Raw genomic sequence first — 71,278 nt, 5'->3', positions numbered from 1 at the left:
GCCAGCATTGGACAGTAGAGCAAAGCCCCTAATCCAAATTGCTCCAGAAGTGCTACATTCTGGCTGACCCTGTGCTGTTAACCCCAAACCAGTGTGTGTGTGTGTCTCATGGAGAGCAGGGCACAATTTGCCATGGGGATGAATAATATATCTCTGTTTCAATATCTTCCTCACATATTTTCCATTGCATCAGACACGTGAAGCTCTGCACACTATCCTGGATGATCTCCATGAGGATGACCACTTCACACTCATCTTATTTGATGATGAGATAAAGTATTGGGAAGAGTCCCTGGTCAAGGCTACAGAAGAGAATGTGACTCAAGCAAAAGACTTTGTTTCGAAAATCATAGCCAGGGGGAGTGAGTATGTCGAAATATAGATGCAAAGCAGGTGGTTCTCAAATGCAGTGGTATTACTGACGTTTTTTTGTCCAAAGTTCCAAAGTCTGTCTTTCACTGCCACATCCCTGCCTGTTTGGCATTATATTATTATCCATACTCTCAAAATCGAATCACAGAGGATGTAATGTTTTGGTAAGACATGAATATTCCCATTAATCACCCCCTCCCAACAATTCCAATTAGTGACTGATATCAACCAGGCTGTGCTGAAGGCTGTAGACCTTCTCTACAGAGATACTGCTGAAAACAAGCTGCCAGACAACAGTGTTTCCATGATAATCCTCTTGACGGATGGGGATCCCACTTCAGGTCTGTCTCAGTTATATTTCACCATCACAGAGTCATCAGTTTATATATAGCAGGTTCAGGGCTATTCGTGAATGAACTCATCAATCTCAATTCAAATCAGGAATTGTAATTCGAAAAAAAAGTTTGATGAAGAATTGAAACTGAACTAGAATTTCAGGAAGTTGAATTCAATAAAATTCTATGCAATTTCATGTTTTATAGGTGTCCTTAGCATATCTCTCAGATTACAAGTAGTGAAATATATTTGCATTCGTGAACATAATAAAATGTCCAAGGTACATGTCAGGTAGGAGAATAGTGTATGCAACATAGAGTAAATAAAAATGAGAAATGAGTGATAAATGAGCATTATTACTGAGAACTAAGACACCTGTAGACATCTATGCCTCAATGCAGATTTGAAAATAGTATTTATAACAGTAAAAATTACTTGAATAGAAATATTTTACTAAAAATGTGGAGATAATGTATAGCGCCTTGCTTGCTTTTGTAATGCTCATGTATTACATCGCCTCAAACTTTTTTTTTTACTTGTTATTGTAACAAATCATAATTACTTGTTCAAATTTCACATCACTATGATTACTGATCTGTCAGACCTAAATGTGTTGCCAGTGACACAAACATCATTTTACAGTAAGGGAATCAGATGTGACTTGGAAATCCATCACTTCAAAAAGCTTTGCTGTCTTTGGTCTTTGGTGGGGGTCTTAATGTTTTTATAAAGCCCTTCATATTACATGTCCAATATTTAGGAAATCAAGCCTACCTCTTAGAAGTGGAATTCAGTTCTGTTTCCTATAATTACAATTCAGATACAATTCACTTTCTATAGAGTGGGGAGATCCAATTTCAGTTCCTACACCAGGAAGTAAATTTGAATTCACCATGCAGTCACAATTCAATTCATAAATGGCCCGAACTCTGACATATAGCAATCTCAGCCTCAGATATCCACACCTGTAATGAAATGCACCATCTAACTTGAATGTTGCCATGTTTGTCCATGTAAAAAAGCCAACAATTATCTAGTTCTGTCCCAATATTTTGTGCACATTTGTAGCTGCCTCCATCTGTATACATTAAAATGTCAAGGTTTGATGAAGACCTGCAATGTGAAATATTTAAAAGACATAAACTGAAACCAGTATAATCTGTAAAGTTTCAAAGGATAATCCTTTTTTTTTTTGGATGAGGAACTGAACTACGATAGGATTTGTTTTCCCTAATTCACCAATTTCTGTATGCAGAACTAAAGCAGATCAAGAGCAAAACACAATGATTTTCCATATACATACAATCAAAATTACCATAAATATATGTTTATGCTATGTGCATGTGTTTTATAGGGGAGACATCTTCAGTAGCAATTCAGAGTAATGTGCGTAATGCAATCCAAGGGAATATGACTCTGTTCTGCTTGGGATTTGGCTTTCATCTGCAATACAATTTCTTGGATGTGATGGCCCAGCAGAATAATGGCTTAGCCAGAAGGATCTATGAAGATTCAGATGCTGTTCTCCAGCTTACGGTACTGTGCCAGCCAACCATTCCCCTGATGGGGATATGGAATAAGGGTGTAACTAAAATAGAATCATTTCTGCCCAGGAGAGGCATAAGACTTTACAACAATCATTGTCTTTTTCAGACTACTTGGAAGTGTGAATATGTGTTGTTACTACAAGTTGGAGTAGATGCATGATAACAGATAATCTATTCAGTTTCATTACCACAAGCATATCTGTATATCACCTATTCTCCGTTGACATTTCTTTGCAAAGATGTGTGTGTTGATCTTGCATTTCATTTTTTGCCACTCTCTGTTAAAGGGGTTTTACAGCGAAGTGGCCAGCCCTTTGCTCTCCGAAGTGCACCTGAATTACCCCCACAATGCAGTTGATAGGCTAACCCAACACCATTTCAAACAATTGTTCAATGGCTCAGAGATTGTGGTTGCTGGGCAGATATCAGATGATGACCTACAAAACTTCATTTTTGAGGTGTCTGCACAAGGGGTGAGAGATTACTTCCATCATTTTGTGCCCAAGTAGGAAAGTTTTGCTCCAAACATAACAGTAGAATTAAGAACCACCACATTATACATTTTTCAGATGAATGACATAAAGTTCCAGGGTCAAGCAACTGCTGAGGACTGGAATACCATCTTTCCAGAAAAGGAATACATCTTCGGAGACTTCACTGAGCGTCTTTGGGCATATCTTTCTATTCAGCAGTTGCTTGCCAAAAGGTTGGGCTGAATGTCATTGCCAAGGCAGTATAATATGCTAATCTCGTGAAATTCTAGTGTTGTTTACTAGAGTATGCCTTTTGAATTTTTGCTACTAGCCCTGTCTCTGGTGTCTTTGGTATCCAGTTAAGGAATATTAAACCACCAAATTTCCATGTGATGTATGCATACATGTGGAGGCAGAGTAATCATGGATGCTCTTCTCTGGGAATTTGTCTCCATAGGGAGAGTGGCAAGGTGGAGGAGAAGGCTAATGCGACGGCTGAAGCTCTGGCGCTGTCCCTGCGTTACAACTTTGTGACTCCACTTACCTCCATGGTGGTGACCAAACCTCAGAAGGACGAAACACCAGAGGATGTCATGATCGCAGACAAGCTGACTGAGGGTGCGAGTCCTGCTTTTCAGTTGGGGTCTTGGCTAGATGACCTCTCTGTATAGGAATCCACAAGCTACAAAATAATTTCCTAATTAATCTAATTTAAATTGACAAAGCCAGGTGAACAATCAAGCAAATTTGTTCAAATATAGTAAACATATTCTAGTAATACAATTACAATCACAGAGAAATATACTGGGGGAAACCAGCCAATATAATGTTACCCTCTGATAAACTTTAAACCAAAGCCATACATAATATCCCAGCTCTTACCTGAATCATATACTGTGAAGGTGACCACTGCTCACTTTTGTCATTTTGCAGATGAACGTCATAGGCCAAATTATGCTGGTAAGTTATAGTTACTTCTAAGCATAAATTTGAACATGTGTATCCAGAGCATAATCTCTGCATTAGAATGCAGGTTGGTCAATGAGATCAAACTTGTTTGATCCCAGGGGGTTATACAGCATTAATATTTTGAACATAATACAGATGAAATATTAGCATTGAAGTATTATGTGTTTTGGATGCAAGTTGACCATCAATGGATTTAACATCACTCTGAAAAAAAACACATGAAACTTTTTATTTTGTAAGCTTGTAGCTTGCTGTCAGAGATAAATCTTTTTCTAAACACAGGTATTCAGATACCCCAGCATGCAGCACATAGAGTCACAAGCGGTATGTCAACAGCTTCTATGTAGATTTCATATTTGACTTAGCATTAATGAAAAACATGAAAAAAAACATTAAAAATTGCTTTTTTCCCCCAGTGGATGGAGATCCCCATTTTATCATCCAAGTTGCAGATCTGAATGACACTTTGTGCTTTAACATTGATGATGTCCCAGGCACAATTTTCAACCTGGTGAAAGACCCTTTATCAGGTGAGATATTAGTCTGGAAATACTGGGAAAAGACCTAGTGACTATGGTAAAAGCTGCAATAAGCCACAGTAAATCTGTTACAGAGAACAAAAGATTGGTAATACAACCTTTAAGAGAAGGATATTCTATGCCTTAATGCAGTTAAATAAGTAAATATTTGAATGTATTATTTGATAATCAACTGTGGGTTCACACTCACGTGATTTCTGTAGGACTTGTGGTCAATGGCCAGACCATAGGGGATAAGAAAGTGGACCTTGGAAGCAAAGTCCACACCTACTTTGGACGGTTTGGGATAGCTCACCAAAAGCTAAACCTCAAGGTGGAGGTAACCACCCAAAGCATCATTGTCTACCAGGACAGGCGGAAGACTTTACTCTCTTGGTCTGACAACAGGATTTTCAGGGGCCCTGGGTGAGCTTGAAAAACACTGAAAGAGATGCTGAGCATTTTACATAAAGACAGACAGGTTGAAGTTGAGGTTGATGATCATCCTGCATTGTTGCAAATTTCCTAGCCCCCAGCTTGTGATTCCTCTTGTTTTTAATCATGTTTTGAAAAATTTGCTCTCTTTTGACTCTTTACTGAATTCAAGACAATTTACATAGAGAGAAACCACAAAATAATACTAAATACTATGAACATCCCATGCCATCCTATACATCAGAAATTTGCATGCCGGTGCAGCTACTTTGCACAAATACCTGCAGCACATAAAAGCAAAGCACTTGCAGCCTATAAGTAGTTTTATCTGTAAGGAGGATTTTACCCCCAGAAATCAGTTTTGATATTATGGATCCACAGTCGACAGGCCACCTTAATAATCAATTTTTCACAATATATTGACGCATCTTTACGCCGCTATTGTTCAGTTTTGAGATTCTGTCAAGTGCATTCATTCAGGTATCCGACTCTGCTTTCTCATGACCATAATGCACTGTCATCTCTTTCTTATGCAGTGTGGAATTTGAGATCACAAAGGAACGCAGTCTTACTGTCACTATGAGGGACTCCGCCAAGTTTGTTATCATCTTGCACAGGGTGTGGAAGAAGCACCCATACCACCGGGACTATCTGGGCTTCTATACTCTAGACAGCCACCTTCTCTCCAGCAAAGTTCATGGCCTCCTTGGTAAGATCTGACTGGCCCTGTCCCCTGAGATTGTAACATCATCATCTGAGAATCCCCCATGGGTTTAGAATCTTGAATTTGGTGATCAATGATCATTGCTGACACACCTCAGCACACAGTGCACAAAAAAGAAATGTGTCCTCTGCATTTAACCCATACAGTATGTGACGTCCTGACATAGCAGGGGGCAGCAGTTTGAACCAGCAAACTTTCTGAAGACTGCTTCATATTTATTGTGACCTGACACACTAAAGGCATTTTCTCATGTTTATTCTCTCATGTCTACCTGTAAAGGTGTCCCTACTTAGGCCTATGCTACAGGACTACAAATTGTAAACAGCAGCCATTAGTCACGTGTAAAACAGTAGCTATGCACAATGGACTTTTCTGCTGACTTCTCTTCTAAACTGGACCTCAGCATTAATTCTTCCACACTATTTGGTCTCATTTGCCCTCTACAGGACAATTCTACCACGGCCTGCAGTTTAAGGTTGGTGAGCTGCATGCAGGAAAGGATGCAGACAAACTAGATGCCACCATGAGGGTGAAGGGTCAGCAGCTCACTGTCACCTGGTAAATATCTGCACAGATCTCTGTCTTTGCCTGGTCTTCTGGTTTTAGCACCTTTCTCTTTCCATGTACATCAGAATCTCTCCTCTGATCAGAAGCACACTATACATAATACAACACAGAGAAACATGGCAACATGATGCCACGAAATGTTGCTCACCTTAGGATGTTTCTCGGGCCTACAGGGGATGGCAAAGAGATTTCCGCAGGAATGTCAAGTATGGTGAAGATGTACCCTGCTGGTTCGTGCACAGCAATGGCTCAGGCCTCATCGACGGGACTCACCATGATTATGTGGTATCCGAGATATTCAAGACCAGCTGAGTGACAAAACCATCAGCCAAATTGGTGATATGCTTCAAAGGCAATAACAAAATACGACAAAATGTAGACTATTAGTTTAATTTACTTAATAACCAGGTATATTGATGTGTATGACAAAAACATGTTAGCTATAAACCATTAATATCTTAAACACCTTGCAGTCATTTTATATTCATTGCCTTATTTCCTTTTACCTGGGAAACATTTACCTGTTCAAATAAGTGGTTCCCACACCTTAGTCTGCCTCCATATCACTGTTATTCAACAGAGAGAATCGTTCTTTCCTCCAGTTTTTGTAGAAACATCATTTTGTTCCAGTTTGTATGGTGCAATTTTGAATGACATACCTCCATGTCCCCCAAGCACAACATTCAAAGAGGACACACTGATCCCTAGACACCAGCATCTATCAAATTCTTGGAAAACGGTTTGTACAGGACTACATGTCCCACCCAGACTGTGAATAGGCATTTAGCTGGAACTACTTTACATTTTGTACTTTCATTCAGAAATGGCCATTTAGTGTCTCTCCTTGGGGTCTCCATGCAGCTGAGATCTCAGTCTTTGAGATGACCCACTTTAAAGGTGAACAGATGAAGAATGTCAGCTTCATAAAACATTATCAAAAAGAAGAAATCCCACAGTTCAAGGTCACTTTTACATTTTGAAGTGATTCAGGCAGAAAGTGTTACATCAGCTTCTTTGGTCATTTCCTGCAGCATTAGCTTGTTTATTATTTCTGGCACTTTTTCTCCTCTCCCATTTTCAATTTGCAAATGTACAGGGCAAGTGACAGGATAGGAAAACACTACTTTAAAGAAGCGGACAGAGAACAAGGCAGCTTTTCTGTGCTGGTAATAAAATTAGGCTGCCATCAGCATGAGCAACATTTTATAAACAAACATTTTCTACCAATAGTACGGTGGGAGGGTGCTTTGAAAAAATATGACGGAACTTGGTGCGTTTGCATTGCCAGCCTACTCTTACGTATTCCTTTGATAAACTTGCCATCCATACATATTCCAGCTGCTTACTCAGACGTCTGGGTAGGACCGTGCGGCCTATTCCAGGCCTCACAGGGGACTAGGGGTGCAAACTTGATAGGATTCCTATTCATCCCAGGGGTCAGGTGACCAATGACTTTAAATTGTAAAGCAGCCTTAAGTTATTTTGAGAGAGATCATCACCAAAACCAATATTACGCAACTGGCTGGATTAGGAATGTGAGGAGCTAACCTTAAGAACTTCTACAGGTCTGATAAAAAAAAAAAAAAAACGGAGATATGGCCAGAGTCAAAACATACCTTAGATAATAGTTTTGTCAAACCTCCTGAAAATACAAATGATCTTCATCTTACCATGGATCGCCTGCCACCTGCTGGACACAGTTATTACTCCAGATAAAGAAAGAATATGCCCGTATGTGATTCTTAAAGTACATTTTTTTTGTCACTAAAAAACATCACAAGTCTAGCAGATCACAGGCTATTAATGTTTAGATGGTACAGCAACAATTTACACCACTCAAAGAATCTGGATCAACAGAGACTCGGAGCCTAATTTGTTTACTTATTCAATGGACACTTCTGTCAAAAGCAACACACAGGCAAACAAGGTTAGCTGCCATCCCGCGAGCAAATGGGGTAAAGTGCCTTGCTCAAGGGCCCAACAGCGATATGAGTTTCTTGCTGGGCACAGGATTTGAGCTAGGGTTGCCACCCGTCCCTTATAATATGGGATTATCCTACATTGGAATATAAACTGCTGCATCCCTTATTAAATGGGAGGATCCCATATTATAAGGGACAGGTGGCATCCTTACTTTGAACCCATTACCTTGCATATATATCCATCACCCAATGAGATACACCCCACTCCAAGGTTTGATTCCAAATAGAACCTCGGATTCTAATTGGGATCCATATCTGCTTTGGTGGTAGGACACACCATTGGGTTTTGTCCGCCTAATGGTGGACAGATCCCTGGAGGCTGGTTCCTATTGGACCTGCATGAAGTTGGCCCCTCGTACATTTCAGATTTTAACCTAACTGGTCCCAATGGTTTGTGACGCTGAAATTTCCATGTGTTGCTTTAATTTCTGAGATAAAAATGTTTCTTTACATGGTAAACCTCAGTACACAAATTTAATTTGAATGTAGTACCTTACTACACAAATTTAATTTGTTCCAGAAAGCTGGTCAACTTGCAATCTGGTCGAATGTCCCCACAAGAAATGAATTTAATCCATTCCAGACACCCAAATAAATTCCTATTTAAACTTATTTACCTACATAACTACTGATAAAAAGCATCAACTATCAATCTAATACACACATGAAAAAGCAGACATACAAAGCAATAAACATGGAATAAATGACAATGTCATACTCTGAAGGGAGAGCAGAGACACATGCACCACTACAAATTACGGTCTCACTATGATTTCCTTTTTATGTTCTACAGTTACTCTCACCACTTTTCTCTTTGGTTTGCTGTTCACTTTGTGGCTATGATTACTGTATCACTAAATGTTCTGCACATAATGCACAAAAAAATCACACTGAACACACGTCGCACGTCGAACTCCGTCGAGAGGTACTGCAAGACTGATAAGCATCAAAGTCAATTTGCCTTTGTTTCAGCCCATGAAAGACACATTTCAACCCGTACAAGTTTTAGCAGGTCTGTTTTGTTTTGTCTTGTTCCGAGTATTTGGTTGAGTTGCCGCTAGATTTTTCTTGACCGACCCATTGAAGTCCGGCGTCTTGAACTATACAAGTTATAGCAGGCACGGTCGAGTTCCAAGATTTCGGGGGAAGTACAAGTCTAAAAAGAAAAAAAATCGACAGACCCGATTGATGTCTGAATTGGTTGAGGCATTTGAGTACCAAGGTTCCACTGTATTGGTGCGTTCGATTTTATCTCTCCAAAGTCGTAAATTCCGAAGGGTTGTGACGTCACGTCTGACCAATCTCCTGTTCCAGCTACACATCTTGGAAGAAACATGGCTGCCTCCACGAACACGCTGTTGTGTGTTGTTCCTTTATATTTTTGCAGATTTGGAACAAGATTCTTTTCCCCGAAAAACAAACAAACAAGAAACATGAACTTGTCAACCCACATTAAAAGCTTTATAATATTTTAGTATATCCATAGCGATATTCTTTTTTTAAGAGATAAACTGCAAACAAAGACACTAACAAGGCCGGCAAAGATCTGATATTGCATGCTAGGATACCGTTTATGGTCATGCTATAGATTCTCAAAATCGACCACAGAAAGTGACGTTTCTCCATTACATTTTTATCTGACTTCCGATTCGGAGAGAGATAATCGAACATTGGGAGGACATGCCATCCCTCAGATATTCTGATGTGCTTACAATGGTCCCTCCAATGTATATTATAATTATGGCCTTGGGCTCAAGATTTATTGTCATATATATGAAGTACAGAATGTGCTAAAATATGGGAAAGTAAGAATTTCACTGTAACATATAAACAAGTCTAATACCTTCTGAAAAGCAAGGTCCTATTGTATATTTCCAGACACAATTTGGTCAACTTACTGTACCATTTTCAAGTAAATGCACTTTTGAAATCCATGTTTTTTTGTTATACAAGTTAAGCTTAACAGCTAGACCGTATCTCAGAATTTCCTCATAATGCATAAATCCCTTATTCGCAATCTGATACCATGATTTTGAGTGTATGCATGCGTTCACCACACATTTTAAGCGCAGATCATTTGACCATGTATGTGTCGCCAAGGGGAGGATATCATGACCACAGTGATTATAACTGTATATTTAATAAGATAAGAATTGTTTCACTGACATAATTGTGAATATTTAGCTTCACAGACATTTTATTACCGTAAATAAAATACGTGTACGAACACGTGTATGTTTGACATGTTTTATTAGATTATTAATGTATATTCAGCTCCCCAGTGCTGTAAGTGTCTACATTAATAAAAGATATTTACAAATGTTTTGGAAAAAGGTGTGTCTGTATTACATGCAATATAAAAAGGTCTGCAATTAAATGCACACCATTAAAGTAAAATCCCTAAAATTATTGATTTATCATTGTAATAATTTACAATCATGCCAGTTAAGCAAACATGCAGCTAAAAAGCTAAATACATGGTAACGATTAATAAAACATAACTATCGAACTAAATATACCTTGATAACCTAACAAAACAATATGTTTTTGTACAATTAATGCACACCTTTGTTAAACATTCATAAACATATCTTGTTGACGTGAACGCTTGCAGCAGTAGTTAACTTAAAAGTTACAGGGTAACTTGAAATTGCATCATTAGCCAAACAGTTGAGAAACACGTCACAGGGGGGTGGAATTTGGACTGGGACGCACGGTGGTGATGTGACAAAGTAGTATTTATATCTCTAAAACTAAAGCAGCAGTGGACAGTGGTGGCTTAATGGTTATGGAAGCGCACTCGTAATTGAAAGAATCCCCGATCAGCAAGGCACCAATGAGGTATCCTGAGCAAGGTATCACCCCCAAGCACTGTAGGTAGATAAGCCCCCTGCTATGTCACATTGCATTTAACCCATATGTGACAGAGAACACATTTCCTTGTTGTGCACTGTGTGCTGTGGTGTGTCAGCAATGGCAATCACTAAATTCTAAATAAACGGAAAATCATGGGCACAAACGATTAATAGTTGTTCGGTTGAAATTAGACGCAAATGTGGGGCCAAGGTCACTGTGTTGTCATGCGACCATATAAACAAGCATTTGTGTCTCTGTACATCTCAGAAACTAAAGCAGGACAAACAAAAATTTAAATGGCACAAATGACTGAGACTGGTTTGATTAAAACCAAAACATACAAGGGGTCAACTTCATGCCAGTTGCATGCTTCCAGTAGTTTCTTGCAGAAAGATAGGGCTGTAGATTTAAAAAAAATATCATGACATGGCTGTTGGTAGCAGATCAAAACAGACATTTCTGACCAGACTTTGCTATCCACATAGCAGATAACATGACCAGTAGCCTCAGTAGGTAAACAGCAGGCTGACACCTTCTAAAGAAACCGCTAATATCAGATGATTTTCAGGGTAAAGGATCATTGGGAACAGATTATACAGTATAGCTACATAAGAAGTTTTCAGTAACAGAAGTGTTCAAGTTTGAAGAAACTTCTCCAAGGGGAAGCCCTGCCAAGATTAAGACAGAAGTGTCCCTTATGAAAGGGAGTAACTCCTACTACGTTATCAATTATGAATGGTCTTTTAGCCAAACAATTAAAAGCACTACAGTGAAACTATGAGACTTACATTTTTATACCAACAGTACCAATCAAAAGTGTGGACACACCAACTAAAAGCACTTAATTTCTCATCAAGATCATGACCCTAAGCACACCTCAAGGTTATATAAGTATTGTATTACGTTGTGAACAAGGAAAACGATGGAGTGCTGTGACAGAAGACCTGGCCCCCACAATCCCCCAACCTAAATGAATTAGGTCAAAGAGTAAGAACAAAGTAATCAACTTGTGCCCAGAACTTGTGGAGATTCGTTCAGGACTGTTGGAGAAGCATTCCAGGTGGCTACATCTAGAAGCTGGTTGAAAGAATGCCAACAGTATACAATGCTGTCATTGACGCAAAAGGGGGCTACTTTGAAGTCTAAAATGAGAAAATTGAGATAGTGAACACGTTTCTTAGTCCTTGCAATATTTGTGATGTACTGCTTCATGGCATCAAGGCCTTTTAGTAAAAGGTGAATAGTAGAGCTAAAATAGAGCCAAATTTATTAAAAGCAGGTGTGTCCAGATTTCTGAATGGTACTGTTCAAAGATGGGCATCCTGTTCAGGGTGTACCACTGCCCTAGGCCCCTGCCTATGACGCTGACCAGCTTAAGCAGTTGGAAGATGAATGGATGGATTATCTGATACAACTCTCTGAAAATAAGCCACAAATTTTAACACTAACTCATCAACAGCCGCAGTCAGCACTTCAACCCTAATGCTGCATGAACCAGACCTTTCTTCCACTCAAAAAACATCTGGGTTTTTGGTTGTTGTTGTCAACAACTGATATGCAAAAGAGCAAAGATTTTAATAATGGGTGAATAGACTCATCTTTTATTTATCCAAGAAATTTATATTTAATTTACAGAAAATAAAATTTAACCCAAAGCCCCATTCACCCTCTCACAACATGAGTTCTTAACCAAAGCTTAAAATCTGTGGGAATAGAACATCTCAGTTATTAAACATAATTTAAAAATAAATAAATTTTTTAAAAAATCAGGGGAAATTTCCAAAGTGGGACCTGTAACATACCTGTAAATGCATGGTGTGGTATTTCATTGATAAACTTAGTCTCCCACATTCTGGCTTTAAATGCAACACATATGCTTTATCCAAACAACAGTGACAAAAATGAGCAGAGATTTTACTTGTATGCAGTTAGTTCGCACTTCTGCCAGACAAGTACAGTATGTCTCACATTGTTCCTTCCACACTATATACAGATTGAGCATGTCTTAAAAGTTAAAAAAGAACCACATATTAATGTTTATTTGAAAATACTTGCAAGTGTTAGCTTTTAAATACCCATTTTCCACAAATGTACATACAAATAAATTTACATGGCACTAAATTCAACAATTCATATGGCTGTTGAGGATTTTTCAGTACTGATGTCATATGACAGGCTTGAAGAGTGTGATGCGAAGAGAGGCTTTTCAAATCTACATTTTCCATTTTCTGCCTTTTCAATTTCCAGAGCACCTGTTAATATACACAGCTCATCTTTGGAAAAAGACACAATTACACATTCCAGAGCCAGGCCCGGGCTGCACCCAGTGCCTTTCCTCAATGGCTGCAGAATCAGAAAGATCGGATTATCTTAAGAACTTCCAGCTGAAATACCAGGCAGGTCACCTTACTACACAAACAAAGCAATACAGCTCCGGAAGTTTAAAAAAAGAGCTTCAGCGAAAATATAAGCCAGCCTATTCTGAAGTCGTGACAGGCTAGTGGCCTGATACAGGTCCCAGACCTTTCCCCCTGTCATTCCACACATTTTTGAAGATTAGTATAAGGCTTGGATATTACCTGGTTAAATCAGACTATCTCCCAGAAAAGAGCAAATGTTTTGAAGGTCTGGGAACCACTGATTTATAAGATTCAGGTTTAATGCAAAGGCAAATATGTTCCTGGTGTCGGTCATGCATCATTAAAAAATCAGAAGTGTGTAATGTAGAACACTGCCACATTCAGGGCTATTCTAAAACTGGCCCTCTGACAAGATATTAACCAGAAATCTTATTGGCAAGAAGCCGTGTAAATTTCACTCAGAAAGCAAATATTTAAACCTCAAATAGTACTACAAGCCCAAATTTCTAATAATGCCAAAGTAACAGGCAAAAACATGACTGACGGAGTGAAGATAATTTTTGATTTGCTTAGCAAACATTTTTATTAAAAAGCAACACTTTTGTCGAGATGTTTACTGAAGCAATCTGGGCAAGCATTGTAATTTATGATTAAAGCAATAGAGTCCGTCAGATTATGTGAACCTGCAACCATTGTGTCGGAAGTACTTTTTCAGTCACTATATCTAATGCCAAAAATCAAAACCAACAATTTTAGGTGTTCTGCTTTTTCCTATGTGAGGAAGTCCGTTAACTCTTCAACACACACACACACACACACACACACACACACACACACACACACACACACACACACACACACACACACACACTCATAGATACACCAATGTATACTCCACATAGTATAAATAATGAACCAGGAAGCGAGATCCTGTTCCCCAGTCTTCTTGTGCTTGCATTATTGCATCTGTCAGCTAATGGCCGCCAAATCATCCCTGCCACACCTCAACAAGCGTCTGTGGTGATGCAAAATGGCAAAAATATTTTAGAAATCCATCACTCTTATTCAATGACTCCAGTAGGAGTGGATGTGGGGCATGGCAGGGCAGCCACATAGCCAACTGTGTGGTTCTGAGGGCACCTCAGTCAGCATACTGCTGGTAGAAGGCTAGCTTGACCCTTTCGATGTGGTGGCATAACCTGACTGCCGGCCCCAGCTTCAGGTCCATGCACTCCTGCACAGTAGAGAGCGTCAGCAACAGCAGGGCCTGCCCGTCAATCTCCTGGAGACATATACAACCTTGGTCACCAATAGCGCAGAAGGAGATCAGGGTAGGGAAGGTCACATGTAGTCAGATATGGGTAGAGGGTCAGCTTATTTATGAGCATTAAATCAGTAAATAAGAACCAGTTAACTAAACGCTATTTTCAGTACCTGATCAAAGAAGATGCGTGCCAGTGGAGCACAGTCAGTAGTGCGGATGAAACGCACTACATCTGCCACACTCCATTCCAAGGGGCTGCTGTCCAAACACAGCTTCTGGGGACAGCCAGACACAAAGATTAACAGACACGTGAGGAGCTTTCATGATTTTCAAGAGAGACTAAGCCATCAGGACATTATGTGAAGCTCTGATGGATTTGAAGGACTTGGTACTAAAACTCCATATCCCACAATACTAGACCTGGAACTACATAAATATTATTAGGGTACAGCACATTTACAAATAAATGCACCTCAACTATACTACAGGTAAAGTGATGCACTACAGTAACCCCTTCACATATACAATGTTAGGAAGGTTAACTTTAATGGTATGAGACTGAAATTAGAAACTGTAAACTGGATGGAGGTCAATTGCAAAACTGTTGAAGAGGCATGGGAATTTTGCAAAAACACATTCTTGCAAGTGCAAGAAAACTTCATACCTGTTTCCAGCAAATCTAAATCTAGGAAACTACAACCAAGGTGGTTTACTAAGGAAATTAAGAATAAAGTCAGGAGGAAAAGGGCTCTCTTCCACAAATGGAAATTAAATAATGATTTCAAAATAAAGCAGGAGTATCTAAGTCTACAGGTTGAGTTAAAAAATAACATTAGATTTGCTAAGAGCAATGTGGAAAGCAAGACTGCATTGGAGGCTAAGGATGACATTAAAAGTTTCTTCCAATATTTTAACTCCAAAAGAGCTATAAATCATTAATTTGCAGGATTGTAAGGGCCTTATAATTGAAAATGAAATTGATATAGTAAATGTAAATGGTACAATACAGGGCTACAAGAATGATTCCTGGTGTTAGAGGAATGTCTTATGAGAGGTTAGCTGAACTGAATCTGTTCAGCAGTGACCAAAGGAGAATAAGGGTACAGAGGGTGCAGGTATATAAGATTCTAACAGGCCTGGATGCTGATCAGCCAAATGGCTACTTCAATATTAGTTTGAAATACTAGAACGCATGGCCATAGGTGGAAATTAACACTTTACAATTGATTTGAGGAAGCACTTCTTTACACAGAAGTGTAGAGTATGGAATAGTATTCCATGGAATAGTCTTGTGCTCCCTTAGTGTAGCACAAGCTAAAACCCTGGATTCCTTTAAATCAGAGCTAGATAAGATTTTAACAACTCTGAATTATTAGTTAAGTTCTCCCCAAACAAGCTTGATGGGCCGAATGGCCTCCTCTCATTTGTAAATTTCTTATGTTCTTACATGCACAGATTTTTACATTTGCGAGTTGGCCGTGAACTACTAACCCGGAATATTATGGGAGTTTGCTGTAAGATCGCGGAAACTTGAACATGACATCAAAATAATCAACACAGAAAATGATTTGGATCACACAGAATCATATAATATATAAATATTAGTGATATATGATATTTGTTAGTGTAAATGCATGCTAGTAGACTTGGCTTGAGTGTGCCTAACAATTTGTCTCAGCAAACAGCCTCGCTTGCGTATTATCTGTCTGGAGTATGGAATCTCGCATATCTCACAGTAACTTTTCAGTGTCGGTAATTTAGCATTTTTAATAATGGGTCCAAAATGTACTTTTCCCAGTGCAGTACAGTAGTAACTTTGTACATATATGAAGATAATTTAGATAGTTTGTATACTATATTAAAAGGTCTATATAGGAAATCATGCAAAGTTTACAGTACAGTACTATTTGTTTAGAAATTGGTAATAAATAGATTTTTTATGTTCATCCAGGCTATTATTCCCTGAAAATTATAGGTTGAAGTTAAGGGTGCCCAAGAATTCACAAATGTTCACATTCTGGGGATCTTTGAAATGTAACCCACATGAATGTGAAGGGGTTATTGTATAGGGGAAAGGGTCAACACCTTTGCAACAGAGGGCTGGTTCTCATCGTCGAGACAAGCCGGTGAGTGGGTCTTGCGACGACGGCGTTGGTGGGGGGGCGTCTCCACTGGAGTTGGCGACACGGGCTGGGATTTCCACTCTGACTGCTCAGAGTCATCCAGCAGCTCTGAACTGGAGTCTTCACTCAGGGAATCTTCCTCATCCAGGTCATCCTCATCTTCACCACTAGCCTGGGAGCAGAGTCCAACAGAATGCTTGAGTGTGGAGCTGTAAGCTATATCTGTGACACTGGTTCACGTGTGTGCTTGTACGACACCTGCGGAGAGCCACCCGGGGAAGTGTCAAGAGAAGCCGACGACCGTTTCTTCTTGTGAACGAAGCAGTGCTTCCTCTTCTTCCTCCGTCTCCCTGCTCTCTTCACTCCACCCTTCAGATTGGTTTGCCCCCCTGGTGGCCGCCCCACCTGCTTGCTTTTCTTACCATAGTAATGTGCTGCAGACACACATACACAGGAAGAGAAAATGCATGTGAGATTGAGATAAGGTATAACAGAAGACAGAAAGGTAACCTGCCTCGAGTCACTGACTGTATTTGGTCTTGGTGAGAACGGCGCAGTTTTCCGAGCAGCGCTCCAGAACCATGAGCGGTCCAAACAAATTGGGACAACACTCCAGCTTCATGCAGGTCCTCCGGCAGAACTCGGCCACTTGGTCTGCCATCCTCACCAGTTCCACTGTGGCCCGGTAGCTCTTGCCTCTGTACCTGGGAGACAGATCCATGAATCTCAGGTGAGATCAGAAACATGAATCTGAACCATTATCTTTTTTTTTTTTGGGGGGGGAGCAGGCATGTAAAAAATATTCAATCATGAAATACAGGTCCAAGAAATACAGATTCATTATACTAATTTATCTGTAACTTTTTTTTTACACCGTCTTACAGTATAGAAAATGGTTACCATTTATCTGTGCTCCCTGGGATTTGAACCCATGACCTTCACATTACTACTGCAATGCTCTAGTTGTTGGGCCACAGGAGCTGTACAGATACCAGACTTTCTTATTCACTTCAGAGGTTGAAGTCTATAAGAAGTCAGTCAAACCCAGAGAATCGCAACATTGTCTCACTTGGCCTTGAGCGTCTCTCGGTGCCCCTGCCATCGCATGTCCTCATTCAGCTGCAGCTCCCTCAGCACCCGGCTGGGCTTGTAGGCTGTGTTGATCAAAAGTGTCAGCACCTACGACCATTGCAAGAGAGGAAGGAGGGAATGATGGAGAGGGTGGCCCCAGAGATGCAGCGCCTGCGGACCGGCCCAGATTGGCCCAAGCATGCTCTCACCTCTTTCAGCACCAGGACACAGCTGCCGGGTCCCACGCACTGCGGCAGCTCGGCGATGCGGCCCTTATTCAGGTAAGGCCCAGAAAAGCACCGATGGTTAAAGTAGATCTTGGGGCAGCTGTACTTCCCGTTGTTCTGTCCCGCTGGGGCAGAGAAAAATACGGTAAGACGGAACAGCATACAGGCCTCTGCATGGACAGGCATACGGACGGCTTCCACACACCATACTCCGACTGGCTGCTGGCCTGATGCCTAGGTGCATTTGAAAGCGAGGCTTTGGGTGGATCCCTGCTGCGAAGGAGAGCAAAAACAACAGGTAAGGGGTGGGGGGGGGGGGGGGGGGGGGGGCAAAGCCACCAAAGCTACCGCAAACACCATAACTGGGCCTCATACTTACTGCTTCTCCGGTTGAACTACAGCCACTCTCCTCTGCTTCAGAACTGCTGAGAGAGAAAAATGTTTTGTAATGATTACAGCCTTCAGGACCATTTGGCCGAGAGTCCTCCGACCACACAAGGCGCACTTTCATTTCACTTATAGCTAAGATTGTCGTTTGCTGAAAAGCAGGCCCCCAACAGTAATTCTGACACAGTGCAGATAGTTTTTATCAGCTTGGCAGAAGTAACTGAAAAGAGAAGGTGAAACGTGAGGTACTGGAGTGGAAGATATTAGATCAGGAGGGGTTCTTCTGTTTCAGACACCCACCTTTGGGTTTGCGGGTGTGCTGGAGAGGGTACCCGTTGGTCTCACACCAGCTGACCGGGAAGATGTCCATGGAGTCGACATGGACGATCACCTCTGGAAGTGATTCCTTTAGCCCTGGAAAAAAAGACATTGAAATGTAACATCTGGTAAGTTCAGCTCCAGTGGTTCAGGCCACCTTGCCAGTTGTCTGTAAGGAGTATAGATATATAGATAGACAGGAAGGTTCAGCCACAGTAAAAGTAAAATAAAACATGGCTGAATTCCTTAGCTCCTCTGACAGCTTCTGTTTCCTGTCCTCCACGTGTATGATACAGGTACATCACTAAGAATCCCCATTTGGGCTCAAAACAAAAGCTGTCGATAAAGTCATCGTGTCATTAATGGCACTGCCTTATTATCTTTTCTTCAACTTCTGTTACCTGGAGTCTCAGTGAGAAATGGAGCATATATTTTTTGACTTCAAAAGTAGAATACTTTTGTTAAACTGATCTAAATAGTACACAGTAAGAACTGAATCACATTGAAGTATATGTGAAACGAATCGTAACACTGCTGAAATTGCTTAAAAGACAAAAGGTTTTTCCCCAGAATTAGACCACAGCCCTTTCATTTATTTGTATTCCCTGAATAAGCCTACCTTCCAGGTTCAGCCAGATGTATTGACCTCTGACCTTGGTGACGGTTGCCACATGGATGTGCTCAGGGGATAGAGGGTTCACAGCCTCCAGTTTCATTGATTCCCTGAAGCTATGAACCGATGACTCCTTAAATATGGAAACAGTCAAATGCCATATCAGCTGGGATGCATGTGCACAACATGCAAGTATTGTCCATCGTTCCTCAGGAGATACAGAAACCAATTACTTTAATAAAAAATAACTGGCATTAGACCTAATGGCAAACACAAGAACAATTCTGTGTTCCACTGGTCATAGATTTGTGACTGAGTCATTCCACCATCTACAACGTCACATTGGAGTTGGATAGCGAGTCAGTCTAACATTCAGTGTCTCCAGCTCACCACTGGGAAGCAGTGCTGGGGCGCGGCCTCTGTCCCACATTGTTTCAGGTAGTCAGCCCAGTCAAAGTCCTGGCCTTGGTACCCTACACAAAGACACACGTGGATTCAGCGGGCAGAGGTACGGCTGCAGTGAAAATGACCGAACGTGGATTCAGCAAGCAGTGGCACGGCTGCAGTGAAAATGACCGAACGCGGATTCAACGGGCAGAGGCACGGCTGCAGTGAAAATGACCAAACGTGGATTCAGCAAGCAGAGGCACGGCTGCAGTGAAAATGACTGAACGTGGATGCATGGCTACAAAGTAAATGACTAAACCATAGCTTCCTGCAAGGGGTAAAACTTCTCCATTTAATTCATTATGCTGCTGCACAAACTGTAATTAATTTAAATACCACAACTGATTTCCCTTTGAAGCAGGACTAATCAAGACCTCACAGCTATCTTCTCCTCAGCTCATATTTATGAACATAAGAAATTTACAAATAAGAGGGGGCCATTTGGCCCATTAAGTTTGTTGGGGGAGAATTCCACTATTAGCTATTAGAATTCAACTTAAGTATAAGTTATTAAAATCTTATCTAGCTCAGATTTAAAGGAATCCAAGGTTTTAGCTTGCAGTACACTAATAGGAAGATTATTCAATATATGCTAAGATTATACAATTCCTTGGTGAGACCTCACCTAGAATATTGTGTGCAGGTTTGGTCACCATATCTTAAAAAGGACATTGTGGCCTTAGAAAAGGTGCAGCGTAGGGCCACAAAAATGATTCCTGGTCTTAGAGGAATGTCATACGAGGAACGGTTACTTGAGCTAAATCTGTTCAGTCTCAAGCAAAGGAGACTGAGGGGGGACATGATCCAGGTTTATAAGATTCTAACAGGTTTGGATGCTGTTCAACCAAATAGTTACTTCAGCATTAGTTTAAATACACGAACTCGTGGCCATAGGTGGAAATTAGCAGGAGAACATTTCAAGCTGGATTTAAGGAAGCACTTCTTTACACAGCGTGTAGTCAGAGTATGGAATAGCCTTCCTGATAATGTAGTGCAAGCTGAATCCTTGAGTTCAGAGCTAGATAAGATTTTAATGACTCTGAGCTATTAGTTTAGTTCTCCCCAAGCGAGCTTGATGGGCCGAATGACCTCTTCTCGTTTGTATAGTTCTTATTGTTACTCTAACTACACACTGTGTAAAGAAGTGCTTTCTAAAATCAAGTTTAAAACGTTCTCCTGCTAATTTCTACCTATGGCCACAAGTTCTTGTATTTAAAGTAATATTGAAGTGACTATTTGGCTGAACAGCATCCAGACCTGCTAGAATCTTATATACCTGGATCATGTCCCCCCTTAATCTCCTCTGTTTGAGGCTGAACAGATTCTATGTCCTTTTTAAGGTGATGTGACCAAACCTGCACGTAATAGTCTTCAAACTATCTTTTTGTGTCTTTGTCTCAGTTACGCTGTCCACTGCTCACTCAATAACAGTGACAGTGCACCTGTAAGACGTTTGTCATGTGCAGCTATTTCTGAACCACCCTCTAAAACTCTCCAGCGGTGTCTGCTGGGGCAGAAGGGATGGGCCCTCTGAGCTTGATCCTTCACCTGGTGGGGGAGTTAGCTGGATGCCGTTCTTGAAACTCCACTGCACGGGCAGAATCCCCACACTGTCCCGGTGGCACAGGAAGGCTGGCCCTCCACCTCTCCCACTAGAATTCCCCCTCAGTTCATCCATCTCCACCAGGAAATACATGCTGGTAAACACCTGGAGAGAAGAGACAGGTGATGCTCTGCCCTCAATCATGCTGTCTGTCTCCTGCTATGTATCCACTAGTTCAGTTGTTGTGGAGCTTTTTTGTTCCTACTACTAAAACGTCAAGATGACTGTGAACATCTAGAAGACCTTCTGGCCAGTCTGCACTTGTGAGTATAGGAAACAAATGCAGACATGAGGTTACCTTGGTGACCGTGGCGGGGCGGATGTGGAAAGGAGCAATTGGATCTATAGCTTCTAGCTTCATCCCCTCAGTGAAGCAATGGGCCGAGGTGGGTATCTTATCCTGGATGCAAAGAAAGACCAGAAACGTAAGAAATTTATCACTAAACTAGATTCACACTTTACTTCCTCCAGGTCCTAATCATAATTAATGGAGTTTATAAAAGAACACCATAGGAATCTGAGCTGGTGGCACTAAGAAACAGGAAAAAGAAACATACCACATGATCACCAAAGACACAAGACAGCAACACCCACAAGGCAAACAAAGAGCAGGTCAAAATAAAGAGAGAGGAGGTTTTTTTATCCTATACTGATGATATTCTTACGGATGTTCGATTTGACAATATTGTACAACACGGTGCACATTCTATGAGTTGCAGTTATATAGCTCATACACGCATCTAAAGTTGTTTGTCAGTCAAATCCGTTTTGATACATTAATAAACCGGTAACAGCAAGCAGTAGGTATTACCTACTTCTTCCTCTCTTCCCTTTTGCGCACTTGTCTCAACACGCAATGCACAACATGCAACACATTCCCTATTTGGCAACATAGTGGTATGGATGATATGGAAGATTTGGTTCATAAAAAGAATTCAGCATAAGTAATATTTTTTCTTTTAGGGTTAAAACCTTATAGGACTATTTTTCATTTTTGTTTTTTAATAGGGGAATTCAGGGTTCAGTTTTAGGACCACTATTGGTCCTAATTTACATTAATGATATTGACACCAATACATACAGTAAACTGGTTAATTTTGCATACGACACCAAGGTGGGTGGTGTAGCAGATACTGATCTAGCAGCAGAGAGGCTACAATGGGATCAGAATGTTGGGTTACATCTCTAGGTGTGTGGAGTTTAAATGAGGTGATGCTACGACTATATAATTCCTTGGTAAGACCCCACCTAGAATATTGTGTGCAGGTTTGGTCAACACACCTTAAGAAGAACATTGCTGGCTTGGAAAGGGTGCAACGTAGGGCTACGAGAATGATTTCTGGACTTGGAGGAGAATGTTGTATGAGGAGAGGTTAGCCAAGTTGAATCTGTTTAGCCTCGAGCAAAGGAGATTAAGGAGGGACATGATCCAAGTGTATAAGATTCTAACAGGTCTGGATGCTGTTCAGGCAAATGGCTATTTCAATATTAGCTTAAATACTAGAACTTGTGGACATAAGTGGAAATTAGCGGTAGAACATTTTAAAATTAATTTGAGGAAGCACTTCTTTACACAGCGTGTAGTTAGAGTATGGAATAGTCTTCCTGGTAGCATAGTGCAAGCTAAAACCATGGGTTCCTTTAAATCAGAGCTACATAAGACTTTAATAACTCTGAGCTATTAGGCAAGTTCTCCCCAAACGAGCTTGATGGGCCGAATGGCCTCCTCTCGTTTGTAAAATTTCTTTTGTTCTAATTTGGTTGTACTCTTCAGTGAATTGAAAAATATTCTTAAAAACCAACATGAAAAAGAATTGCGATTAGATCCTGGATAATAAAAAATTGTGATGATGTTTTTGCCATCCGCCCACCCCTAGGTATTCTCAGCCAGTATCTGTTAAATCACTATATACCTTACAACATTGAATTTTGTTCTTATAGCTGAGCACACCCAAGTCTCTGTTACCCATAAATCTTAGCTTATATGAAAAGACACACTCTGGGAGTTGGTGTAATTTCATGCATAAATGAGCAGAAATGTGACCAGACAGTTGGATCCGGCTCTAAAAAGAACTGGTCAGGTCGACATAGCACGGCTGCCAAGGGCACAAACCTTGAGCTTCAGCCCCTCAGCCACCGTTCCATCATGCTTCTGGTTGCTGATTTGCTGCTGAACTTCATCCCACTTTGCATCTCTCTGAACGTCTCGGATAACTGCAATACAGAAGAATAAGCTGAACAGGCAGTGTGCTGGGGGTAGAAGAGGGTACACTGGGCATTCGCTATACACTGTAAAGACACACCGTCTGCTAAGCTCACACATGTTTGGAATAAACAAACTCACATGTAAACAAAAGGCAGTAAATGCCCAGATACGTGGCGTAAACACAAACAATTTACAAATGCACTGTATACATGTACACACCCTTCAATGGCATAAAATTACATATAAAAAAAATTATTAAGCAGACAAACAACTTATAGGGTACTATTTAAATTGTTACTGAAAAGCACATTTCCATTTTCTACACCCATACAGAAATATAAAAATCTCTACTGAGATTGTGTGGGTGAGATTTTTCTATTCTGTACCTAATGTGTTCTTTATTTCTATTACAAACATCCTTCATTTTTACATAATTCAAATATTAGCATCATTCATGTCATGCACTGCCTACTTTCAAAAATGTGTATAAATACGATCATTGTTGCACCACCAATGTGGCTTCAAAAAAAGTATTTATTTCCTTATATTCTGACTGTAGTGTAATACCGACACTGACCAGCAGGGGGAATGAGGACGCAGCCATGTTCTTTGGCCCAGCCAGGTGGGTGCAGCAGCGGGTGCAGATAAAAGAGCCAGATCTTGCCATGTGTGGGGGCCATCTCCTCGGTACCGGCGTAACGGAGGCACAGCCTCCCCCCCACATTGTCCTCAATGGTAGCTCCCCAGGCAGCAGCGGTATCAGCTGGGTCCTGCAGCTCCACACTGGCCCCCGGTGCCAGCAGATCCAGTGGGTTCTTCCCACGGTGAGGCTGTCAGGAACAGAGAACATACGGATGTGCAAGTTTGCTTTATCCTTTCATTCCATAACTTACTAGTGGTTGTCTGGGAAAGCCTTTGTTTAACTTAATGGATCCTTACTTGGCAAAATGCTTTGACCCTAAACTCAAAGTCTGTCACGAGTATTATTCTTTTAATCAATGCAAATATTCATCTGACATACCACCCCCAAAACAAAGCAGAACATCTCTCAGACCCAGCTGTATAAAAGCCTGTCTTTCCCATCAGTTCAGCCGTCCAATACCTTCGCCAGTGCCATATACCGCTCAACCTGTCTAGTCCGCATCATTACCCAACAATCCCACAGGGCACCCATCCAGAGCTCACCCCATCCAGCAGGTTGGCTGGCACGCTGCAGGCCTCTGACAGCACATTTTCCAGAAGAGTTTCCCAGTGCTCATGTTTCTCTCGGATGCCTGAGGGTAACAGGATAAAAGAAAAAGCAACCAGAGCACTATAAGCAATGAGGAAATGATACTGGAAATCACAAAAAGCCTCCCTTTCTCTCTCTCACCCTCTGGAGGCTTCATAAGCTGGCCCTGCTGCCGGCTCCAGCCAATGGGATGCAGGTCTGCAGTCATGATGTCACACCAGAAGTCGGCTCTGCGGTCATCATGGAAGCCCTCGTAGCGCAATAGCAGCAGCTGGCCACAGGTGGTAATGATAGTGGCCACCCAGTAGGTGTCAGGTGAGTCACGCAGGGGCACCTCCAGCTTCATGCCAGGGCTGAGTCCAGTCTGCAAGCCCAGGTCCACCTGTGGGTGGGCGGGGCACATTACTCCTATAGAAAAGTCAGGTGGTGCCAGTACTGCTGCGTGAACAACCCCCCACCCCAACATTTTTCTGTTTATCTGGAATTATGGTCTGCAGGAAACAAAAAATCCATTCTACTATGTACACACTGGGGCATCGTGAAGGGGGGGAAACTTGGGATCATTCCTAGAGCTCCTGGGTGACAGGGGCCCTGAAAAATACAGAATATAGTCTCATCTAGGTTGGGGACCAAAAGCTGTATTATCACCGCCCATGTGTACAAAGGACAAATTAAAACAAAAAATAAAAACATTCATCAGCAAGTAAAGTGTGTGACAGTTTGTCAGACTCACGTGTTTGAAGGCAGAGTGGGGCACAGCAGAAGCTCCCTGCTCCTCGAGGTACTCCTCCCAGTTGAAGTCGGAGTCTTCCTGCCCCGAAGCCCCCTCTGAAACATACTTGCATGTTATCCATGTAACAGTCCTCTGAATCACTCCTTATGCATTAACGTTTCACACTGGAACTCCTTCCATTTCATTTGCTTCATTTGAAACATAAAAACAGAAGTCATCTCACCAGCCTCCAGAAGACCGCAATGCATGATGGATAACCAGCAGGAACCCTGAAATCCTTCTTCTGCTCCACAGCCCACCTGCAGTAAAGTGCGGAGTAAACATGAGATCGATGACAAACTACCACAGACTTGCCTCTCCCACCTTTTTTTAAGCGTGAAACTGTCCTCTATTCTTCATTGGCCTGCCCCTCTCTCCCAGTGGCTGTATTTTGTTGTTCTTTGTTCGAGGACAAATTATGGACACCCCAGATCTGGGCATCAATGGATTCTCTCTCACTGGAGAGGTTACATATGTCTCATTGTTCACTAGCAGCTTTGTATTTGGCCGGGTGAGAAATGAACACTGCTTTTAAAGGGGAGACTCATCTTAAAGGTATAGGAATACTGGCAACCTTCAGGCATCTGAATTACTCCAGTAAAAATATCCAGCGGTATTAAAGGTTGGGTAGAACTGTCAGCTCAGCAAAAGCTGAAATGACTCAAGTGCCTCCCACCCAAAACCTGGCTGGTGGCCCTGCCCCAGCCCACTACCAAGGAAATACGTATATATCTGTGTGACAAAAATGACACACCTTAAGGAAAGTTTGACAGTGGAGAGTGGAAACCCAACAACTGGCGCCACTGACAAACGCCCCCTGAGCTGAGAGCCATCTCACTGTTTTAGCATGCTCTCAAAAACCTTCTCCACCTTAATTTTTTCAAGTGCAAAACCAAGAAAACTTCCAAACTCTCTCAAAGCCAGAATCACACTCTCCCATAAAGATTTGCCTTGCACACAGATTTAGCAAATACACTGACAAACACACGTGCCATTACAGGGGCATGTCAATCCTGCTTTGTCTACATCCAGAACCTAAGAGCTGTTTGAAATGTCCCCAAGTTAAAAATTTACGTTTGGAAGGAAGGATGAAAAAGAAGATGGCTGAATACACTTTAAAAAGAGGAGAGATTATGATCATGACTTTGTGGTGGAACCTGGGTATTGAATTTGAATGTGGAAGACCTAGATCCAATAAAATTAGACAAAAGACAGCCCAACCCACGCCCCAGGATAAAGCATATTTATAAAAACTGAAACTCACTCAAAAAAGACTTAAGCAGGTTAAACACCCCACATGGACACACCTATACCCAAAGCGGAGAACAATTCATCAGCTGACGGTTTACACTGGAACCCAGTCTGATCCTAAGGGGAATCGGCCAAACAGCAGCATGAAAACCACATCAAATCCAGCACAAAATCACTACAAAAGCAGCAGTTATGTGTGACTTCATGAGAACATTCCACTGACTTTCACAATCTAAATCATTATTTAAAAACACTGAAAACATGAAGCCCTCAAGGTGTGAGCAACCTGATGAAAACATCAAACCCTGCTACTGATCCAGCGAAAGGGAAAGGAGGACAGACTAGGCCAAATGTCTCTGAATCCTCAAAATAACCAAAAGGGGAAAGACATTCATTCATAAGTATACCTCAAAGTAGTGGGAGGTGGTCATGCGATGCAGGAGAACAGTAGATAAGAAGATTAAGGATACACAGTATCCAAGTCCTACACACAACACAGGTGACACATGCATTTGGAGTGACCAAAGTTACTGAAGATAGACTAGAGCTCCAAATTCAAACTGCAGTATGAGTACCAAAGTGTGACGCACCGGCTCATCAGCAGCCCGCAGTCCATCAATAAATACACAGGAAGCTCTGTTTGTGACTGCAGACAACAGGTGAGAGGGACTTGCCTTTTTCCTTACAAGCAATCCACTGGTCAACTACACAGAGGAGAAGTTCCTGTAAGCCCCAGGACATTCCACGGCAGAAACGACATCCCAGCCGTAAACCTCTTCCACGACAAAAATTCAGCAACAGGAAGTGGAATGACTTCCCCCCCAAATAACAGAGGCTACACTTAGTCTTACACAGCACATATACACATCAGGTCGGGGAGTACAGGAAGACATGAAAAAGACTGAACCAACCAATTCCTCAAACGTTACTGACGTTTAGAATGAGCCATATAAACAAAAAATCTAAACATCCAGGAAATGTTAACTTTTCATTTAAGCACATGAACAGTCCAGTGACTGAACTGAATGACTGTTGATTGAATAAGAATATTCAATAAGCTCTGAGACTGCATATAGCAGAAATACCCGACCTCTAAGTCACTTACATTTGAGCCCCTAAGACCATAATAAAATCATTAACAAATAACAGACATGCGGTGTAGTGTTAAAACTACACAAAATCAGCTAAATGTTTATTTGACCTACTTAATACTTCCTTGTATTACTTAGCCAATTATAATCCATAAAACTATTGCAGCAATATCAGTGTGTTTCCACTCATCCAATACAGAATTCAAGTGAGCTAACAGCTTAGCCCAGAATGCAGAGGGCATGAGTCAGAGGGCATCCTGGATAGGATGCCAGTCTACTGTGGGGCATGGATACCATGGGAGATTAAGAGGGCCCAGCACTTGACAGGAACCTTTGAAATATGTAAATTGGGGTGGGGGGCTGATGTTTTGTCTAAGGGCACAACATTTCTGCATAGTATAGGCACATGCACAGACAATCATATAAATCACACATAACTGCCAATTTAGAGATACCGTTTCAACTAACCGCATTTTTTGAACTAAAGGAAAAAACCTGTGCAACTGCAGGACAAATTTGCAAACTCCATACACACAGAGCAAAGGTGGGATTCAAACCCCCAACCATGGAGGCATGCAGCTCAATTCAGAGTAATTTAAATATTCAAAAAAGGAGCCAATAAAGTGATTAAAAGAGGGGGATGGGCATGACCCACAACCCCAGTTTCCATACTTAAGCCCAAACACCCAGCTGCCTGGACATGTGCAGCCTGTAGACCACACTCACATACTAACCTCACGGAGCTCAACTGAACTATTGTATTTACTGTAATTTTGGAGGGGTCGAGAAGAAAACTACCAACGCAAAAAGATTTCAAAAAACGATGACCTTGACTGTAGATTGGCGGGGGAAGTACCGTATCTTTCGGGTTAAACTCCACAGTACGACGCGGCACATCGCTATTATCTGTTTATCCGTGTCTGAACTACTTCCGTGTCCACTCGAATTACTCATTGAAATGTTAGTGGAAAAAAATGTTTTGCGCTATATTGGAATACTCAGCACTTCATTCGATTGTCAACTTAGTTCATGACAACTTAAAATGTTTGGTCGTCAACACACAATGACAAACTGCAATTCAGAAACCTAAACACATTCGCAAGCCATTCAGAGCGAACCGCGGCTTGGGTGCGCAGTAAAATTTCGTGTTCGGAGAGACATGGACTTCAGGTTGGAACAGTTTCCTATGACTGACGATAACGCAGCATTTATTTACGGCCAGTTTATTCCAATCGGTACTATGACGTAGACAACCTCAACTTTAATGCAATAACGATTTCCAAAAGCAATACGGAGAGAAAACGGAGGTTTTAATTTCAACTACCTTTTCTCTAGTCAAACTGCTAAGATGAGTGTACGATGAGCAATGTGTCGGGCAGCCTGGATGCGATGCGCTTTGCCCCTCTAAGTTACCGAAACGCAGGAGCGCTTAGACCCAACTGAGCCCTAACCAGCATCTTTGGCAGAGGGAAAAAAGACGTATACGCAGCCCACAGCAATTCGATTATATTAATTCGTTAGGACATCTTTAGCTCTACCTAAGAGATTAATTACAAGCGTGAATCTCACCTGATCAGAGTTTTATAAAGTTGATTTTAGATGCTGCACCTCCGTCCGACTGGTCGGTCATAACCTCATTCCAATATGGCACAGGATCCTACTGCGCATGCGCAGCCGCCTAAACGTACGGTCACTTTTTACCGGGTTTTCAAGAAACATGTGAAATTATTTGCTTTTTCATATAATAGCTGGACTTTCCACTTTTATTTGTGTACAAATATAGCCAATAAGGCAGTATTTTGCTTAAGATACATAATTTAAGGGAGTAAAAAAAATATCGCATTTCTTTGTGTGGTGCCTTGCGAGGCGAAGGCGGACCTTATTCGTTATGTACTTTATTCCGCTTTATTTAGAGACTCATTCCGATACCCTGAATATCGATAAAATAATATCTTTAAGTAATATAAAACAACAACCACGGCGTCTCACTTCATTGTTATAATTAACGGTTATAGTTATGATTAAGGCTCAGAAATTACAGGCAGTGACAGTCTATAGAATATGTTCAATATTAGCCTATTATCAATTTACAGTCTTGTCCATAACGGCGAACAAGAAGTTAGACGTGAAACTTAACCGTTGTGTACGTTTTCTCTATTATGAACCTGAAAACTGTCAGATACCGATAAAGCGACTGGGGCTCGAAAACAGCTCTCGGTGAATGTATTCGTGTCCGGCACACAGGTTCAGCATATTCTGGCACAGTTTCAGTAATAGGCTACATAATAGGTTTGCGTTGTTCACACGTATTCCATAAATACGAATTAAATTATACTTATAGTCTGACTTAAGGAAACCAAATGGCATGTTGCCATTTAAATGTAATTATTACAAGTAATATAAAAGCAAAATGTTCATATTAAGTGTAGCGACAAACACCTTTTATTACAGAGAATAAAATCCGATGTTTTTATGTATTACTGTAGATGAACACGCGTTACTCCCTATCAGTATTGTCTGCTTATCATTTTTCTTTTACGCCTTAGATAAATACACCGTATCCTAAACGTTCCTAGATTACAGTAAACGTAAATTGAAATTGGGTTTTAAAAAAAATTAAACAAAAGGACACATTGCTAATATGAATCATGTATCATTATGTTACTGTCTAAAATGTAACAGGCCTAGCACGTGCAGATGTTTTTATGCTGCAATAAAAACGCGCGGAGGTTTGTATGCTACTATAAATAATGATGGATGATAGATACAAACACATGCATACAAATCATTAATCGGTGGTTAACGTTAAATGAAAATGCAGATAGGCGATTCCAATATCACTTTTGGCTACTGTGTATTGAATGTTCTTTTGTGGGCCTAATGCATATTAAATAGGTTACAACGATTTTCAAACCAAGTTCTTTACACTGAAGAACGAAAAATATTAGGAAGGCTATAGGCTAGATACATTTGATGCAATTAAGTGCCAATTAAACCACAGGACTGCAAACTAATGTAGGCCGATTATTACGTAAATTATCATAATGCTAAATAAATATGTGGCCAATTTCAGTCCTTGACATGTTTAAGAACGTAGTCACTGCGAATAATTTATTCGACAGTATTTATTAGCCAGCTGAATAAATGCTTAACTAATAAACGCCGACCTGCACAGTTATTCACAAGTCACTGAGCTTGTTAACCACTAAACGTATTAATTTGGTAATAAAGTAGGCTGATGAACCTCACTGTTTTTCTGAAAACCAACAACCTTACATGGCTTCTAAAAAAGCATTTGGCGTTTCACTACATAAAAATAAGAATTTCATCTAACACAAGACAATGTCTCATTGTACAGCTCGTTCTATCTTCGAAACAATCTGCTTTAAAAAGAATTGAATAGAGTTAATATAAACGGTTACCCCAAAGGATGTTTGATGCATTTAATACTATATATCATATGATAACCAGGGGGATCGAGGGTCCCGTCCGATACTTCATGTCTGATAAGTACCAAAAAAAAAAAAACGGGGAGGTGTCAGACGAGTTACTTTACTACGTGGCTACGTGCCTGCATCACCCATACTTAGGCTGCCGCGTGACACGAGAAAGCGTAGTCAGTAATCGTAATAATCAGTCTCAACAAATTCATTACAAAGGCATTAAAACAATACACTGGCACCATTAATGGCCTTTTAAATAGTAACATATTTTTTCTTTTATATTATAACCCGTAATTTGATATCCTAATTCCACACAAGCGCAGCTTCAGTCCAGAAATAAGGAATGTACGATTCGATTTTAATTACGATGTTCACGCATGTTTGCCGAAAACTTTGAGACGAACTGATAGTTCCTAACGATAAAAAATTTGTGGTGCAATATATATGTGTACAATGTTATGCTCTTTTTCTTTCGAAATAAGTTAAGAAAATTGAAGACAGCCTCATCAACTCTATTACATCCATCTTACAACCGCTTAATTATCCACTACAAGGTCTAGATTCAGTTATCTATTATTTGTCAAAACAGGACGAAGAACTGTGACTTGGAACAGACATGAATCAAAGTAGAAACCCAAAAACAAACACACCAAAAGACGACAGTACTTGGGGGAGGTTCCTCTGCCACTGCAACAGCCTAAGGCCAATTCGCGAACGGCTTTAAGCAAACCGTTGTACCTTCCTGTACGTTAAAACCAAACGAATGGTATAAACTGAATGCCCCCTATGAACTTAATATTGGGATACTGCCCCTCTCATCCCCTACCTGCTCAGTAAGCATGTGTATGAAATTAACATATGCTCTATGATCCAACTATAGCCCCACCTGCTGAGCAACCACAGACCCAGAACTCCTTCCGTACATCTTCCAGCTTATCTAGTACAGGGGGATATTCTATGAAGCAAGATTTCCCAGTTAGCTGGATGACTTAAGCAGACACACAACACAAAAATTAAATGTGTAATTCCATGTCTGCCATTTCTATGTTGAACAGATGCTATAAGATGCATCTACTGTATTTACTGATTTAAATACAATATGTATTTAGATCATAACATTTATTCACAAGCATATTACTGCATGTTTCTAAATCTCACAAATGCAGTTGCATTTAAATCATCAGTGTCTTTAAACGGCCACAACCTCTGGACATTTAATGCCAATTCTGGTCCTTTTTAGTTTTAATTCTGTGTCGCTGTTGTACATTGTCCACCAGTCATGGTCATCAGGTTGATGTCAATTACGGTTGCTGGCTAGAAATTAAAATTAACTCTCCCTTTAAGCCAAATGTACTCCTTGGGTTGTCTTTCTACACACTGGCTGCTGATTTTGCCAACGGTGTCCCAATGTGCAAGAGGATTATAGGGGGACAGAGGCAGGATGGCATTCTGCCAGTTTAAGCAACCATCCAATAGTGGCACCTTAAAAAACTCGGCCCGCTGGTGCCGTAGCACAGAACTCGCGGCACGTGTGAATCCAGACCTGTTCCTCAACCCAGGCACCTCACAACAGAGCCATGTTTAGCCCAGTCTGGTTTGAATGTTCACTCAGAGTGCCCTCTATAGGTTCCTCTAGGACTCCTTCCCGGAACGGCAGGTCAGCAGCCGTGTGAGGATGAAGTGGACAAGCCGTGTCTCGGCTAGGAGAATGGTGATCAGCACACCGAGGAGACAGGCCCCGCCCACCGCCACATGCGCCAGCCTGAGCAGCCAGCCACCGTCACAGCATAGAGTACTCTGGAACAAAGTAAATACAGACATGAAGAGCCGGACATCCAGATGCATGAACTCATCCATGCCAGTCATCTAGGGTCCACTCTGTACACTTTAATTAGGCAAATTACTAATAGGTATACTCTTGGAACAAAAGTATAGGTACAATCAGACCAAATGGATTCAAAGTTATTAAATCCCTCCATCTACATCTAACAGTTTATAAAAACTGGTCAGTAAAGAATTGACTAGTTTATTACAGTTGGGATAAATATTTCCTCTTGTTTCAAGCTTACTGTTGCCTCACATCTCTGGGACCTGGGTTGGAGTCTTCGCCTGGGTTACATGTGTGTGGAGTTTGCATGTTCTCCCCATGGCGTCATGGGGTTTCCTCCAGGTACTCCGGTTTCCCCCCACAGTCCAAAGACATGCTGAGGCTAATTGGAGTTACAAAACTGCCCATAGGTGTGCATGTGTGTGTGCGCCCAGCGATGGGCTGGCCCCCCGTCCTGGTTTGTTCCCTGTCTCATGCCCATTGCTTCTGGGATAGGCTCCGGAGCCCACGTGACCCAGAAGGATAAGTGGTTTGGAAAATGGATGGATGGAAATTAACCCTCTAGGGCTCTAGGGGTATGGAACACACTTTCACTGACTTTGGCATGGTCACACATTGTTTTAAGTATCATAAACTTAATTCATGGCAAAAAAAATATTTCTCATATATTTGTTTTGGCATTACAATCATCTTACCTTTAATATATGTTGTAAATATGTCAGATTTATGTTAAGTTGACATCAAAGTATAGACATTGCAAAATGCAGTTTGCAACACTTGCAGAAAGATTATAAAAGTACATAGTAAGCAAAGGTGCCACTTTGTTTTGATCCCAGATATCCGATCACCAAAGTCTTGGCTACATGAAGATGACTAAATAGTGTAGTTGTAACATTTAGTTGGATAAATAAATAAGAAAAACCTAACTCATGTCACTATTTCTGGCCTCCTCCCATTTAATATGCATGATCCATTCACACCTGGCCACCCCCCCCCCCCCCTTTTATGGTGCTGATGGGGATGTATCTGGATCGTGTTTTACTGTTGTGTTGTTCATCAAATTACCATGCGAATGTGATTTGAATATGCGGTAATGGAACAGACATGCGACATATTTAGAATGCTAATAGCGATCTTCAGGTGAGGGTGGCACTACACGCCCCCCATGCAGGTAAAACAAAGAAAGGTGACATGGATTACTTTTTTGCCGGTTTAACCTAATTTTAAAAACTTTAATACTTCCAACAATAAATGTTTTGCAAAGGAGACAGGTTACGGATTTAGTGTTTTTTCATGATTCTACATAAAGATAAAGAAATATAAACTGAAACAGATGTGGAAAATATGCTGCATCGCCAACGACGCACTCGACCCCAGAGGGTTAAGTAATTTTTTTATGGTACTGGGAGGCACAGTGGCTCAGTGAGTGGCATAGTAACCTTGGACCCCTAGGGTTCCTCCAGAGCTCCGTGTGTGTGGAGACTGGATGATCTCTCCATGTTTTGTGGTGTTCCTCTGGGTATTTTAAATCAGTATTTCACAACCGGGTCCTCATGGACCTCCACACAGTTCCAGAAAAACGTGGACTGTCTGGCTGGGACCTGGGAGGGAACAAATACATGGACCAACTGGGAGAGAGCAAAAACGCGGACTGAGTGGGGGTCCCTGAGGACAGGCTTGGGAAACAGTATTCTAACACAATTAGGTGTTAACTGTCCAGGAGAAACTGTCCATGGTGTGTGTCATGCAATGGACTGAAATTCCAAAATATTCTCCTGTCTTGTGCCCTATGCTGCTTGGGACAAACTTCAATTCCCTTTATAATTCAGCAAAAACAAGAATACAGAAGGATGCTAAGGTAGTACATTACTCATTATTCCCACAATTACATGAGAGAGTGCTTGTGTTATAGTGCCAATAGACTATTTCATAAGATTAGGTTTTGTACCACTGATCACCTTTTCCCAGATGCAGATGTTGCTAGCTAAGGGACAGGACTGAGGCGTGGTGGGTTCTGCCTCCCCAGTGAGAGCAAAGTCAACTTCACCAATTAAAAGTGAATCTTTAGACCCGGTTTCCATGGGGACATGGTGTGAACTCCAAACATACCTCTGAAAAGATGGTGATGGCAGCACTGAGCCCCAAGGCAAGCAGCAGGGCGGGAGAGGGGAGCAGGCCTCGAAGGGGCACCCAAGAGCTGTCCAGGAAATAGTGGTAGATGTAGAACAGGCTGTGGGTGATGCGAAGGCCCATGTTGAGGCAGTTGGCCAGGATGAAGCCCACGCTACCAAGGAACCATGTCAGGAAGTAGGATAACACCAGGAAGGACACCGATAAGGCCAGCATCATCATGTTGTACCTGCATTTCCATGGAGATCAGTACAAACTGTCAGCATACTCATTCAGCATCTAGGTGGCCTGTCAATGCCGAGATGTGTAGTAGGGGTGACAGGCTGAGTGCAGATCTGTGCCCCAGCCCTGACCTGTCAACCTCCTCCCTGCTCATTACAGCGAAGGTGAAACACTCCGTCACGCCGTTCACAGCCAGCAGGAGCACGTAGCCACAGTAGCATCTCAGCAAGCTGGGACCTGCGTGGGACAACAGCATCAGTGTCTGCCTCACCACAGAATGCCCGCCCTCCCCCCCATCACACCTGGCCATCCTCTGTCACCCACATCCCATGTAGATGAGCAAATGGACAGACGTTGTTCCTACCGGTCCCACTGCTTAGCAGAGAACCGCCGTAGATGTCCAGAGCTAGGTTGGAGTACGAGTACCCAAAAACGGTGATGATCAATCCGATGACCATCACCAGCTTCAGCAGGCACTCCAATACTTCTGCTGCCATGGCAACATCATCCTGCAATGCAAACAGAAGAATCAATTCAAATTATAGACTGACTAACTCTACTCCACAGTTCCTTTATGCACTTCTAGCTCATAAGCCAAAACTTTTATACTTAAATATGAGCACCATAAAACATATCATATATAGCTACGGAAAAAGTTGAGACACCACTCTATATATTTTTTTTTAAACAGGCACTTTTAAATCCTGATTTAATTGTGGTTCTGCTGATGGAAGGCTGTATTCAGTGTCTCTAAGACAGCAGTACATAAGAATAAGGTGAAGCAGAAGACACTGGGAATGACCAGAAACCAGCCAGGCAAAGGGGGGAAGCGACTTTCTAATGTCAGGGATGACCATCAACTTATCTAGGAGTGCCTCATAAATCAGAGGAGGACCTCAAGTGACCTTCAAAAAGAATGGGAAACATTAAGTTGTGTGAAGTGCACTGTTAGGCAATTCATAACAGGCTCATAGATTAGGACTGAAGACCGATAAAGCAAGAAAGAAGCCCTTCTTTCTGAAGAGCCAGGCTAGATTTTGCAGAATTTATATTTTACACAGAGACATACCCATGAACTGAGAAATGAGTGAAACTGAAAATATTGCTGTGGTCTCATAATTTTTTCCAGAGCTGCATGACAGAATGAACAACATATTTTTGAAGTACAAGAATTTGACACAGGAAAATTATGTGGATACTCCTCATCTCAGACATGTCATTTTGGTAAGGAGAGAAGATGGCGGGACCTGATGGAAATCGCACTGACATTTCTCTGCTGCCTGATCTCCTGCCCACGTTCCAGCACCTTGGCGAAGAAGACATAGAAGCTTTCCTCTATGGGCAGGAACACAAAACGGGCCACCATGGAGCCCAGGTTGTTCACAATGTCATAAACGCCTAGAGGGGTAGGTAGACAGAGGGTAACAGAATGGGGGTAAGAAGAAAGGAACAGGTGCAGGCATACATGACTGTACAGGGAACCTTAGAGGTCACATTGTAGTTGTGATTATTATGCAACATCAATCACCAAATGCTAGTTTCTGCATTGGTTCCTATAGTATTAAGTCTGGCTGAGACTGAAAGTGCACAGTGATCTCTCCTGGACATTAGAACAGCACTTTGTCCATCCATCCATTTTCCAAACCGCTTATCCTACTGGGTCGCGGGGGTTCCGGAGCCTATCCCGGAAGCAATGGGCACAAGGCAGGGAACAACCCTGGACGGGGGGCCAGCCCATCGCAGGGCACACTCACACACCATTCACTCACATGCACTCCTACGGGCAATTTAGCAACTCCAATTAGCCTCAGCATGTTTCCCTGTGGAGGGAAACCGGAGTACCCGGAGGAAACCCCACGACGACATGGGGAGAACATGTCATGTTTCTCAAATCTGCGTGAACACTGCTTTAAAATGAGGAGAGGATGCAGAAAGGATAGGGTTTCTGGATTCTTTGTTAGGGGGCAAAGGGGACCGCTGCTTATCCTTTAAGGTCTCGTTGCATTTAAGTAGATGCCTGTGACCCACGACCTGGCCTTTCCTCTGAAATATCTGAGCACTCTTTGCATCTCACAATTTCAGAAATGTGATTCCTGGATCAGTAACGTACCCTGGTCTCCAAAGTTCAGCACATTTAAGAAGGTCATCACATAACGTTCACCTGAAACAGACAAATGGCTGATGAGCAATAGCAGAACTGGCACATGAATCAGCCAATTTCCCCCCAAAAATAACCACAGAAATACATACTGTCATGCCCGGCTTGTCCGCTCCTCGTGTGTGCCACGCCCCCTGATTACCCACGTGTGCGTCCCTCCAGCTTTGTCCGCTTCCTTTAATTAGTCTTTGTGTATTTAAGTTCTGGTCTGACCTGTTCCCCTTGTCCGTCATTGTGGATCTTGATGTTTGTCAATGCCTGTGTTCCGTCCTGCTCTACCCGCTCCGTTTTCCCCGATTAAACACCCGTTTTCCCCGTATCCCGCTTGCATGCCTGCTCCTTGCTCGCTCGCCTGCCCGACGATCGCTCGCTTTGCCCGCGATCGTGACACATACAGTATTTAAAAGAACCACAGAAACATGTGAAAGAGTAACAGCCAGGTGTGATGCCTGAGATAAAACCACCACATTGCATAAGACGAGTTAAATGAGATTTAAAGTGACTTTAAGACTATGGATTGTGTATAAATTGTGGTTGAATTGTGGATGCAGAGATGGGAGTCAGTTTGGCACTCAGCACTAGTAGTAGATGTTATCCAACAGTTCTGGGTGGCAAAAAACTAACTTGATCCTGAACTTATCCGCAGTCTACACACAATCCATAGTCCTACGGTTATTTCACAGATCAAATCTACAGCAGGAAGAGAAGACGAAATGTCATCAATACAATTGTTTGGAAACTCCTCACCCTCGGTCAGGATCTGCTTCAAGAAGGACTGCTTGAAGAAGCTCCACGTGAGTCTGGCCAGTTTCCAGTTTACCACTGGCTGCTAGGAAACAAGAACAGGTGGTCATATCTGGGATCAAGGTCAAAGGTTGCCTGGGGCAGGTATACTGCTGTTGAAGGTTGCCCTCTGCTCTTCTACGGGTGTTCACAGTAGATAGCATGAGTAACTTACCACCTTTTAGTACGAATACAGCGTCTTCTTTGACCAATATATGTATAACTGAGGCTGATGTGGTACTAAGCCAAGTTAAGCTCAAAATAAATAAATCACAGGGGCCTGATGGCATTTTACCTATAGTTTTAAAAGATGAGGGATATTCTTAGCCAACCTTTAACTTTAATATTTCAGAAATCGTTATCTGTGGGTGTGGTACCTTCAGATTGGAAGCATGCTAATATAACGCCCATATTCAAAAAAGGGGATAGAAGTAATCCAGCAAACTATAAGCCAATCAGTTCAAACTAGCATTACTGGAAAAATAATGGAACATGTAATCCAAGTGAAAATGGTAGATTACCTGGATTCAAATAACATTCTGAGGGATAACCAACATGGATTTAGGAGAGGTAGATCCTGTTTAACGAATTTACTTGAGTTCTTTGAGGAAGCGACAACAAAAATTGATCACAAAAAGGCCTACAATGTGATCTACTTAGATTTCCAGAAGGCTTTTGATGTTGTCCCCCTCAAACTACTCTCACTTAAACTCAAAGCTGCAGGGATTTTAGGAACTGTAGCAGCTTGGATCGAAAACTGGTTAACAGACAGGAAGCAGCGAGTAGTTATTAGAGGCACAATGTCACAGTGGACCTGCGTTCATAGTGGGGTACCGCAGGGTTTAATTTTAGGACCATTATTGTTCCTAATTTACATTAATGATATTGACACCAATACATACAGTAAACTGGTTACATTTGCAGATGACACCAAGGTGGGTGGTGTAGCAGATACTGATCTAGCAGCGAAGAGGCTACAACGGGATCTGGATTTAATTAGTGACTGGACTGATACCTGGCAGATGAAATTTAACATAGATAAATGTAAGGTAATCCATGCAGGGAGCAGAAATATAAAGTAAATATATTTTTTTGGTTCCACTGAAATAAAGGTAACTGAGAAAGACCTTAGTGTGTATGTTGATGATTCCATGTCCCACTTTCACCAGTGTGGGGAAGCAACTAAAAAGGCCAATAGGATGCTGGGTTACATCTCTAGGTGCATGGGAAGTGATGCTACGATTATATAATTCCTTGGTAAGACCCCACCTAGAATATTGTGTGCAGGTGTGGTCACCATACCTTAAGAAGGACATTGCTGCCTTGAAAAAGGTGTAACGTAGGGCTACGAGAAAGATTCCTGGTCTTAGAGGAATGTCTTATGGGGAGAAGTTAGCTGAGCTGAATCTGTTTAGCCTCGAGCAAAGGAGACTAAGGGGGGACATGATCCAGGTATATAAGATTCTAACAGGTCTGGATGCTGTTCAGCCAAATAGCTATTTCAATATTAGTTTAAATACTAGAACTCGTGGCCATAAATGGAAATTAGCGGGAGAACATTTTAAAACAAATCTGCACTTCTTTACACAGCATGTAGTTAGAGTATGGAATAGTCTTCCTGCTAGTGTAGTGCAAGTTAAAACCCTGGGTTCCTTTAAATCAGAGCTAGATAAGATTTTAACAACTCTATTTTATTTAACAGATTTTAACAGCTATTAGTTAAGTTCTCCCCAAAGGAGCTTGATGAGCCGAATGGTTTCCTCTCGTTTGTAAATGTCTTATGTTCTACTGAATTTCTTCAGGAAGTAACAAATAAAAAAAAAAAGGAAATTTGACATTTGTGACTACATATGTCACAGCATGGACTAGAGGCTAGATTGCTAAACTGCATTACCGCTTGGGTTGGGACTGAGTGGCTGGTTAGGACTGATCCAGAGTCAGGGCATCAAGGTCGAGATGCAAGGGCGCCCAACACCCTCACCTCTCCATTCCCCACGGAAGGTAGCAGGTCTCCAATGCAGTGAAAGGGGAATGTCATCCTTTTCGCTGCTGGTGAGCCCAGGAAATGCAAGAAGTAGGCAGTGTAGCAGAGGACGAGGCAACCTGTGTAGAGCAGCTGTGGAAAGATCATCCCTCAGAACATGTAGACACCATAAACTCCATCACAGAGGGCACACGGTATTTGACAATCACACAAATTGTATTTGTAATTCAACTCAAGCTACATCAGTCTGACAACAGGTACAACATGAAAGCACATGAAGACTCAAGCTAATACAGGGGCTAGTCCTCACATGGACGCCTGGTGCCCTTAAGTAAGGCAAGCTCTCCCTCGAGCCAGAACCCTCACCCCACGCACCTGTGCTGTGCAGAAGACATACAGTCCCAGCTGTGGTACTGAGACCATCAGCAAAACTGTCAGGAGACATCTGGCCACCATCGCTAAACTCTCTGCCACCACCTACAAAGACACCAAAGACTGGAGATGTCAAATCAAGCCCACCAGACACACAAATACGCACAATGTGACACAATCAGAGAAACACAGCATGATTCAATCAGACTGACGCATACAATTCTGTATAACAGTAGAGAGACACCATGTGATACAAAGATAAACTAAGCATTATGAGATCTGTAAACACCAGTGATTTCCCACAGTATGCCCAGAGGCAGGTTTGTTGTTGTAGCCCACTCAAAAGGTCGTTTTGGGGCCCACTTCAGATTTTTCAAAAAATTAAATAAATTGCTAAGGAGTAGTCAGAAGACTGTAGCTAGCTAGCTGGTTAGCAAAACATGCGGCTTCAGCATCTCCTAAAAAAGAAACAAGTTTATTAAATATTTATTGTAGCAAGAGTTTGTGGCCAACGGGGAGCGTCACGCAAATGCGCATTTTGAGTGGTGGTAAACGCTAGCACTGAGTATGCCATATGTGTCACCTTCAGACGGACAAACATGTGGGCCTGAGCCAGCACCCACAGTGGTTCACATAGCAGCTCCTGAATGGCAGACAGACCAAAGAGGGCCACAGCGGGGCCATAGTGCGGCACAGTCAGGGGGTCGGGGGCCTCCAGCAGGTACAGCCAAACACTACTCAGAGCAAACGCCCAGAGCAAGCCCAGTGGCACCCTGAGAAGGAGAAAAGGATGGGCCAGTGTGGGTAGGCATGAAGTTTAAATAAACCGACTGCTGTAAGGAGGTGACTGTAGAAAGGATGCTTATCATAAATGATACCAGTATACCACCAGAAAAACTGTATTACAATGCAATTAAATACAGAACTATACACAGTGTGTTACAAGGCTTGGACAGAAAGGTGCTTCTCCCCAACAATATAAATGTCAGCAGTGTTGGGAAAGTGACCAAACAGTTGAGTATAAAGAGTCACAGTAACAGAGTACACAACTGGTTGGTTGGCACAAAACCTTGGTCTGGATTTGTACTTTCTGGACATTAACTTTTCACCTCTGTCTGTAATGGATTACTTTTATGAGTAACGTCCCCTACACTGAATGTCAGGAGCCTCAAGACTGATGATTGACGATGAACCTGAAGTAGTGCTCACGTCAGCCACAGCAGGTTGATGATTTGTCTCCAGTTGTGTTCCGTCTTGACGCTAAGACAAGCTCTGCGGAACGCCTCTCTGGAGAGGAAAACCACTGTGGTGTACAGCAGGGTCAGCCTTCACATAGAGACAATAAGAAAAATCAATCTTCACTTCATGCATTCAAATATGGAAGCAGAGGAAGTGATTTAAAACGTTCTGGAGGGTGGGAGTGACTATGAATGACAATCTGCAGTTTCATTTATCTGCATCATTTATACGAATGTTAAGAAAGCAAGTTCCTAAGATGCCATATTTAAAGCATAATTCTCTCACATATAATATTCCAAAGTAAGTTGCCAGGAACCCTCGTTCTGCTCACCTGACATTGACCACCCCAATCAGTTCCTTCGACACGTAGCGAAGAGTGAAGGCATTTAGCAGGAAGGTGAGGACACGAAACGTCACCTGTCCACACAAAACGCAATGATATTAAACGTTGTTATACATCAAAAAGTCCTTTGGGCAACCAACAGATCAGCAAAGCAAACTTGAAATGAACTGCACTGTCAACTACATATGTACAGAAGAACTGAAAGTATTTACCTGAAGCAGTACATTGTATGAAGCCAAAGTTGTAGCGCTATTAAGCACATCCTGAGAGCTCATGGTGAAGCTGACGTTCTACAAGACTAAAACGTCACTAAACAACTCGACAAAAACAGGAAGTAAATTCGATTGTCTATAGTGCCGCTCACAAGTCGCAACTCCATTGAGACAAATACTTCCGCACACATGTCAGTGTGTCAGCTCGTTCGGTCGCAAGGAGATTGCGTCACTGATCGCGGGTATATCCCACATTAAGGCCGTCATAAGGAAACGCGACCGCTAGAGGCCACCAGAGACCAGAATCTAGTCTTTTACGGTACATTTTTCAACGTTCCTCACAGATTCTTTTTTTTCAGACAATTAAGTTGTGGGGTATTTGAATTCGGCAGTGTTAGACACGCAGTGTGGCAGCAGGTGACAGTCCAAAGACGAGGAGGGTGAAATATTCCCATCATGACTTAAAAAGACCGGCCCAGCATCTGGGGTGAACACCATGCCGAATTTTGACAAATGTTTTGATTAAAAAAAATCCTATTTTTACGACAGACGTAAAATTTTAGACGTAAAATTTTATAAAGCTGCTTACATAGCCTCTGGATCTCAGGGTGGGGGCTGTATCAGCATAGGGCACAAGTCTTTGATATATCATGGATGTATGTGTACTGTGGAAATGAAACAGTCAAATATAAATACAGCTAAAAGTATATATTGTACAGTGGTGTTTGCTGTGGGAAAGCGGTTGGAGTTCTGAGCTGCAGTAAGAAAAAAAGAGATGGAGAGTTTGTCGTAATGATAATGAAGGTAATATATACATTCATTTTATAATGACTTACCTAAACACACATACTGGAGGCAGCGTTTACCACCATGCCACCCACAGAGCATAACATTTTTCTTACTGTGGTCATGCTTTACCTCCTATGTAATTGTTCTGTGGGGCAGTGCAGTGGTGTGTTGCCTCACACATTTGGGCAGAGGTTCAAGTCTCTGCTGTGACTCGTGTGTAGAGTTTGCATGTACTCTCTGTGTCATCACCCACCCCCACAGTCCAAAAACATGATAAAGTAAATTGGCATTACCAAATTGCCCGTATGTGTGAATGGTGTGTGTGCCCTGTGATGGGTTGGCACCCCATCCTGGGTTATTCCCTGTTCTGCACCCATAGCTTTTGGAATAGGCTCTACACCTCTTTGACCCTAAATAGAACAAGTGGGTATGATAATCCTGATCTTATGGTCATGTTTTTTTCTGCCATTTTTGCATCATCTCGTCATCTTACTAGGAATGACAGGTAAACTGTAGTATTATATATAATAGAATATTTCTCCTTTTTGAACCTATGATGAGCTTTTAATCATAGTTACTAATTACTATTCTTGTGAATGTTCACTGTAATGATAACTGCATGAAAATGATGATTTGCTTGCTTAACCCTATTAACTTTTGAATTCCATACCAAACACCACTGACAAACACAGCCATTTGACATTTCTCCATGTCAGTCCTTGAACTCTCCAGTTCCACATCTTCTCCTCCAGTTTAGTCTGTTGCTTCTTGTTTGATTATTTCCCCAAGTCTGATGTTGTTGATGGTAGTTATAGTAGCTGTACAGAGATATCTGTGGGATTTCTTTTGGTGGGTACACATGTTCTGGACAGAAAAATGGGCTCTACATTTGAACAGAACATCTTTGTGTGTCCTTCATCTGGGCCTGCACCCACATGCAGCAAAGATTGTAATCAGCTGCGAAAACTGTTTTAAAGGAATTTGTTACACAAGTCTGAACCCGCTGGGAAATGGCCTACAATGAGTCACATTATCTTTGCTAGGGCTACTCCAGCTATGAACCAGTGTTTGTCATGTGATACCTTGATTATTAACTATTACTTCTCTCTTACTCTGACACGTAACAGCATATATCTGGTTGGATTACATGAGGTAGTCCTATTTCTTCTTGGCCGCCAGCTGATCCAGGGTGTTGCGTTTCCCATTCATTCAGGTAGATTTCAGCCAGTGAGATTCAAATGTGGCCTGATATTGCTGCCTGCAATGTGCTGAGGTCACAGTGAGACATACTATAATGACACATGGGTCCACTTTTGAAATGTTTTCTTTATGTAACTCATCTGGACAGTCTTGAGAACTGCCCCTTTAAGAACTGCCCCTTTAAGAACTGCCCCTCCCCATTCTGCTTAAAAACATTCCATATGCTCTGACAATGTAAGCACAAGGCAAGGCAACGTCAATGGGAAGGAGATGAAAAAGACCCTACAAGGTTTAATTCAACTACAGTATTAGAGGTTAAAAAATATAATTAAGTAATAAAATGAACCTAATTCATGAACATAATCAACATTACATGAAAGGTACCAAATAATTACTATCAATTTATCAAAATATTAATTGTAATACTTGTAAAAATCACTTTCACTTTAGTATGTTTCTTGACCCTGAATGTGTGACACTAATTCTGTTTGATAGTTAATGAAGGGTTTACCTGACTGGGACAGTGAGGGCAACATTGTAAGAGAAAATAACCTGTGCACCTGTAATTTTTGACCTCAGACCCCTGCGTTTCTGCATCACTCTTTTTGCTCATTGTTAACATGACCACAAGACCTGGGTAGTGTTTGTGATACTGACAGATTAAGTAATTGTTCACCTGGAAAGGCAACACTTTGTCGTATTAAAGGCTTTAAATGCTGTCTTGCTCATCTAGGCTGTTAACACAGAGGTCCTAACCTCACCATTCCTGTTTCTTATTTACTGTTTATCACTCTTTATACTCTGCTCTTCCACCTTAGAGATTATATCCCATAAATCCCTAATACTCAGTCTTTGTTGTTTCTTGTCATTTGGGTGACAATTAGAAGCTTGTGTCTTTCCTGTCACCATGAAAACACGGACTGTAGTGACACCTCACCATGTAGAAATCATCGGCATCAACCCATGAGAGGTTTGTAGCTCGAGATTACCCAATTCTACCAAAACCAATTCATGAAAATGCTAGAACATTAAACCACCTCTGAAAATGAAAACACTGTCCAAAATTGCTCATGCAGAAGCTGTTTCTCTTGAGTAAACATGGACACGCAGATTAGGATGCTATTCATTTTATTAATAGATTTAAAAGATGAAGATTGTAAGAGGCAATGTGCTTAGCTCACCAACAGTGAGCTAAAGCAATATATATTCATATATACAGCATGTGTTGATTTCTCATTAAAAACTATATTCAAGTAATGTTACACACATTTACACTCATGTTTTCATAATAACACAACCATGCAGGCCCTATTCAGACGTGTTTCTGAAGTACCCGTCCGTGAGGCAGACCATGTCTGTGACACCATCTTCTGTCGGTCTTTTTGGGAAGGGTTCACCCTTAAATGACCACTTTGGGCTTTGTGTGGTTCCCAGGCATCTGCCCAAAGGTGGCCTCAGGGATGCATTAGTCTGACCCCAATCCACTCAGATTAACCCTAACTGTGGCTGAATAGAAGGGAATAAACAAAGCCCAAAATAGGACAAACACAACAACACAGTTTTTGGCTTGTATGTTTTTTGTTCTGAACATGAGACGAGACTAACATCCGTGAACAATAATTTCTGTTTATCTTGTAGATACTGCTGGACAAATCAATACAGCATATTATACTCTAATGTCTAATTATATATATATATAAATATCTCACATATAAACATGTAACCCAGACAAACTTCAAGTAATAATTTTCACCCTTTTTTTTACCTCTAACAAAAGTACTTTTTTTCATTTTCATAACAGCAGACACTGACAGTCCATGGTAACAGCGATTACAAAAATAAGGACTGGAAACCAGATCCAAACATTCCCGGCAAAATGAATCTTACATCTGTACAATTAGACATTTCTTTAAAATTCCACTAACTTTTTATTTCTTGTGTACCGAAGTGTTTACTTATGTACACAAGCTACAGGCTAACCAGACAGGTAAATCATAGGAACTGTGGAAAAAGATACTAGTAATACTAGTTATTAGTAATTATAACTGGGACTGTCAGAATTTGTAAAGATGGAAGTAGACAACCCTATATGAAAACAATTAAAATAAATATTGTGACCGAGATGTATAGAATGAAAACAAGTTCCATGTACAGAGTATAACTGTGTGTGTGTGTCTGTGTGTGAGTGAGTGATCAGAATGATGTACACTTGTAATAAAAACAATGAAGCTTTTGTCTTTCCTGGAATGAGCTACAAAATTCAACTGGAAGAAAAGAACGTGAGAGGTAAAGATGTATTATTCTGATTAAGTTATATGGCCTGAGTTTTCGTCCAGGTGATACTCCTCTTGCTTCAACCACTGGTAGAAGCAGAACGATGTCTTGATCTCACAGTTCATATGGGGTATTGTAATGTAATGGTGAACTACATTGGGCAGTAAATTGTTTTTAGGGAGCAGGTATGTGTTTTGTATGCGCGACTGTGCAAAGTTTAATATAATCACAAAACAGTACATTAAACAAATAAAAAATTAAAGTTTGGTCACAAGAAAGACTGACTGACCCTTAACCGCTGTAAATTTAACACTGGCCACCCATAATTCCTTCTGTGCTTATTTGACAGAATGCAAAATGGCAGGAGGGTTGTGGTCACTCCAGAAGACGTTCCATGTTGGGGTTGACAAAGGAGAAACCGTCAAACGCAGTCTGGTCCATAGAGTCGATCAGGTTCTTGTCACTCAGTGAGAGGCGGGGCTTCTCGCTCAAGAATTCCCGGTCAAAGTTACTGCAGTCATTAGGAGCTTTCTGTGATAGGGCAAAAAGAAATAAAACATCAAGGTACTGTTAGGAAGGGCATCACCCTCACCCCTCATTCCTTAATTCCTGTCACAAAAATATAAGCAATGTTAATCTGAACAAAGAACAAATACAGGCTTAGAGTACTTTAATATTGCCAGCTTCCAATGACCCCCTCCCCCCCCCCATTGATTTAAAGAAAGCACACCAATATGACAATGAACCAGTGGGCCGTACCACTTTAGGCTTGAATGGGGGTTCCACTTCCCGCTTCTCCAAGCTGGTCCAATTCATGGTCTTGAAAAAGGGGTGCATGCGAATGTTGCCGACAATGCCCAGCCTGTGAGTTGGGTCCCTCTCAAACAGCTAAGGGTAGAAGAGAAGGAAGCAAAACATTGTGATTTCTGGTGTGGGAAGATATGCAGCTCAGTCAATGCGCAGACTCACCTTCTCTAGTAGGTCCTTGGCCTCCTTGGTGATCCAGCGGGGATAGTGGGGAGTATCCATTCGGATGGATTCGAAAAGCTCGTCCTCATCATCGCCATGGAAGGGTGACTGACCAATCAGCATCTCATACACTAGTACTCCGAAGGACCACCAGTCCACGGAGAAGGAGTACTTCTGGCCCAGCAGGATCTGGGAGCAAAACACAGGACACACACTACTGTCATGTACTATAAGACGGTTCCTCCTCTATTGATCTATTGTGGTTTATAGTCTTGGTAAACTGTTCATTTGCTCTGAATTATGTGTTGTAGTCAGACAAAGAAGAGTAAATAGCCTAGTATTATTCCAAATATGAATGACTCTGATATACCCAATAAAACAGGGATATGAGATGATTTCTCTTACAAATAGGGGATAGCAATATCCCCCCCACTCCCCACATACCTCAGGTGCGATGTAATCTGGTGTTCCACAGAAGGTGGTGGCACGATGCTCCCCAAACATGTTCTCCTTGCACATGCCAAAGTCAGCAATCTTGATGTGCCCATCACAATCCAGCATCACGTTGTCCAACTTCAGGTCCCTGGACAGACAAGCCGAGAAGACCGTGCTTTTCACAGCTGACTGAAACATGGTGTGGAGGTTCTTCACAGGCTCAACTTGGAATTCTTACCTGTAGATGATTCCTTTAGCGTGAAGGAACTGGAGCCCGACGATTATTTCGGCTGAGTAGAACCTGAAAACCAAAACCAGAGATAAATTTTTTTTTAAAAGGCTGATGAGTGTCAACCATAAAAAGAATAACCACCTTCAGTCATGACCACACTAATGGATCAGGTGGTTTGAATTATTTAGCATAGCCTACTTGCCCTGGAGCAGTGTTTCTAAACCCAATCCTTGGGGACCCTCAGACAGTCCATGTCTTTGCTGCCACTCAGCTCCAAGCCAAACAGTCAACATTTTTGCTCCCTCCCAGTTCCCTAGGAAGCAAAAAAGTGGGCTGGCCCAGGGTACTGGGTTGAGAAACACTGCTGTGGGGCATGTGCTAGCTGAAATTTATGCCAGGACAACGACAACTGCCACCTGTGGGACACACAAGAGCACATTTATGTATATTCCTGAACCTGCAGTGTCAGCGTGTTCCTCAAGAGAATGTCACAGTTCCCAGCCACCTGCCTGTCTCTCCTGACTAATCGCTTTGTTACTGAAGTTGCCCTAACTTAGACCTGAAGCAACATGTTTGGATCCAAAGTTGTCATCCTGAGCAGGGATGGGGGGCAGTAGTCTGAATGGGTTGGGATGCGCACTCACTCTCAATTTCGAAACACTAATTAGTAGGGGTGTCACGAGATCTCGCGATATTACAACATGACGAGATTTCTTGTCGGAGTGAAAAGCAGTCTCACGAAGGCGCTGCAAATAAGCTTATGTAAGCATGTCGACGTCTGACGAAATTACCATAGCAGATGCCCCAGACACTTTGAAATCTTCTGTGTGGCAGCATTTTGGGGACCCGGCGGAAAATATAAACGGTGAAAGGGTGACAGACAAAACCCGAACTATCTGTAAGCACTGTAGGAAAATAATGCCGAACACAGCGGTTAACGCTACTACTATGCAAAGCCATTTGAGGCACCATCATAATTCACTGCACCGGTGAAGAAAACATTAAAAAAAATGTTTTAAGTTTGTTATTTATATTGTTTTATTTAGATTCTATTTTATGTTCAATTGAGTCAAATACCAGAGAAGCCTGTCATTCGAGTTTGTGGTGAAATATTTTATGGTGCTAGATATTTGTTCTGTTCTTTACTGCATATGACGATCGTGATTATTTAAAACATTTAACCATACATCTGCATTATTTAGCATTTTTTGTCTTTCAAATTAATCAAATAAAAGGCTGCTTTCCAGTAATATATTTCCTCTTTGAAGTTTTCCTTAAAATATTGTTAAAATGTTCTCTCGTCTCGTTCTCGTCAACCCAATATCGTGTCTCATCCTGTCTCGTGGGCTGAGTATATCGTTACACCCCTACTAATTAGCCTCACTTCAGGTCTTTGCACTGTGGGAAGAAACTCGTGTGACACGGAGAATGTGCAAACTCACAGACTGGAGGCAGGATTCGAACCCTCAACCTTGGAGATGTGAGACAACAGTGCTGAAATACCATGTTATCATATACCATTTAATACCATTTTAGTGACTTATTTTTATTAGTAATTGCAGTGCCAGCTATATAATGAGGATTAACCCAAACCCTAACAATGATGTCTTTGCCCAGCACTTCTGTAGTGTAACTCCAGAGACCCTCCACTGAATGCTTGTACAGTGAACTTCACCACAGCTAGTTAATTTTTAATAAAGGCTCCGGGGGGATGGGGCTGTCAAACAAAAAGAATGGTGGGTGGAGACAGGTTGTTTCCATGGCACCAGTGACCGGCCTAAATGTGTCGCCTGAATCCCAACATTCGTGAAGGGCCAGCTGTAATGTTACTGTGAGGGCAGGTCCCAGGGATGACGGGGGGTTGTCGGGGGCAGATTAATGCATAGGCTATCCTATGCTACAGCCTAAGGCCCCAGCAAATATCAGTTAAATTGGCACCCCCTGTGTGTCCATGCTGATGTAAACTTAGGGCACCCAGATAGCTTAATCCACACCTGGGGGTTCAGACAAAGAGAAATATCATGAACTGCTTCATAACCTGCTACACCTTCCATAGTCTTACGATCTCATTCCTTATATTGGTCAGAAAGATATTTCAGACAGTAAAACCATCCTGTGTGTTACAATGAAACTTGAGAGCAGAGGACAACCCCCATTCCTCAGCTAATTTCAGATCAGGTGACATAATGGTATCCCTGGGTAATGAAACTTACACTCCAAAATGTCATGGGAACAATGAGGAAAAGGGTAGACACCCCATAAACACACGTCTCCACAGAGATAAATGAAGCTTCTTCTGGTGACTGAAGCTGCTCTCTGAGTTGAGCTAATGTAGGATGCAAGGACCTTCTGTGCATTTTTTGTTCCCCATGAATACCCCAGTAAAGTGAGCGGCTCCTAATGTGAAGCAATGACTAAGCTGTTAACTGCACCTCCCTCGCCTCCCCCCACCTTCGGAAGCCAACACTCACATGGCTCTGTAGAGTTCAAAGCGGCCCTTCTCTTGTATGTGAAACATCAGGTCTCCCCCATTCAGGTACTCCATCACAAAGAACAGGTGTTCCTGTGGGCATAGATTGTGTTGTCATTGCAGTGATGTGCCGTGTGGCTGCAAGTACACAAAGTCCATGATGGGTTTGGACATCATGTAGTAGCAACTGTATGTGATAAAGGCCTTTGATAAGAGTGTAGCATAGATGGATGAAGGAGGAAGTTGGATGTACCTTGGTCTGGAACGTGGAGTATAGGTGTGTGAGAAAAGGACAGTCCCAAGCTAGTGCCAGCACTCTCTTCTCCACCATAGTGCACTCCACGTCATCATCCATCAGCACCACATCCTTTTTCAGAGCCTTTATTGCAAAGTACTGCCCAGTCCCTTTCATCTCTGCCAGTAATACCTGGGGAGACAGGAGGAAGGAGCAGGTAAGAGTTTGAGGTAAGACAAAAGAGGCTGATAGCAGACAGAGTGAAAAAAAAATCAAAAATCTCAAAAGTGGATCTTCTGGAAGTCTTGGCCTACCTTGCCAAAGCTGCCCTTGCCCAGAACTTTGTGGAGGATGAATTGATCGGCAGTGATGCGTTTCTGGTGGGTGATGCGGGGCGGGGTAGGAACAGGGGCAGGAACAGGAACAGGAAGAGGAACAGGGGTGGGGATGGGACCGGAGCCTTCCCACAGTCGTCCATACTGAGAGCCTTCTGCTTGGAACAGAGAGAAAGCCATCACATCATCTGAAAGTAATTGTGGTTGTCACTTTCAAGTTTTATTCATATCTGAGCTTCCATTACTACCCCCTTTTCAATTCACACATCTGAGGAAAAGGTGCATGTGCAAATCCTAATGGCCTCACCGTTGCTCTCTGATCCAGGAGTCTTGTTGTAGTCCTGGTAGATTCCTATGTCTGTCAAGTTGGGGTCAGACCGCCGAGTGGATTTCTGCAAAGACGGGGGAAAAAGATGACATGAGACAGGAAACTGGAGATGTCAGGGAAGATCTGGAGCTGCGCCAGATAGAAACTTCTGGGCTAGGGGACGGCCAGTGCCGGATGCAGCAAATCTTCCCTTGGGAGCTTTCAAACACACTCAGCAAGCAACTTGGATTTTGCTGAATGCGAGTCCAGCAGGAAAATTTGTACAGTTCTGGTTCTCAGTAAAAGAATGACGTTTTTATTCATTGTGCCGTTTCCTCATGTCTGGCCTGATCAGCAAAAGCGACCTCACACAATAATTAACACCAGTTGTATTAAATGTTGTTGCTATAATACAAACTCACATATAAAATCATTTTGAAAAGCAGAGTCTGTTAGCAATGCCAACTTTTTTTGAACCAGGAACTTTCAAAAGAAGACATAGGGACCCTTTACTAGGACTGAGTGATAAATATACATAAATATATATATAAATATACATAATATATATATTTATACATAAGTAAGTAGATGCTAAAGACTAGGGGGCAGGGTTTGCATTCGTCCTGTACTTTTCCTAAGAGGGAGGGGAGCTCCGATGCCTGTGAACTCCACGGACCATCACCCACCTGGCTGACTTGGTTCAGTGCCTCAGCCAGCAGCTTCTGATTGATGCCACACAAATTGGCCACTTTGGACTGGCACTTATGATGAACATTCATCCCACATTCTGTATAGGAAGGAAGGGGAGTTAACAAGGTGTGACAGTTAGTGGATGAAAAATAGAATTAGTTAATGAAATATAAATACTGTCTCATAAAATATAAACCTTGGAGTGCTGGGCAGATCCACTGCACATAAAGAAGCATGTTTTTATTGAGTTTTCAAGGTTAACTATGTGGCTAGCATTCTTGGGTGGAACATGCAGACATGCAGCAGGCAGTCCCGCTGGCCTACCATCACACTTGAGGCCCTGCTTGACCAAACCCCACAGTAAGCTGCCGCAGTGGTCGCAGAACGTGGGGCTCATGTAGTTGTAGGTCTTGAAGCGATGTGGCATGTCGATCTTGAAACGTTCCTTCTGGAACTGAGGACGAGAAAATAGATAGGCCAATAATAAGTTAACGGGCTAACAGCCAATTTATGCTCTGCATAGAATTTACGCTGTAAGTAGCCACACACTCTATGCTGTAACCAATGCTGGAGCCTGACGTACACCTCTCCAGAAATGCACCTGTGTGCATACAAGTCTTCATGTCTCTTTAAATCCCTTATTGCCCCAGTGCTGAAAAATTGCCCTAATTTGGCTTAATTTGTATAATATGCAATTCAACTATGAATTATGTGCTCAGGTAGACTGAAAACCTGAATGTTGTAATGTTGATGACCACTGTTTAGAAGCCCTGAAGTCACCTACCATAGTGTCTCGGCTGTTGGCCGCCGTCCCCGTGCAGCGTCCAATGATTTTGTCAATGCACTTCTTGTGGATTGCTGCATTGCATTCTGGGTATGAGAGATTCAATGTTAAGTTATATGGCCACAACAAATGATAAAACATAAATCGCAACGTTGTTATGTATAGACATTCTTTCAAAATACATTTCAGCATTATATGTATGCTAAATAAAACAGCAAAACAAGTAAAATAATATATGAATAAATGAATAAAAAAGCAAAACAGGCAATAAATTAGTATGACGTGCAACATAAACATTTATAACAAAATTTAAGAATGATAGTCCTTTTTGCTTCTGCGCAATATCAGGCTAACTACTGCATTTTATGAAGGACTAAAACATTATTTTAAGGTGTCCACTTACTTCTGCACTTGTAGCCTTGTTTATTAAGGCCCCTGTAGAGAAAGAAAAAAGGATGAAACTAGATACTTCAGTAAACAGTTATAAAAGCCTCTTGTCTCATAGCAGGGGTTAAACAGACTTCTGCTATTGACAGCATTAGCAGCGGCGGTGCTAATGCTAACCGCAGCACTAACTCAGACTATAGCCTTCTGAAATAGAGCGACACTTACCAGACGAACTCTCGGCACACGGAACAGAAGGTGGGCTGCTTGAAGAAGGTGGCGATGAACTCGTGGTTCTTGATGTTGTGGATCTTGGCCTGCTTTATGGCACCTCGGCGGCGGTTCAGTGTCAGGGCACCTTCCTCCACCTGCGATGCCTGCTTGCCTTCTGCGGACACATCAGAACAGTGGTCAGTTGGAGAGTCTTGATTCCAGCGCCCAGGACGCCCTGGCCCTCACAGGTCAGTCGATCTCTGCCCTTTCACTCTATTTTTCAGTCCTGTAACATAACTTGTTCATATGCTGTTAATATGCTGTATGCAAATTATAGAAAACAATTCAAAAAATTTATGGACTTTTTGTCAACCAACTTTGCACATTTAGCACTGTGTAATTAATTCAATGAACTATGTCCAAGCAAAACAAAATGTACTTATGAAGCTCAGAGTTCACTACATTTTTACAGCATTTTACTGGTAGGGGATTTCAGTAAAAGCCATTCCCAGTTTCATCTCTTGATACATTGCGAGGAAGCAGAAGCAACACACAGCTGATGCCTGTTAGGTGCATGTTAAGTCTTTAACAGTCATGCCCCCTGCTGTCCATTTGCTCGGAGAACTGTTATGGTCTCTGACCCAGTATACTATATAATTAAGAGCTGCGGGAGCAGCTGATGTAATCCAGGGTAACTGGGTCGTGGACATGTGAATGGGCCCTGGGGCTGAATGCCTGGCTGGTCCGGCGTCTGGTCTAATTGTGTGGCCCCCTGCCATCTAGATCTCCTGCCACAGAAGGGTACTAAACTGTACAGACAGGAAGTGGAAGATGGCTGTCCAGATATGTTTCCCTAAAAATATCTCAGTGGGAGCCGTTTTCCAAAGCTCTCTTGCTCTCTTATTCCCCCCTCACAGCCCGGAGCCAGTCCGTGGATGTTCGACCACTGCCATCACCTCAAGCTTGACACCCATCTGCTTCCGATGGGAGCTGATCTGCTTGCTGAAACAGCCTTACAGACAGCCCCCAATCCACGTCTACTGAGAGTTCTCACTCATCATGATCTAGACTCTCCCTGCCCCTTTTTACACACATTACTACATCAATAGATCATCTAGGAGAAACACAATGAAGACTGGAGGAAAGATCTGACCAAGAGGGAAAAGCAGAAGATAATGATGAGGCAGGAATACTGTAAGAAAACCCAGTTCATGGTCCACAGAAAGACAGCCAAAGACTGGATTTTAAAGCACTAATTCCAGGTCAGATACACCTCACTGCAAAGAATACTAGTGTTACAGACTGAGAGTTATTCTTACTGATCTACATAACCAGACATGATTAGCATTAGTGGGCACCATTTTACCAGTTTCTGCTTTAAGACACGTGGTGACGACTTATCTGTGTTGCTGATCCTGACCAGGGTCCACATGGGGAAACTCAATTTTATAAAAATCTGTTACCACAATCAAAAAACTGAAAATGCCAAAAGACTTGTATTTTGTTTGATTACTTATGATAGGAGTGGGTAGGGGTTAAGGTTGTTATTGTTGAGATTTTTCCCATATAAATTAATGGATGGTCGCCATGAAGATATGAATACAAACACCTGTGTGCATATATGTATGTGTGTGTGTGTGTGGGGTGGGATCGGTATCATTAGAAGAGGGTCACACTCGTTCCTACCTACGTCAGCATCCTCCAGGAAGAACTGCACAGCCATCATCACCTTCCCGGTGGGCTGTAGGTCAACCTGGAGAGATCGCACAGTTCAGAATTAGCCAGATATGCACAATAACACCGCATAGTCATACAGGGCGAAATTCATGAGTGCAAGGTGGAGAAAAGGGTAACAATTTACTTAAGGGTACACAAAAAACACAGTGGTACACTTCTACTGGTAATACTTTACTTAAGTCTTAGTTACAAGTAGCAACCAGATTAATTTGTACTTCAGTAGTAACTGAGTTATTACCAAGTATTTGTGCCATGTCAGGTAAAGTGTTACTCTTTTGTAATGTTTTAATTAACCAGAAACAAAAAGTGTTTGTTCTGTACAAAGAGTTTGTTCTGTACTGACCCCTTGTTTATTCCTCATTGATCAATGAGTATTTCATGCAGTTACTTCATTTGTTCATGATTTATATTTGAATAATAACAGGTACTTCTGCCCCCTCAAGTAAAATGTTACCAAAAATGTTTTGGCCTTTAAAATCAAAATCAAAAAGCTACACTTTGAAAGTGGAAGTAACAATGTTTCTCTTTTGGCGTTATTAACATTGTAGGATAGCATACACAGATATACAGCCATACCTATACCCCTATAACTGAGAAATGACTTGGTCAAGAAATACCTCTAAGTAATGTCTAGGTGCCAGGTACATAGCTTGAAGGCCCTGTTGAAAATCTTCATCTGTGTTAAAGGCTGCAACAGAAAACTAAAAACCTACCACCAGAAAACTCATTTTGCTGGTGTGCATCTATACGTCCGACAGCTATACGGTAAGTTGCTGCATATATAAGACATGACACACTGAGATGGCAGATTATGCAGAGGCTAAATTGCTCTGCCTCTTTTCAAAAATTCCCCATTACCCCTGTGCTGGGGAAAAGGGCAACTCTGAAAGGGTGTGGTCACCAAAGATTCCATCCATCCGTCCATCCATCCATCCATTCACTAACTGCCTATCCTGGTCAGGGTGGTGGGAAGATACAAAAATGAAATAAATGAAGAAATGAAGAGGGGACAGGGACATGTTGGAGTCGTTTAGAGAGATGAACTTCTAAAAGGCCAGTATTGTTTTTAATCAATAGTTATGTAAAATGTCAAGTGTGACTACATTTCCATAGCATGGGGAGTAGGCAGTTTACTAGGGTGAATTTTACAGATGATGGTGAAAAGTCAACCGAAAATAAAGCCGCAGCTGACACTTCAGCTCCTGAACTCGCTCCACGTGGGAACGGAATAAGGGAAGGTGGGACAGGCACAGCTGAACACTGCACACGATATTGTGAAATGCCCATCACCCGACTCTCACTGTTACACATCCCTTTGGAGTAGACAAAGATCATTGTTTTCTATTGAAAGACCATTCTTAGTTAGACACCAAATGCTTTTCATTGGTTGACAGATGGGTAGGAGTCTCTTACCCAGAACTCGGCATGTCCATTGCCCTTCTTGCAGCGTTCTGCCAGCACGGACACTCCCACGGTGACCTCAGACAGTGGCTCCTCAGCCGTCTTCATGAGCACCACCTGCAGGACGCGGCCCTCGTAGATGTGGGCATCAAAGCTAGACTTCCAGGCTGGGTACATGGTAGGCTTTCTCTGGACCAGAGTCTTTCCCCTCTCTGTATGAGGAGGCAGTCAGTAAACACACACAGCCTGCACCCAGGGGCATATTATATTCTCTGGGGTCCTTAGGCTGACATAGCTAGGACGAATTTGTGGAGTGGGGGTGGGGGTAGGGGCAGTGGGCCCCGATTTTGCTGGGGCATTTTTAGGTGAAGCATCTACTAAATAAATAAAGTGACATTACTCACACACCATATATAAAGCTTGCATATCAACATAAGAGCTTATATGCAAGTTTATGACAGTGGATGTCAGTTGTGAGTGTGTAACAGTGAGTGTGTGATGCTGAATATCTGCTATAAATGTGTCTGCACACAAACCTGTGCTGAGAGACTCCTTCATCTTGATGGCACAGAAGGGGGGGTCAGCTAGGGGGCCCATGGCACCCAGGTCGAAGTCATTGAAGGCGATACGCAGGAAGGGGGCCATGGTGAATAATGAGGCAGCTTCCTGGAGGGCACACAGAGGAGAGGGGTTTACAAGAACCAGTACACACCTTCATCTGGTCCCCACAGACAGCATGACACAGCTGCCCCCCCCCCCCCCAAAAAAAAAAAACACACACAACTTATAGGAGAAGAACAAACCAGACAGAAGGGGAAGGAAGTCACATTTCACAACTTTCCCTACTGCCATTGGGTCAAAGCTAGTCAGATGGAAACAGCTTTTTATTCGACCAAGGAGAAGATTGATGTCCTCCACCATACATGCTTCAGACAAGGAGAGGTGGATGCTACAAATATGGACAAGACAATCCTGTCTGTATTTCTTTAGCTCAACAGAGTACAGTTCAAAGCACCATTGTAACCAACAGAGCTTCACATCCACACGGCCCAAGTCAGAAAAGACCGAGACTTCTTGTAAATGGAATAGGATGAGAATAAGGAGCTTTCTTCTCTGTTCCTGGGACGTCCTGCTGAGAGAAACACTTCCACTATTCTTCTGAATGCTATACCCAGGCGAATGAGGTGAATGTTCTGTGCAGCTGAACCTATAGATGTCCCACCATTGCTACTCCAGGTGACCTGATACAGAAATCTGGTTACATTCAGCCAACACAAGCTGACTGAGTTCAGCCATCACCTCTGCTAGATACACAGCAAGAGATCTAATGCAAAATTTATGCAATAACTAGCTTCCCTTAACGGATGCCCTATTCCAGTGGGAATTAGAAGAATCTCCAACCATTACTCTATGTCTGAAAATATGCCAAAAGCACCAATGACATCCTCAAAGTTTGGACCATACAAAATGGACTGATTTGTTCCACATTACATACAGAATCACTAAAAAATAATCATCTGTGTATCCCAGCAGTGACTCACAGTTAATGTCTACATGGATGGTGACCTATATAGGAAATCTCTGTTAAACTCTCTAAGTTAATATTTAGAGTGACGAGAAGTCTTGTTCAAAGCTGGCTTTTTACATACAAAAACACATCATTGCAGGATTACTCATAATCATATTATTTTAGAGAAGAACCTCTTATTCATCAATGTGTGTCTTAATTGACTACAACTGTGCCAGGATTTCACGAGGAGCCCAGCAGAGCCTGTTCCACCGGTGATTTCTTAGAAACTTGCAAAAAAACTCATATGTCATAATGTTCAAGAACAGGACAAACCTGTTTGGCCACAGGCAAACCCTGCTCACAAAAAACAGCTTGAATGTCAAACTGAGTTTATTCTCTTTCACACGCACACTCACATACTCTGTAGCACCTCAACTTGTGCTAGTCAGAGTAGCTGTAGTTCACAGACCTATAAAACAATCAGCTGGCACTGCACTGTAACTCCAACATTTAAAATTTGTAGCTTATGATTCAAATGGCTTATGATTATTAAACAAAGGTCTATGCTGAGCCCTGCCACAAGTGTCAGTCAATGAGAGGAAGGCAGGGCACTGGGAGGCGACTTTAAGGTCACATCCAGGTTCATATCCCAGTCCCAAGGAATTGTGGCATTCTTACCTAGACGACCCTTTTCATGCAGTGGCGTGCTGCATGCGTGTCAAAACCAAACTCGGTATCCGCTGTATTCAACCTCAGCTGTGACCAGGATCTCACAACCAGGGCAGGCTGAAGAGGATGTGGAATTTTATAATGGTTTTTTTTTTTACCAGTAGTGCTTAGATCAGCCATACTGACACACCTTTCATTTTTCAAAATCGTTTAAAATTGCTTGTGGAAGACATGGTGACAATATTAAAATGACTAACTAAGCTGTAGAAGCATTTAGAATTGCCATTTTAAATGTTCGTGAAACACCCTTGCCTTAATCCCACAGGACAGGACATGAAAGAAGGACAACGTGGTGGTTTATCATATTCCTGTGACAGAGGTATCCTCAAAATTATGCGTAAAGCTCAGCTGGTACAGTCACGCGTGTGTTTTTAAGGGTTGGCTATTTTAGTAGAATACCGAAAAGATTCAAGGTGTAATACTTAATGGTACTTGTTATGTAAATTTGGGAGGGCATTACTCTGACACATCAAGCAAGAAAAGAATCACACAGAAACAGTAGCAGAAACCGTTAAAAGCGAATTCTCCTTCCGAAGTAGGGCACCGCTGCAGCGCAAAGCGACTCCGTATCTTTCAGATGCTTTCTAACCAAACGGCAAACCTGCCCGTGGGTGTGTGTGGGCTGTTATTTGAAGCATCATGACAATTCCTCAAACTCAGTGACACAAAAGTGCTGGCGTGCTAAGTCTACGCCTACTACCTACTCCCATCCCAACGGTGGCCCAAAGCTTGCTCTCCTGTGTGGCGTCTATTACAGCCATCTCCTATGCTGGCTGGTAATGGTGTAGTCTTCTAAAATTTACTACGTTTACTACATAGCAAAACTTGCTACTTTTTACCAGTTAATTCTGCAAATTGTCAAAATTCGGCTTTTGATTTCTCACAACTGCCTTCCACATGATTGGGAAAAAAAAACATTTTGTCTGAATTTCACTTGATAATGACTTAGAACGACTGAACGGAAACATTGGGAAACAAGGGTATGTCGTCATATTTTATGTGGCGACATCACTGTCTATCTGAGAATGGGTTAATAATTTAACTGGTCTCTGCCAGTTTTAGAAGTATTTCAATCACATATTAAACGCATAAAATGTGGGGCGGGTGGGCGGGATCTACCGGCAATGTGTTTCCATGGAAATGGACTACTCCTCCAACAGGGGTAGGGCTGGAGATGTGGGCACTCAGGTGCAGGGTCCTTGGGCTGCTGAGATGGGCAGCGGGCTGCCCGCTGTGCTTCACGCAGTATATAGGGCACTGACAGGAATCTAGAGGACTACTCCATGAAGGTGACCTTCATCTACCTACTCCCCGAACAGAACCGCCATATCTTGGTGCAGAGTTAGTGTCCTTTTAAGCCTTTTCTGCAGAAGCGCATAGCAGATACCTGGCTTTATCAGCCTGTAGTAGTTTGAACTAGAATGCAAACTGATACTAATCTGAAACCATCATTATTAAATGACACCAGGCCAAGAGCACAAATCACATCACAATAGACTTCAGATCCGACTTATGGCTCCTGTCACACACACACACACACACCAGCAGCAGCAAAAGTAAAGGCTGAGAGTCACACTCTAGAACAGAGTAGGCTGTGACAGAAAATTATGTTTAAATTATGTAAAAAAAAATCATAAAATATGATTTTAAGCCATCAAAATGTGTCAGCTTAGTCATTTAAAAACCTCTGTTAAAGTCACCCCAGTATTTGCAATAACTACCCAGTATATCTATATATTTGTTTAACCCCTAGAACACCCTGTGTGGCTCATCAATACATCATGCATTATTAATTGATTATTCATTCATTAAATATCCTGGGGATGAAACTGACCAAATATATGGAATGACTAGGGTGCCCCTAGGGAGAGATTTGGGAACTGAAGCATTTTTTCTAGCCATCCAACAAGATATCAGTAACTGTCCGGAGAAGAGAATTATTGTATTACTTTATTAGCATATATATTAATTTTAAATCATTTTTGAGCAAATTTTAAACTCACTGTTTAGACAGAAATTTTTTGTACATTAATTTTCTTTGGTCTCCGAAGATTTGCACAGTACTGTATGCTTTCCCACCACAGTGTCCCACAGCAATCCTACGCTAAGCATATCGATTCCACTCCATCGAGAGCCACTGTGTCCTTATGGGGGAGGAGAACATCCACACTAGCGAAAAGTCTGTGAAACAACCCCTCCTACACACTCTCCCTAAGCAAAAGGCCCTCCCTGCGATAAAGCCAGTGCTTCCAGCCCCCCACCCTAAATTCTGCCTGTGAGAATGATGTCAGCCTCTCTTCTTACGGTACACAGCTTGAGGAACCCAGAGAGAGAAGTCTATGGCACCATCCAGCCTCCGGACTGGAAAAAGTGAGCAGAGACAGAGAGGAGCTGGGCGAGGCTGGACAAAGGCTTGTGCCACTGACAGGAAGACACAGGAGACAGGCAAGAACATTAAGAGACACATTCTGAGGTCCACAGCACAGATACACAGTACACAGTTTTAAAAACACATGTACATGCATACAACTGGAAAACAGGCCTCAAGACTCTGATTGGTTAATGAGGCATTCTGGAATCTGAGAGACACGAACACACCATAGACAGAAACACTGAGGCTTATACAAATGCCAATATGCACTAAGCACATATACACACACAGGGGTGCATGACTTCACAACACATAGGCCTAAAGAATAAAAAAAAAACTAGTTAAACATTCCCCCCCTAAATTAGGGAACCAGACACACACAGCCGCACAATACATTCACCTAGGAAAGCTTAATAAGCAGATCCATTTACTCTGACACATTAAAACATCTGTCAATCAGCAGAAAAACAACACCAAGCACCTATATCATTATTTAGCGAGAGTCTTTCCATCACCTCTGCATAGCCATTAGCCATCAGCCTCTGCTCAGGAGACATGAACCATTAGTTGCTCCTATCCATTACAGCGCACTTTCATATCAGGTTATAATCCTTAAATCATTTCTTGTTCTCATTCACCAGGATCAATAAAAGCTTATTGAGTCTGTGGTCAAATAGACAGGACAGCCTCATCTACTGGCTAGATTTTAACAGGTGTCCTTCTCCCAAACTATATGGTCATAGGTATGTGGGAACCCTTGTTAATTCAAAGAATTGCCCAATAGGTGCATAGCCCTAATTCAGCACACAGTTGCATGACCTCCTGCAACCAACATGAGCAGCAGAATTTGGTGAGGTTGTACAGAACAGTTTGGTGACTTCCCACTTGGCACCATCATAGGACATCATCTCTCTAACAAGTCAGGTTGCCACATTTCCACCCTGCTACAGCTGTCCTGCTGAGCCACAAGTCAAAACGTTAAGGTCAAAACATTTGGAAGCAAATTCAGGTGTGAAGTGGCAGCCACACAAACTCATAAAAAGGGAACTGAAAACACATCAACACTCAACCTGAATGGCAGCAAATCTCACCCGCAGCATTGCAGCTAGGCTTGGGCAGAATCTAATTTCTCACACCTTTTACAGTATATATTTTAATGGTATTTACAAAAGTAGCACATTTTCAAAGTTTGGCAAGAAATTTCCCCGTGAAATTTCGCCAAACAGCAAGTTTTATTGTGGGGGACCTCTGCTCAGCCAAATTTGTCACCAAGATTTAAAAATACCAGAGTATACTCAAAATACCGTGGTACAATAATACAACCCAAGCCTAGATTACACATCTAAAAGAAATATTTCCCAACAGAGTCTATTACAGCAACAATTTGCTGAAAGGCTTCAAAATAAAACCTTTAGAATGACATATTGGACAAGAAGGTGTCCACATTCTTTTGCTAGAAGTAAGAGCTAAGGACCACACACATGCACACAGCAGCCCAAGCATGCATATATGGAAATGAGGTTCCACTCATCCTCAAGCCGTTAGCACGGTACCTGAGCAATGCTGCTAATTAGCATATCATCTCTCCATGGGTTTGCCAAGCCACACCGTCCATCTTCCAGCATGACTTCATTTACATAAACCTATGCTTCAGAAGCCCATTCCGCACCGCGATGGGCAGGAACACATCACCAAATCCTGGTGAAGCAAACGAAGCTAAAAATCCCACAAAACCCCAGACCAGAGGTGGACAGTTCAAGTCCAGAAAGTAAAAATCCAGACCAAGATTTTGTTTCAACCAGCCAGATGAGTACTCTGTGCATGTGACTCTTTATATTCAACTGGTTGGTTGAAACAAAGGGGCGGCATGGTGGTGCAGTGGTTAGCACTGTTGCCTCACACCTCTGGGACCCGGGTTCGAGTCTCTGCCTGGGTTACATGTGTGTGGAATTTGCATGTTCTCCCCATGTCGTCGTGGGGTTTCCTCCGGATACTCTGGTTTCCCCCCACAGTCCAAAAACATGCATGTGTGAGTGAATGGTGTGTGAGTGTGCCCTGCGATGGGCTGGCTCTCCATCCTGGGTTGTTCCCTGCCTCATGCCCATTGCTTCCAGGATAGGCTCCGGATCCCCCACGACCCAGTAGGATAAGCAGTTTGGAAAATGAATGGATGGATGGGTTGAAACTAAATATTGGTCTGGATTTTTACTTTCTTCACCCGAACTATTCACCAGAGCCATTCAGTCTACTGATCTTCTGCATATGGATCTTCTGTACAGTCCTCTCCAGTAAAGAGTGGGCCACTGGTGTGAAGACAGAGAAGTTCGGAATCAAGTCTGGTCTTAGTGCCAAATTATCAACATCCATAGCTGCTTTTTAAGCTTTGAGTTCTCATTATGGAGACTCAGCTGTCAGGTCCCTCTATAATCCATTCACATAGTGAGAAAGCGAGGTCAATATTTATTTTGGGAGAGAGAAAAACCAAGACAGAGATAAATGAGAGGGGAGGTCAGTGGCCCCAAAGCTGTACAACATCAATCTCCAGAATCACAGCACTGGAGGGGAAGGCAGAACCAGGCTCCATCAAGGGAGGATGGCATCTCAAGCCACCCGCCATGCAAACGGATTCACACACACACACAAACTCTGCGACAGTGCAGAAAGTCAGACGGCATCAGGTTCTCACTGCTCTGTCTGAAGTGTTAGGCCGTGAGAATCATTCCAGGCGCAATGCAAACTTGGACCATCCTCAACAATCCATATCCTGAAAGGACTGAGCACACACCAGGGAGTGTAAGTCATGCTATGTTCCTTCACCAAGATGCTCACAGTGATATGGTACCTCGTGCAACTCCCTAACCTGTGATAACTCATCTGTATGGGGGTGGTGCCCCACCCTGCTTGAGGCACGCCACTCGCACTTATCTGGTAAGATTGAAAAATACTAAACAATATCCTCAAAGGATGCTCTCTGCTCATTAAACACCAATCTGAACACAGTGACCCGGATGTCAAGGACAATCCGAGGAGAAGTAGCAGCCGAGGGAGCCGGCGCCTTTCAGCTCGGCATGCACTAAAAGAGGTGTCTGTTTCTGCCCCGTTAACAGAACACAGGCCAGCCAACCCGAGCCGCCTCCGGGTCGATGACCTGAGGCAAACTATTTTATGAAACTGCCACATGCCATGTCTAAGGAAATGCTGTCAGCAAAAGGCAACAACGCATGTGCATATGTGTGAGAATGTGCATGGTAAAGTATATATGCATGTATGCATGTGGGTGAAAATGCTTTCTTGCTCCTAAGCACTTTAATACCGGCTGGAGTTTCGTTAAATGCAAACAAAAAATCAAGAAAGGAAATGGTTTGAAGTTTCAGTAAAACAGAGAAAAGTACTCTGAGCAGATTTAGCCATTAATGGCTTGAAAAACGTCGCACAGAAAAAATACACCAGTGTGACTGATGGCAGTAATTCCCAATGGGAACTCAGCGGTCAGCCAAAAGAAATGAAATGACAGTTGGCAGACTGAGCAGAAAAAAAAAAACACATGAGCTTGTTTGGAGCCAACTCACTGTCCTCGGACAGGGACACCCTGAAGAGAGTGTCACTCATCACACCTTAATCTTAAGAGAGGAACGAACTTAAAAAAAAAAACTGCCCTTCTGATCAAAACTGTCCTACGGCATCACTTTCTTCATTTTACTAAAACATGCCAATAAACAAACAAACAAAAAATGTGTATTATAAACAAAGGCTCGCATACATGTCCGGGAGAGCTGGAACGTTTCAGTGATGTCATCATTTAAGCGTTCAAAATTTGATTTAGACTGAAAACTCAACCTTATCGGCCCCATTGTATAACAGCTGATTAAAGATTTGTGCAAACATCTGAGAACTGAATTCAGGGTCTCTTTGAATTCCTGAAAATTGCTTGTAAATGCAATTCCTTCTTCACAGCTGTCTATAGCTTTGAAGTTTTTTTTAGTTTAAATTTAAATACATTAAGCACTAAATTAAGTCATATACTTTTTTGCATTTATTTAGGATGTTGATAGAATAGCAATCCAGCTGATACATAATTACAATAAAACTAAAATAAATTGACAGCTTAAAGTAAGCAACAGTTAAATCACATCCAGGATACTGATTACCCCTGTTCTGTGGTGTCCATGCAGGACACTAAAAAATGTCTGCAAATGTGCGCGTGCACACACACACACACACACACACACGTATACACTTTCTACCAAGTCGCCAATTTGAGGCTCAGTCGGTCTGGACTGAGCCCAGAACACCATCAAATCCAACCCAGATGGCCAAGGATCCAGCACACCAGCTCTGGTGTACTCCACTGCAAATGTTGTGAAAAGATAGAAACGATTTTAATATAGTGATGCCATTCAGGGATGCATCTGTCAGAGGTACCAAATAAGGGTCAGTTCCATGCCCCAAATAAGCCCTTTCACAACAACGGATCTTAGACTGATACAGTCTAAAGCAATGACTCCACACCAAAAGATGTTTTAGAAAAGAAATATATGCATGGACAGAATACTGTATTTTTTCAAACAAATCAAAATTGTTACTGTAATGGTTCTTCTGCTGGGGCACGAAAACAAAGCTTCATGGCAGACACAGACACTGTAATACTGGCGCTATTTGATCGTGTTCGCCACACTGGCTCGCACTTGCTCATACAAGCTGGCATACATGGCCTCGGGCTGCGCACTCGCCTGGATCCAGTCAGACGGCACTAGGCATGAAAGGCTCACCTGCAGCACATACGGCGCAACAATGAAACGGCCCCGCCCTGAGAGCTGAAAGCAATTTTCAGGAATTCTGCTGCAGCGGTAGACCAACCAGGAATAAGGCTGCTGTTTTCATTTCTTTATTCGTGCACATTCTGTACCTGGGCAGTGAGTCTGTGCCGTAAGGAATGGTATTATATTAACCGTATTGTACAATGAAAGTTAAAAAAAAAAGGTTAATACACACCCCATCACCAAAAACAACCAAAGACAGTACGTGGGACATAAAAGGTAGCAGACTTAAATTATTGGTTCAAAAACTGTGTGGGGGGGAGAGGTTGGAGCTCTGTTGTAGGTATTTAAGGTGGAAAACCGTAGGTAATAGAGCTGACTGCAGACGAACATGACATCCTAAATTGGCTAATTCTGCAGACACTCCTCTCGCCTCATGAATGTTCGGAAATCGCTACCTCCAGCTTTTACTTTGCCCATGTAAGTTCCTGCCTAGTGGTTTGACAACATCGCCACCACAGTGACAGTTCAACATCAGTGGGCAGCTGTTGACACACTCAAACATAGTTTACCCTAACAAGGATATCTGCCCGGATCCGTGTTTTCGCATTTCCTTGTTTCCTTTTTACATACTATTTGATACGAAACACAAAGTGCCAAATGTTTGTCCTCCACTTGTGAGTTACAATGAAAAGCAGAGACATCAGAGGTCACGGTAAATATGGAAAAGGGAGCTATTTCTTAAGATCTCACGCAACAGGGACTAAAAATGCGGAATACTATCCTGCAACAATCTGAAACTGAAATGAAAAGTTTTAGAAAACCAAATTCCATTTACTTTCATTGTGAAAATTCGGTAACGCGGACAACTACCATCACTACCAAAGTAGCATAGCCTTCTGTCTATGGTAATATGGAGAGCCACTAATAAGATCGAGTGAGTGACAAAACCACGTCGCTTTTCCTCCCTGTCTCACCAGCCGGCATGTTTTAAGATAGGCGCCGGGGAGACCCTGCAGATTTATGTTTGCTCGGATGGACGGATCGATTTAAAGTGCATCGAGAGGCGATCAATCTCATGAAACTCTCTTTAAGACAAACACAAGTTCAAAGACTGAGCCCAAAGACGGCGTAAGGTATTCATGCTATACGTGTAAGAGCTGCAGATTACACAGTGCTTCGCACCCATTTAGAAATCGCACTGGTTCTTAGTAACTACGTAAACTTTATGGTCAGTTCCGACGCAGTTAACTCACAGATTCAGCTGTTTTCCCCCCTTTAGGCTTTTAGCGCAAACACTCACCTCCTCCTGAGAGCAGCAGCCGCTCCGTGTGTGTGGTAGTTGGGCGAAGTGTCCCACCCTGCTTTCAGCTCTCAACTCCGCCGAGTGTTTAAGGAAGTGCCGCTACTCGCTAGCTTCAACGCTTGGGTGGTGACGTCGGCCAGGTGCGGCTACGCACAAAGACACACACACACACACACACACAGAAAGGAACGGGAGAGCGAGAGTCAGAGAGAGAGAGAGAGAGAGAGAGAGAGAGTGCACGTGGAAAGTACACACGCAATGCATGCCAACAAAATACACACGCAACTCTTCTATTGTCTGCTGTATTTCACTATTCCATGCGAAGATTAATATAGATACACAATTCTTCCTACACCAGTGGTATGTACTAAGCATTGCATTCCATACTGTAACAGGGACAGCAAGCCCACGTTTGTTGATTTCTTATCAGTGTACGTTCTCTGTATTTTGTCTTACAGACTCTTTGTTTGTATTTATTGAATTTGTTAGTGTTAACTACCAACGTTAAACAGAGTATATAAAATTGGCAATGTAAACTGGCAATGTAAAATGTAAAAAGAAGTTTCAGCTTATGAAAAAATATACTTATACACTTTGTTTTTTACCATCCATCCATTTTCCAAACCGCTTATCCTACTGGATCGCCGGGGGTCCGGAGCCTATCCTAGAAGCAACGGGCACAAGGCAGGGAACAACCCAGGATGGGGGGCCAGCCCATCACAGGGCACACTCACACACCATTCACTCACACATGCACTTCTACGGGCAATTTAGCAACTCCAATTAGCCTCAGCATGTTTTTGGACTGTGGGGGGGAACTGGAGTACCTAGAGGAAACCCCATGATGACGACATGGGGAGAACATGCAAACTCCACACACATGTGACCCAGGCGGAGACTCGAACCCGGGTCCCAGAGGTGTGAGGCAACAGTGCTAACCACTGCACCGCAAATGAAACAAAAATGAAACAAAAACCACTGCAGCACAAAATGAAATTAGCCTACATTATCTACTGTATACTACAATATATTGTCTGCTTCCAATAGTGTCAATCCATTTATAATATCTAGTATTAAATAAACAGAGGAGTTGTGATAAACTGTAGGACATAAGACAAGAAACATTAAGGATGGGATATTCCTGTGCAGACAGGTTGGTTCACAATGACACCCTTACATAGGGTAATTTAGAGTCAATGATTTATCGATTTATGAAGAGTATGAGAGGAAAGCAGGGTACCTGGACAATGACCAGACACAGAGAAGGAAAACATGTAGGCCTGAAATGTGCAATACCTGAAGCAGATTGTCATCAGCTGCCGGCTTTTAAATAGCTGAAACCTGTGAATGATGACATACGATGATGTGTGAAGCTATCTTCATGGCAGAACAGGTTTCTTCTGCATTGCTTCATAGTAGCAGAATATTCCCGTAGATGCATTCCAAGTGTATAACGTACTTGGGCTAAATATTACAAAATGAAAGCAACTTCAAAGCAAATTATTGGGAGAAATTGCACTTGTACAGGATGTCCTTTATTGTTCCAATAAAATTAAATGCTAAAAAAATCAAATACCAAAAATACAATTACAATAACATATTGGTTTTCATCCTTATACTTACAGCGTAAAAGCAAAAATGACATTAAATTAGTCATGATTAAAAAACAATTACTCGTAGTACGAATTTCACACAAGGTCTCTGAGCAGATGTCTGTTTGGTGTTGCCTAATGGTGACCTTAAAGGCTTTAAAAGTTGATTGTATGGTAACATCGCACATTAAAAGGCCCTTCAGAAAACCACCACCCATTTTATTCTGCAAGGAATCAAAGGAATTGAAGCCAGCGCAAGTCACTTTACATAACCTTGATATTCCTTAAGACATCCAAAGCTGAGAAAAATGTAACACACGACTGGAACATCGTTACATAACCAGCAAAATGCACATCAAGCGACAATAAGGAATCAGTGACTTGCTATATCACTCTATCACATAATGTTATTGCTGTAAAACCATAAGGAAAGTCTTAATTTTCTTTCACCCCATGGAAAGATTTTCATTAACATGTACACATTTAGCAGATGCTTTTGTCCAAAGCGACATACATAGTGGAACTGTTTACTGTCCATATGACAAATAAATCTTGAATCTTGAAAATGATTTTAGGTGCATTCATTTTTCACTGTGTTTTGATGCATTTTTAACATTTTGATGTACACATGATTTGACACCAGCTAAAGCAGATAAAAATCTGGAGAGTCAGCAACCTCTAGCTCTCATGCGCTGGACATAGACACCCATTGCCTATTAAAGTACAAAAAGCACTTAGCAGGAAATTAAAAGCACTCACACTGACCAATACCTTGAGTGTTGTAATGTGTGTAATTTGTGTGTCTGTGTAAACTACATAGCCATGTCGGTTTTGAATTGAAATTGTCATTTTGAAATGGTGAAGGATGTGCATCACAGCCATGAAGGTTGTGTTTGACAGTGAAAGTGAGAAACAGCACGCCGTCTTCTATGAAGCTGATTAAAAGGTGATGTACTTGAGGTCAGTGAATGATTTTGTCAGCTGGTAAAACACTCAGGAACTTTAACGAATTATAAGTTAGTTATGGTGTGGGCTGGTGTTACATTTTCCCACAGTTCATTACTCAGTGTAGAAGAAGTGTCCTTAAAGACTTCTATTGTTTGAATGTATAACTAAATATCTTCTCAGTAATTATCTATCCTTGCTCTCTTTCTGTCACCCTATCGCCCAGGACAGCAAAAAAACTGATGGGAGTGGATAGGGATAAGGAATACGGTGATTACAGTCAGAGGGGCTTGGGTGTCCTGACACATTCAAGGAGGCCAGCACTTGACAGGGGTCCTTGAATGCATAAAATTATACGTAAAATGGGGTGGGGGCCCCAAGGTGACATTTTTTTGTTGAGGAGCTCAGAATTTTTTAGATATGCCCCTGATACAGTGATAATGACAGGATTCTGTTTGCTGGTCCTTGTGGCAAATGAGATGAGAAAAATATGTGCCTCTCAAGGATTTGTTAACCACGAGTGAGTTTTTTTCAGTGGATGTTTGAAGTTTATTTATTTATTTATCTATATTTCTCTGTGCCTCTGTCTTTGTATGTGTGTTAATGTTGCTGGCAAAGGGCATGGTGGTAGAAGGCTTGGTAAAGGTTTTGGTGATGAATTTGATTGCTTTGATTTGAAAAATTGAGTTCACTGAGCTGAAATAGAAAAAGATAACACAGCTTAATATCTGTCTTGTTGACTAAGAGGACAGGAACAACTTTTCTACAGAAAGCAATAAAAACAATAAGGAAAGTAAACATTTACCTTAATCTCTTTTATGCTCAGCCAGGGAATGTGATGGAATCTTTCAGGAGAGGTGGAAACTATGACATCAGCATGACAGTGTGCTTTAGTGGAACCTCCCCTTCAGTTTAATGAGGCAGAGGGCCTCCCCCTCCAACCTACCTGCTGCTGAGCGCATTCTTTTGTGACTCTAAAATGGGTGTTTCCCATGCAAAAGATCTGGGAAATGGCTAAATGTTTTCAGTATCGGAGTTAGGCAATGTAGTCATGTGACACTGACTCACATGAGAGATAAATTTAGAACTTATTGTATTTTGCTTCCAGTATCATCTAAGCATTGACTCGTAAATGCTGCTTTGCTGACATGAACAT

The 71,278-nt window shown here is 42.0% G+C and overlaps 4 protein-coding genes across 9 annotated transcripts in view; 1 reads left to right on the top strand and 3 right to left on the bottom strand.

Moving 5' to 3' along the window:
* LOC125747345 (inter-alpha-trypsin inhibitor heavy chain H3-like) overlaps window positions 1–6,404 on the top strand; it is a 13,051-nt gene extending 6,647 nt beyond the window's left edge. The window contains exons 10-22 of the mRNA XM_049022512.1: window positions 194–362; window positions 588–713; window positions 2,063–2,244; window positions 2,543–2,728; window positions 2,825–2,961; window positions 3,186–3,346; window positions 3,662–3,688; window positions 3,980–4,021; window positions 4,114–4,227; window positions 4,440–4,641; window positions 5,187–5,359; window positions 5,821–5,932; window positions 6,115–6,404. Of these exons, the coding sequence (XP_048878469.1) occupies window positions 194–362; window positions 588–713; window positions 2,063–2,244; window positions 2,543–2,728; window positions 2,825–2,961; window positions 3,186–3,346; window positions 3,662–3,688; window positions 3,980–4,021; window positions 4,114–4,227; window positions 4,440–4,641; window positions 5,187–5,359; window positions 5,821–5,932; window positions 6,115–6,253 (1,770 nt within the window). The 3' untranslated portion in view covers window positions 6,254–6,404. The remainder of the gene's footprint in view (window positions 1–193; window positions 363–587; window positions 714–2,062; window positions 2,245–2,542; window positions 2,729–2,824; window positions 2,962–3,185; window positions 3,347–3,661; window positions 3,689–3,979; window positions 4,022–4,113; window positions 4,228–4,439; window positions 4,642–5,186; window positions 5,360–5,820; window positions 5,933–6,114) is intronic.
* Window positions 6,405–12,791: 6,387 nt separating this feature from the next.
* Window positions 12,792–29,441, bottom strand: LOC125747346 (scm-like with four MBT domains protein 1). 5 transcript variants are annotated; one of them, XM_049022515.1, is made up of 21 exons: window positions 29,313–29,441; window positions 25,586–25,661; window positions 25,363–25,457; window positions 24,771–25,011; window positions 24,584–24,672; window positions 23,976–24,228; window positions 23,306–23,406; window positions 21,491–21,592; window positions 21,138–21,297; window positions 19,533–19,615; window positions 19,149–19,275; window positions 18,512–18,625; window positions 18,204–18,249; window positions 18,030–18,097; window positions 17,807–17,949; window positions 17,596–17,705; window positions 17,055–17,230; window positions 16,785–16,960; window positions 16,489–16,698; window positions 14,574–14,675; window positions 12,792–14,421 (listed from the first exon to the last, which is right to left on the bottom strand). In XM_049022515.1, exons 2-21 carry the CDS (start codon window positions 25,608–25,610, stop codon window positions 14,281–14,283), a joined length of 2,562 nt encoding a protein of 853 aa, XP_048878472.1. In that variant the 5' UTR covers window positions 25,611–25,661; window positions 29,313–29,441; the 3' UTR covers window positions 12,792–14,280. The 5 variants fall into 5 exon arrangements, with proteins under 5 accessions (XP_048878472.1, XP_048878474.1, XP_048878473.1 ...); XM_049022517.1 differs by having other exon boundaries at window positions 14,574–14,678; window positions 18,030–18,094; window positions 18,204–18,246; window positions 29,313–29,440; XM_049022516.1 differs by having other exon boundaries at window positions 14,574–14,678; window positions 18,030–18,094; window positions 29,313–29,439.
* Window positions 29,442–30,853: 1,412 nt separating this feature from the next.
* Window positions 30,854–42,659, bottom strand: rft1 (RFT1 homolog). 2 transcript variants are annotated; one of them, XM_049022547.1, is made up of 13 exons: window positions 42,458–42,659; window positions 42,234–42,319; window positions 41,873–41,989; window positions 41,247–41,436; window positions 40,667–40,768; window positions 40,289–40,423; window positions 38,272–38,353; window positions 37,477–37,527; window positions 36,634–36,764; window positions 35,731–35,875; window positions 35,498–35,603; window positions 35,124–35,373; window positions 30,854–32,983 (listed from the first exon to the last, which is right to left on the bottom strand). In XM_049022547.1, exons 1-13 carry the CDS (start codon window positions 42,518–42,520, stop codon window positions 32,819–32,821), a joined length of 1,623 nt encoding a protein of 540 aa, XP_048878504.1. In that variant the 5' UTR covers window positions 42,521–42,659; the 3' UTR covers window positions 30,854–32,818. The 2 variants fall into 2 exon arrangements, with proteins under 2 accessions (XP_048878504.1, XP_048878505.1); XM_049022548.1 differs by having other exon boundaries at window positions 38,272–38,350.
* Window positions 42,660–45,557: 2,898 nt separating this feature from the next.
* Window positions 45,558–67,736, bottom strand: LOC125747352 (protein kinase C delta type-like). The gene is made up of 18 exons (XM_049022535.1): window positions 67,583–67,736; window positions 57,449–57,578; window positions 56,925–57,124; window positions 55,461–55,527; window positions 53,790–53,949; window positions 53,581–53,612; window positions 53,178–53,263; window positions 52,718–52,847; window positions 52,390–52,490; window positions 51,704–51,788; window positions 51,376–51,551; window positions 51,080–51,253; window positions 50,828–50,919; window positions 48,363–48,425; window positions 48,134–48,272; window positions 47,690–47,878; window positions 47,480–47,608; window positions 45,558–47,251 (listed from the first exon to the last, which is right to left on the bottom strand). Exons 2-18 carry the CDS (start codon window positions 57,555–57,557, stop codon window positions 47,096–47,098), a joined length of 2,088 nt encoding a protein of 695 aa, XP_048878492.1. The 5' UTR covers window positions 57,558–57,578; window positions 67,583–67,736; the 3' UTR covers window positions 45,558–47,095.
* Window positions 67,737–71,278: the final 3,542 nt, after the last annotated feature.

This window comes from Brienomyrus brachyistius, chromosome 8, assembly GCF_023856365.1.
Source record: "Brienomyrus brachyistius isolate T26 chromosome 8, BBRACH_0.4, whole genome shotgun sequence".
Classification (NCBI taxonomy): Eukaryota; Metazoa; Chordata; class Actinopteri; order Osteoglossiformes; family Mormyridae; genus Brienomyrus; species Brienomyrus brachyistius.
This window is presented reverse-complemented; position numbering and strand designations above follow the sequence as displayed.

Excerpts from the sequence above, each read along its gene's own strand:
- rft1 (XM_049022547.1), bottom strand. The coding sequence starts at position 42,520 with ATGAGCTCTCAGGATGTGCTTAATAGCGCTACAACTTTGGCTTCATAC. Across the intron at positions 42,320-42,457 it reads CATACAATGTACTGCTTCAG|GTGACGTTTCGTGTCCTCAC; the intron begins GTAAATACTTTC and ends TTGTGTGGACAG. Across the intron at positions 41,437-41,872 it reads ATCAACCTGCTGTGGCTGAC|GGTGCCACTGGGCTTGCTCT; the intron begins GTGAGCACTACT and ends TCTCCTTCTCAG.
- LOC125747346 (XM_049022513.1), bottom strand. The coding sequence starts at position 25,610 with ATGCATTGCGGTCTTCTGGAGGCTG. Across the intron at positions 25,012-25,362 it reads CCCACTCTGCCTTCAAACAC|GTGGACCTGGGCTTGCAGAC; the intron begins GTGAGTCTGACA and ends GCCCACCCACAG. Across the intron at positions 17,231-17,595 it reads CGAGAGACGCTCAAGGCCAA|GTACAGAGGCAAGAGCTACC; the intron begins GTGAGACAATGT and ends TCTGTCTCCCAG.
- LOC125747352 (XM_049022535.1), bottom strand. The coding sequence starts at position 57,557 with ATGGCCCCCTTCCTGCGTATCGCCTTCAATGACTTCGACCTGGGTGCC. Across the intron at positions 51,552-51,703 it reads TCCTGGATCAGAGAGCAACG|AAGGCTCTCAGTATGGACGA; the intron begins GTGAGGCCATTA and ends TGTTCCAAGCAG. Across the intron at positions 51,254-51,375 it reads GCAAGGGCAGCTTTGGCAAG|GTATTACTGGCAGAGATGAA; the intron begins GTAGGCCAAGAC and ends CTGTCTCCCCAG.